Here is a 72,089-nt window from a genome sequence, read left to right as displayed (position 1 = left end):
TATGTGATTATTGACAATGATAACAAAGCATAAAAAGCACACCAGATCGGAACGCAGAATATGTTCATATTTCCTCCACTACTCTCAAGCCATTAAGAGCACATGTTCAGCTCTCCTCAGAATGCGAGTCACTTCCAGAAGCAGTTGATGATGGTGAATTTGAGGAAGAATTGCCACCATTCTCAGAACCTGACAACGAAAACAGCCCATTAAAAGGCCAAGGGACAGGAAGCCAGAATCCATCACCCTCATCACCACCATTCCCACCAGTACCTTCCACCCTACTATCACCATTTCTAGACCCATTTGAAACCTTTGATTCATCAGCAGGCAGCTGAAACCTGCAAACAGGGCATGAACTATGGAGCTCCAGCCATGGTAATATACACCCATTATGAAATTTGTGTTTGCACGGCATCTCCTTAACCTCTGTTCCGATAGCAACATCCTCCAAACAGACTGAACAACTCATATTTTCCTCAATTTTTACGGTTGGCAAAGCATTAATTGCCTCTTTCTGAGCTGGTGGTGTGCCATATCTGTTTGGGTCATTCTCCACCAAATGCTGCAACAATAGATCTAAACCAGGCCCGACAAAGTAGTCTCCTGATGAAGCACCAACACCAGTGTTGCTCGAGTCTCGGCTTTGGTTCCGGTCAGAATCCAATGTTCCTTGGAGAATTATGGCTTGGTGAAAAGGATTGATGAGGATCACGCTTTCTCTTTCTCTTTCCCTTTCCCTCTCCCTTTCGCTTTCTGGGTTGTCAGACTCTGACCAAATATCATCCTGGAGGCTTTGGAGCAGCTGAAGTATGGCAGAGCTCCGTCGCCTCCTCCGCAAGAAATCTTCAAACTCATGATCTGATTCATCATCTTCCTCCCCTCTTCGCAATCTTGAACGCCGCAAAAAGCCTCCCATCATTCCAAGCAAGATTGAAGACCATAAAGAGAGGGCGTGATCAGATTCAAGATCAGAATCAGTGTCTATTTCCTCTCTTCCATCCATTTCTTCCACAAATCCATTATGACAAAGGGGACACTTAGGCTCCACTTCCCACACTGGATGGACTACCTCTGAACAGGCATGGCACCAATATCTACCAGCCCGGGCGTCACCCATCTTACTATTCTGCCCTTCCACTCCCTTGTCTAACTTCCACTACTGAAACATGCAACTAACCCAACAATATATATTGGAAGAAAGCTCACTTTCGATAAACCAAATATTTGCAAATCTCAGCCCAGCAGACAGAAATCTATCAGATAATGAATATCTATCTTGTATCTTCCTGTCAGAACTGATAATCTACAGGAAACAAATTACAAAGATCTCAGACTGGTGAACAAGAACATTCAAAAAAAAAACTCAGTTATCAGCACGGCAGAAACAGATATATCAAATCTTCATCTTTCAACATAAAATTAACAAGTCCAGAGTTTGGACATGGATCATATAAGGAGAAGAAGAGATATTGATGGAATTTATAGGCAACAAAAAAAGCCCTCTTTTTTTTATAATTCTGAGAAAAGAGATTCCTTTTTTAAACGCACAAGAAATTTTCTCTAGAAAAGAACACATACATAAGAAAAAGGCATAGGAATCATGTCTTGCTTGAAAGGAGAGCTCAAGGTAGAACAAAATCCAGATATTTTACCAGGATAATATCTGAAATGGCCCCCAAAAGATGAATTTTCTCTTGCGCAAGAATCCAAGGTTAAGTTCTTCAATATCTCAGTCAAACTTATAAAGAATCGCGAGATAAAACCACATCTAAGCCCTAAAATATCATTGTATAACAGAATTATTCAGATATGTTCAAAGTCGAAGAATCTAGAAGCATAGACCAAAAAAGACCAAAAAGAAACAAAAATCTATGTTCTTAAGTAAATTTGAACAGCGAACCAAAACAAAAGGGGCGGCAGAAAACCCTGGATTCACCGAAAAATCTTAAGCAAGAGGAGAAAAAGGTGTCACCTTTGAACGAATTTTAGGTTGCTTTAAGTGGTTTTCGCCCTCTTTAAGGGGTTTGGAGCAAGACGAAATAGGGGAAGCTTCAGAGAAGAAACAACCAAGCAGACCCCGTCCTCTACCCTTTACTCCCTGGAATTGATTTTTTTTTTGCCTTTTTCTTAATCATTTCTTATAATATTTATGCATTTATTATATATTATTTTTTATTTTGAGAGTTGTGTTTTGTTCTTCTAATTTTAATCTTTGGTTTTGGTTTCAAAAGAAGGGTTTGGTAATGGGGCTCTCAGTCTCTGAAACTGGGGTTGGCCCACCTGCCCTCTCTAAATTTTAAAAAATAACCAGGGATAGGTACTTTGGTATCCCAAATTACTGTAATCTCCACATTTTGTTAAATAATATACAGTTGTAGTGGAGCTGGTTCCTTTTTTTTTTTCCAAATATTTATTTATAAATTTTTTAAATAAACAATTGTGACCATAAGATTGAACCATGATTTAGGTGTGATTGAATCTTTCTGAAATTAATTGGTGGTTTGGACTTTTATCTTGCTGCCGCAGGGTGACAACATTTGTGTTATTGATCTTATCATCATGTTGATATAAAATTTTAGATCGCTGATCCTAGTATTAATATTTACATGAATTCAAGTTGTTGAGCTGAAATTTATGTAAATATTAAAATTTAAAAACAATTAAACTCGAATATTATTATATATAATTATGATATATAAATTTTGCAGCAGCATGGATTCTCTAAGTAATTATGTAATAGCCTGGCCTTAGTACGAGTGGAGTAACAACGAAATAATTTGTTCAAATTGTAGGATGTATGCCAGTGAATCCATTTCTTTTAGCCTATAATATGGTTAATATAAATTCAAAACCCAAGTTTGGAAGCCAGATCTAGACCCCTTAGTTTCTGGACCAAGGATAAAATAGAAGATTTAAGGCTCTCAACCAAGGATGATATACTAGATTTAAGGGATAGTAGAACTTTGATAGTGGGTGGCCTTGACTGCGACAGCGAAACCGTGAGTCAAGTCTGGATACAATGTTTTCGACGTGTTGCATGGAGTGGGCAGGTAGTGGTGGGGAAGTTTCCCAAATGGATAAAGTACAAATCATCGTGGAGTGGTTTGGTTCGTGGGTAGCGAAGCGGATAAAAGTAGAAGAAATTATTTATCAGTCTCTAATTTAATTTAAAATTATTTTTATTTTTTTTAAATTTTTAATTAAAATAAAATATTTTTAAATTATTAATAATTTATTTTTAGATCTTTACCGACTATTGTTGCCATCTGGAGCTGTTTAAACCCATTTAAATGATCGAAATAATTTTAATAATTTTGAAAAAAAAGATTAATCTCTCGGAGACTTACTTAGTGATGAGTTTTTGGATTATTTACAAATACCGCCTCTCTGACTCTCTCAACTGGAACCATTTTTTAACGCTACATCTTCAATCCCACGGCGCCACCGCCGCCCTCCCTTTTCACTCCATTTCTACTAGAAAGGTGGTAATATCTTTTTTATACTCTCTATTTTTTCCTCTCTCTTCTTCCTTCTATTTTTCTTCTTTTTCCTCCGATCTCTCCCTCATTCCTATGATTCTTTGGATCCGTGGCACGGTCTCAACTGATCCATTTTTATCTCTATTTTGTTGGTTTCAAAATATTGCCACTCATCTTTAAACCAAAAAAAAAATATGATCTCTTTTTTTTATTTATTATATAAATAAATAGTTAAATATATTCTTAAGTATTTATTTATTATATTATTTAATAGCTTGATATATAGATGGATTACTGATATCTGTTTCATATTCTCTTATCAATATGTTATACTACACATTACTCATAAAGCAAGTAATTGTAGATGGATTATCATATGTTGGTGGCAAAATACGGGCAAGAAGGGAACATATTGAGGATGAACTAAGAGAGCACATTCGATGAAATTATAAATGGGATATGTAATAGGTGGGGCATAGATAAAGATATTCTAATACTGAAATATCAGCTTCCCGTCCTAGAAAACTCTATATTTAAACTCAAGAATGATGAGGATGTCCAATGCATGCTTGATTTTCACATTACACTGAAGTCTCCGTCAATAGAGATCAATGTGGAGACCAACCTTAATAATAGATAAGAATCAACTCATCTAATTAAGTCGGGATAAAATTTTTTCTTTAAATTATTTCATTATTAATTGATTCATCCAAATTTCATTATCCATAATAATTATTTCATGTTTTTTACAGCATACTTGGTCCATAAGACGTTGGGAGTATGGCTCTCACAGTCACAGCTTCATCCCAAGGTTCTACATCTATATCTGACCTTCGATTAGCTAGATCATGGAAGAAGGCCATAACAGGCATTGGTCAGTTATTTAAAAATACAACTCATTTTAAGGAGACACTAAGAAATTATTCAATCGCCCATAACAAAGATTATCAATTCATCAAGAATGATAAACTAAGAGTTATTGTCAAATGCATCAATGAAAGTTGTCCATGGCGACTACATGCATCAAGAGTGGGGCAGCAGAAGACTTTCAAAATCAAAATATTCAGTAACACGCATACTTGCGGCAGTGGCGTTGGGAGGGCCGGACATCCAAAGGCATCAAAAATATGAGTTGTGGATATAGTGCTTCAGAAAATTAGAGATAGACTATTGTATAGACCAATTGATATCAAGAAGGATATTCAAAAAGATTTTGGCATTCATCTTCCTTACAGGCAAGCTTGGCTTGGTAAAGAGGTTGTTAGAGTTGCATTACATGGTGAAGATGATGCATCATTTGATCTCTTGCGATGGTATGGTGAAGCAGTGGCTGAGACTAACCCAAGAAGTTTATTTGTACTTGAGTATCCAGATGAATATTTTGAGAGGATGTTTATATGTTTTCATGCATGTTTAGTTGGATTCAAGAGTGGATGCCGCCCTTTATTGTTCATGGATGGAACCCATATCCTTAATAGATATAGCGGTGTAATGCTCTCAGCAGTGGCACTTGATGCTGAGAATGGGATATTTCTACTAGCTTTTGCTATTGTTAGTGCAGAGAATGATGCCAATTGGATTTGGTTTTGTGAAAAACTCCATAATGTAATTTATAACAATGAAGATCCTTACTATCATCAATTATGTTTTATTTCAGATAGAGTAAAAAGCTTGATAAAAGGTGTGAGGACTTTATTTCCTGATGCTACCCATGGTTATTTTTTGTGACATCTAAAGGAGAATTTTAAGAAAAAGCTTGGTGGGTTGTCGGCAGCATAAAGAGAAAATGTGTTGAGCCTACTTGATAGCACAGCTTATGTACTACATATATCACAATTCATTGGTTATATTAGTGACATAAGAGAGATTTCGTCGAAGGCATGTGAATGGATCAAACGTGGCTCAGATATTGATCACTGGTCAAATGTTCTATTTAAGGCAGAGTGATATGGGGAGATATACTCTAATGTTGTAGAGTTATTTAACAATTGAGCGAAAGAGGCATGACAGCTTCCAATAACTCCTATGGTAGATATGCTATGGTATAAGGTAATGGAGTTGATGCATGAGAGATGTGATCGCTCCCATAAATGGCAGACATATCTAATTCCTAAGATTGAGGAGCTGATAAATATGAACATTGAAGATGGAAGGGATCTTACAGTCAGATATTCGGATGGCGAGCGATTTGAAGTAGTCGCGGATTGCCTATACAAAGTTAATCTTAACACACATACTTATTCATGCAGGTATTGGCAGATCTATGGTCATCTTTGCTCACATGCATGTGCAACAATAATTAGGAAGCATGAGTCAATGTATACATATATATCTGAATTTTTCACAGTGGATGCTTACCGGAGAATGTATAAGTATGCCATCTTTCTTATTGCAGACATTTCTAAACCTACGGGGGTAAAACGTGAGGATCTGATTATAAAACCACCTATAACTAAACCAAAGGCAGGAAGGCCTAAAAAGAAACAGATTGAATCCCAACCAGAGACAGTCCGTCCGCTTAAATGTGGGAGATGTCATAATGTTGGATACAATCGGATGACATGCAATACCCCAATAACTAAAGAATATGTATATCTTAAACCCTGTATGGTTATGTTCTGTTGACACTCATATGTACGGGGAGAATAAAGTTATAAAAGTTAATTTTTTATAAAGCTAATTAATTATTTTTTATTCATTTTAAATTTATTTTTTTTGGATGCAGCTCAATAGTTGTCCCAACAAAGAAGGATTTCAATGTATCAAGAATTCATATTTTTGCTACCTTTTTAATTCTTGAAGCTTGTATGGTTATGTTCTGTTAATACTCATATGTTCGGAGAAGATGAAGTTATAAAAGTTAGTTTTTTATGAAACTAATTGATTGTTTCTTATTTGTTTCAAATTTACTCTCTTTTGGATGTAGCTCAACAGTTGTCCAAACAAAGAAAAGTTTCAATGTATCAAGAATCTATATTTTTACTGCTTTTTTGATTCTTGAAGCTTGTATGGTCATGTTCTGTTGACACTCATATGTTCAGAGAAGATGAAGTTATAAAAGTTAGTTTTTTATGAAGCTAATTGATTGTTTCTTATTTATTTCAGATTTACTCTCTTTTGGATGTTGCTCAACAGTTATCCAAATAAAGAAGAGTTTCAATGTATCAAGAATCTATATTTTTGCTGTCTTTTTTATTCTTGAAGCTTGTATGGTTATATTCTGTTGACACTCATATGTTCGAAGAAGATGAAGTTATAAAAGTTAGTTTTTTATAAAGCTAATTGATTATTTCTTATTTATTTCAGATTTACTCACTTTTGGATGTAGCTCAATAGTTGTCTAAACAAAGAAGGGTTTCAATGTATCAAGAATCCATATTTTTATTGCCTTTTTATTCTTAAAGCTTGTATGGTTATATTTTGTTGACACTCATATGTTCTGTTGAGACCCATATATTTATGAAAAAAATACAGTATATATATAATTATTTTGTTGAGACAATAAATTTTTAGACTTTCATCCAAATATAACTAAATTGCATATGGTGTATTGATATTTTTATGCTTTATTCACTTCTATCGATGGATTGTAGTAGTTTATTAAACCTGTAGGTAGATTGTACATGTAAATAAAATTGGATAATCAGAAATCAAAACTGAATAACCAAACATCAGAATTGGATAACCAAAAATTAAAATTAGATAACCAGACCACCGACTCTAGCACGAAGAGCAACTGGCACGTTGGCCCAGCATATAACCTGAGCATAAACCCATGTAACCTAAACAGAGACCTGTATAATCTGAATATAAATTTGTATAACTTTAGCACAAATCTGTGAAATCTGTAGGTGAACTAGATAGATTGCACATGTAAGCTTGAATAATAGTCAACTACTACGCAACTAGAGATGAAAATCTGAAAACTAAACATAGAAATGTGAAATGATTTTGTATAATCAGAATTCAAAACTGGATAACCAGACATCAAAACTGGATAATTAGACCACCGACTCTGGCATGAAGAGCAATTGGCACGTTGGTCTGACATATAACTTGAGCATAAACCTGTGTAACCTAAATAGGGACCTATGTAACCTGAATATAAACTTGTATAACTTTAACACAAACCTATGTAACCGGTAAGTGAACTAGGTAAATTGTACATGTAAGCTTGAATAATAGAATCTGTGTAACCATGTACGCATATAATCAAAAATTTTATTGTGTAACCAGAAAAAAATGGATAACCATACATCAAAAATGGATAACTAGAAATAGAATCTGGATAACCAGAATATAAACCTGTGTAACCTAAACAAGAAACTATGTAACCTGAATACTACCTGTGTAACCTGAATATGGATATGCGTAACCAACTTAACTAATCATAGAAACTGTCTTAATATAAATATGTGTAATCAGAAATTAAAACTGGATAACCAAACAACCGACTGGCACATAACTTACAGCTCAATAGTTGGCCCAGCATATAACCAGACAACCGACTGGCACGAAGAGCAGCTCAACAGTTGGCCCGACACATAACCTGATCATAAACCTGTGTAACCTAAAGAGGGACCTATGTAACCTGAATATAAACTTGTGTAACTTCAGTACAAATTTGTGTAACCTGAACATGGATCTGGGTAACCAATTATAAAATTTACATAACCATAAAAATTATCTTAACATAAATCTTTGTAACCTGAACAACTTTCAATAAATTTCTTTAAAAATAATCTATAATTAAAAATAAACATTAGTTACATAATTGTATCTCAATTGTTCATCCACAAGTAAAAATTACATTAAAATTGCCCATTCACAAGTAAAAATTACAATTGATCCCCCATTGTACTAGCCCCATCCCTATTAGTTGCAGTCTCCTCACCCTCTCCATGCTAATTAGCAACTTTACGGGCTTTCTCCACTTCATCTGTAGCAGACTGTTCAAACTATTCTTCATCATTGGCTAACTTTTCTTTCATTGAAAGCATACAATATATGCATAAACACAATCATATAACTGAACAATGAAAACATGTAACTGGACCAAATATACGTATAACTAAAAACACGAATCAGATAAGCATACTTACTGTCACTTAAAAATTATACTTCAGTATTACTTTTGACTGTATGCCCTTCATCTATTATTTTCTCACAGACAATCTCTCTTTTTGAACCTTCGTAAATAAGGAATGCACTATATTCAGCTTGTAGCCTAATAATATCACTCGGTCCTATGTCCAGTTGTACCCCTATCATAAAAACTCCACAATCAACACTCCTAAAATTAAAATAGTGACCGAACATAAAATTAAAATTTATGACAAATACATATGAGTTTGTTTAATATTAAATTGATACCCATGTAGGGTCCTGCCGAGGACAATCATCAATTTGTCGGAGCAGCCAATCTGAAGCTTGGGGCAGATTATAATGCTTAGCCAAATTTTAAGAAATCTATTTTTTTATTATAATTAATCAGTAATTTATCAGTGATTTATACCATGGCAATATGTACAGGGTTAAAGAAGCATACCAAATTAAGTGCATCAGAATAATAGCTGGATGGAAAAAGGGAGGAGTAATGCTTGAAGCATTTCTCCTCCATATCCATCACTAGTAAGTGCCAGTGGCACTTTGTACACAAGGGCATAAAGACCAATTTCGCTGCATTAATTTCAAATTAAAAACCTCTAAGAACATTATCTGAAAATTTTCAGAGCCTCTGTTGTGCATGTTGCTATAGGAAATACCAAAAATACAAAATCAATAATAACATACATGATGATTTTAAAATAAAGAAACTCCAACCAAAAACTCACCAACAGTCACGGCCTGATGAATACACAAGGAAGATGCTTATTTGGTTCAGATTCCTAACGCTCCCGAAAGAGTGCCATAAATGTATCGATAACCTGCATAACAGTTCAATGAATTTAAAAATGTTAGTCAATCATTGTTGTCCTAAATAATTTTTATATATCAACTTACATCATCTTCCAACATCTGGTTGAATAGTAGCTCACGAACTTACGTTCGTAAAACAAGGCTACTTCCATTGGACCAAACTATCGTCCTGTAACCATATAAAAAACTCATATAAGCACAGATTAGCACTGTATAATCAATATTGAAGAAGTATAACCAAAGAAAAAACTATGTAACTAATAACATTTTTAGTATGACTAAAAAATATTACCGATCCATTATCAGTGGAAGAAATCTAGCTATTGTCTCCCTCTCTTCCTCTATAATAAATTTTGACCCTAGGTAATCTGGTCATTTCTTATGGTACATCTGAATATCACCAAAAGTAAAATTGAGCTTATGAGTATCATTGTATGCTTTTAAAAAAAAATAAGAGTCTAGTTATTTGCGTACCAGATGGAATTGAATAGTCATGCTATCTGCATCAATGACAGATGTAATGGTGGAGGACGGAGTGTCTGGCATGTGGGCTTCTTCAACTATTTTTTTTTCTTGATCGGTGGATAGGTAGGATTGCATAAGGGCTTTTCATCTTTACAGATTTCTCTCTATTGCCCCTACTCTTCACCATCCTAACTATTGAACTTGATTTTTTTTATTAACCTACCTACGCCCCTCCTCTTTCTAGCACCACCCTCCTCTTTCTGATCATATTCCTCTTTTCTCATAATTTCAGCATCTACTAGAGGAAGATCAAAACAATAGCTAAAAATTTGGATGGAGCTCCATCATCTCCAACCTCAGCTTCTTCCTCATCCTTTGGAGGCACAAGGCTTCCTTCAAGCTCAATAATTTTATGCTTTAGAATTTTATTTTTCTTTCTTAGTTCATAAATTATCCATCTTAACTTCCGATATTTTTTCTTGTAGTGTGAGATGATCTCTTTCATTTTCCTTAACCCTCTCCTCCTATCCACTCTCTTCTCTTTTATTTTCTCTTCCCTCATCTTCTTCTCAAATTTAATCTTTTTAAACAGCCCCATTCTCATCTTGGCAATAGCATGGATATGTGAGCGCTGTCCTTCACTTGGTTAGAAAAGCCACTTCTCTTCCTCTTCCTCTATAAGGGGTTGTATCTGTAAAATTAAATATTAGAGTAAATAATCCATTGCACATAAATTTCAAGATTAAAAATGTATGGATTCCAGCAATCATGTCAAATGAAAGCACATATCCTCTATTCTAAAAAGAAGTACATTTTCAAACTTGAAAATACTTATATTCTTGGGTGACACTTTAGCAATCCTAGATTACAGCTTCCCTCGAATTGAAAATCCCTTTATACTATAGTTCAAAATATGGAGAAACAATCCAAAGTGGGTGCGATCAACCAAACCCATAATCTCATACAACCATACCTGCATTATATAAGAAATAAAAACTACGTTGCAGTAAAATATATGCAAATTTATAAAAAGCATCATGAGAGTAATGGGCACTTACACTAAGGGGGCGTTTGGTTCGTAACCAAAATCAAAATAGGAATGGGAATGGGAATGGCTTGGAATCGAAATCGGAATAGCTAAATCCTCCGAAGCATTTGGTTCATGATCGTAGGAATCGAAATCGAAATTAGAATGAAAAATTGAATCCATAGAGGAGAGTAGGGATTGAGTTCTATATAGATTGACCCATTCCCATTCCACCCCAGAATCGAAATCGGAATGAGACTCCTCTCAACCAAATGGTTGGAATGGGAGTCACCCATTCTAATTCCGATTTCAGACCTCCCCTCCCCTCAACCAAACACCTCCTAAGAATAGTTACACAACCCCTTAAGTACCCAACATTCACCTTCTCACCTGCATTTTATTTTTGTACCAATAAGGCTTTTTCTTTAATAATGCTATGCATGAAATCATATATGGCATAACCCCATGCAAAGTTAGAAAGTGAAGAGAGATCTTCCACATATCTACACAATAAACAAGACTGTAAGTATTTCTAATATATCAGTTTATAAACAAATCAAAATTATAAAAATTAGAATATCTACCTAAAGATCCATCTAGCAACTTTCATGTTATTTATCAAGAATAAAAATATCTCCATGATGTATAAATACATTAGGTGGATAAAATTTTCAAAGTCCTCCATCCCTTCTCACTCTACCAAGGATAGTATAAGGCCCTCCAATCTTTTTTGCTTAACTGTCTCATTGCCATGTATCCTCTGGTCAAAGTACTTCCTAACTATATCAATCTTTTTTCAAGCACTCACTTTGAAACTGACACGGGCACCATATATCGGGAGATCTAAAACCAAGCCAACATCTCTCACACTCCATCTCAACAAGTAACTACCCATTCTAAAATAATTAGAATCTTTATCATACGCTGCAAGTAGATCATCAATAACTGTTGTCTCTTATTTAATAGAGGGTATGTCAAGCAATGCATAAAATGGAGTCATGCCCATGCGGCTGAAGTGGTGTTGGCTCATTTTTTTTTTAATTTTCAACATGAAGAGGAGATATAATGTAATATAACAGTGACAATTAATTAGAGGGCCCTTGTCGCTTCTCTCCTCTCTCTTATCACTGTCCTCACCTCTCTCAACTTCTTTCTCTTTCTCATCCTCACTGATGTCATCCTTTAACTCCAACTTATTTATAACCTACATAAAATAAAAACTTTAAATATAAAAATGCATTAAATCTGCAAAGAGACAACATCAATTATGTAACCAAAATTAATTTAAAAGTAAACACTTAGAAAATATATATAATCAGGACTTTATGCAACCAAACTTAACAAGTAAATTCTATAATCAAAGTATAAATATAGGTGACTATAATCGATATGTGTATAACTAAGTAAATAATTACATAACTAAATCAGCAACCCATATAACTCCCCTATTAAATATGTAAGTAATTCAATCTAATACGTTACCTCCATGTTCTTCTCTTTTTTCTCTTTGGATCTCCTTCTTCTAGCAGTATTTCGAGTAGATACAGCCATTTCCTACCATAAAATAAATATATCAAATAACTAAATAAGATGTTTGTTATATTTAGAGCATGCAATAAAATATAATGATAATAAATCGATACACAGTTCACAATTTTGGTTATATACTTTACCGTAACAATTATACATACCACAAAATAGGGATAAATCGAGCAAAACGAAGCTTAAGATGAGAGAGAAAAACTAAAACAGTTATTGCCATCGTCGGTCCAGACCACCAGAGAGAGATCAAAGGAAAAAGAAGAAAAAGGAGAAGGAGAATAAAAAAAAGGAAGGACGTACCAAAAAATTTTTGCCGTCCGCTGCTAGTGGAGATGGAGGGAAAAGGGAGGGTTGTGGCCGTGTGCGCCTAAGTGGCCAGATGGTGGTGCTGTCGAGATCACCATTGATGTTGTCGGAGCATGAAAAAGGTTTAATCTTTCGGATGACGGATTCTCTGCAGGGTTAATCTTTCCCTCCAAAATTGTCAAAGCCATTTCGATCATTTAAATGGACTTAAACGGTAGCAGATGGCAACAGTAGACGGTAGGGATCCAAAAATAAGTCATTAGTAGTCCAGGGATGTTTTATTCTAATTGAAAACTTGAGAGATTTAAAAATAATTCTGAATAAAATTAGAGACTGATAGATAATTTTTTCATAAAAGTATGATCAATAGAAAAATAATTTTTTTATTTAATTAAAATTTTTAAAAAAATAAAAAATAATATTTTTATGAAAATAAAATTCTCATGATTCATGAGAAAAAAAAATGGATTTGGATTTTTGGCTTTTCCATAAATGGAAAATTAATTTTTTTTCTAAAATATCTTTAAAACTATGGATAGAATGGAATAAGATTTTTTTTATTAAGGATGTAATAAATATTTTGCATAGCTTTTTCTAGAAAGTAGACGCTCGACCCTATAAACTATTTTAGAATATGTCATTTTTCCATAGTTAACCAAATTTATCAAAATAAATCCCATGCATTATATTTTCAAGAATCAATTTTTCAAGAAAAACATTGCAATAAAAAAAAATTCTTTCTGCAAACTGAATGGCCCTGTAATTTATTGTTCTGTTTTATGGAATGGTAAGCTAGGGATCCATCAAACTATTGCACTTCAACAATTTATAACGTCATATCAAACAATAAGGTTGTGGTTAAAATATCCAAATGCTTCAAGAATTCCTAAACTTAGCCATGCTTAATATAAGTGCCCTTGCTACCAAAAAAATGATTTCCTAAAAATAATATAAGATGTAAATTTTTGAATTATTATTGAAATTTTAAATTTTAAAATAGTTAAATTATTTATAAACATTCCATGCATATATATCATGAAATTTGGCAAACTCATTTGTACTAACCTTTGAAGGACGAATTGAAGAAGGATAAATAGGAGAAGAAGGATGGATGAGACAAAGAATGGATGGATTCCATCCATCCATCCTGTATTTTTAATAAAATATAAAAGGATAGATGAAAATGATTCTCTAATCTCTCCTTTATTTAGTACAAAAGGAATTATGATATATTTACAAAACTCCTCTATGATAAAAAAGATGAAATGTTAAGCTTGGTGTTGGGTTCCATAGTTTATAAAACTTCCCGTTTTATAGAAAATGATGGCACCTAACTCCTATCACTTGCATTCTAAAGATAAAAAAATACTTCAATTTAATCAAAAAAGAAAAAACAGAGAAAGAAAGTACTGCCTCGAATCATGATAGAATTTTCTCTAAATTAGAACAGCTTTAGAAGTGTTCTCATACAGCCATACTCAATTTTGGCTTACATGTCTTTCTTTTTTCAAGTTTTAACTAAAGATTATTTATTGTCATTGATAATCTAAATCTTACATGAAAATCAAATTAAGAAATTTTCGTGGAATTTGTCACAATAATGCTTGCATGATCGCACATAAACTAATCCAATCCAGGTTTAGGAACAAGCTTATTTCTATCTAGCAACCAAGATCATTTCTCCGTGAATCTTTCCTTTGATCTCTGGCCGTGAGGGGGTAATCTTAACAAGGTTTCAGTAAACTTCATTTCCTTTCCTTCTAAACAAATTTAAAGTTACTAAAGGAGGTTCTTAGGTATACCAGTGTTGCTGTTGCTAGATGCCATTTTAGCAACTAGTCCACTTGTGTAGCATGGATTATTGGAGGTTGGAATTTCATTCCACAAATATATTACCATTTCCAGCTGATACATTTCTTGTTTCTCAAATAGAATCTATTCCCATACAACACCTGAGGCGGTGGGTTATACCTGCAAAGTGGATTTGCTGAATACATACCAGCACTTCATCACCTACTGTATTAAAGGAAATATTTCAAAAATAAGTACACAACAACAAGAACAAAAAGGTCAGGATTGTCTTAGATGGTAATGGACCCTTGATGGCACCGATGCTCCATGTGAGTCATGAGTCCTCCACAGGGTGAGTAACAACTCATAAGGTCACTAACCTCAGATAATTATCATGGTCTCTTGTTAGAGAGCTTTTGACGAGAATTTCAGCATAAGCAACTCATTAACCTGGTGAGCTAATTCCCCCATGACAACAGAACTTCAAACATCTAATCTACGAAAGAGGCAAACTTCCGATGAAGTTCATCTCCTCCTCTGTGTTCGATCAGGAGAAAGATTTCAATCCCGATCGAACTTCGATGATGATCTTAGACTTGAGACTATAAAACCTCCGGTCATCTCCCTCAAATCCTCCAACCAATCGTCAGGGAAAATATGAGTAAAAGGTTTTTCGATGTGACACATGAGATCACTGATGTAGATTGCTTTTAAATCTTAATTTTATATGGTATTTGAAGTGATTAAGTTAGTAACTCATATATTTTATATTGAATCATTTTATTATTTTATTGTTGATAATTTTTTTAGGTATTGTCAAGTTGTCTTAGCAATACTCTACCCACCTCCGCCATGGCTCCAACCTGAGATCCCGCCTCCACCATAGTTCTATTTTCCGATCCTTTAACTAACTCTACCAGTTGTTAAGCATTATTAGTATTTGTTAGTAACTCATACATTTTATGATGATTAATTTTATTATTTTATTATTGATATTTTTTTAGATATTATCTTATTTTATATTTATTATTATTATTATTATTATTATTTTATTGTATAGTGAATAACTTCATTGTCTTATTCTTGGTATGGTTTGTATAGATATGATTGTCAATAATGTTTTTTTTAAATTATATGATATTTGAAATGATTAGGTTAGTAACTCATACATTTTATGATGAATAATTTTATTATTTTATTATTAGTAACCTTTTTAGGTATTATCAAGTTGTTTTTGCAATGCTCTATCAGTTATTAAGCATTGTTAGTATTTGTTAGTAACTCATGCATTTTATTATTGATAACTTTTTTAGGTAATATCTTATTTTATATTGATTATTATTATTATTATCTTTTTAATTCTATAGTATAGTGAATAACTTCATTGTCTTATTCTTAGTATGATTTGTATAGATATGATTGTTAATAATAATTTTTAAATTTGAAAACGATAAATATTTCTACTATTCCTATAACAGTAATGGATTTATCTCAATATCTAGGATTGAGATCCATGTCTCATTCATATTAGCATTGGAACTGGATTCTTTTAATTTTAGTAGGTTTTTGAAATAATTATTATAATTTACTTAATCATTGAACATCACAACAGTCGACAAGGGCGAGGGAACTTCTACTGATATAGGCAATATTTTATCGAGACATATTTTCTTACTTAGATTAAAAATTATAAGTTCAATGATTTAAACATAACAGATATTTTTGTTATTTCCACAGCGGTTATGAATTTATCTCGATATGCAAGATTTAGAAGACGGTTAATATTGTCAAAGAAAAGAAATAGAGATCTTAATATTATTAGAACACAATCAGAAACTTCTACTGATATAGGTAACATTTTATCGAGATATATTTTTTAACATATCAAAGATTTGAATGTTATAATATTATTATGGATATTATTTTTCTCAGCTATAAATTTCATCCAAAGAAATGTGAGGCAGAGATTTTGTCGTCCTAAAAATTTAGCTGGAACTTCTGACCTAAGACCAGCACCTGCACTTAATCCTTTGGTTGAAAGTTAGTATTATTTTTTTCCTTTTTTTATTATTATATTTTAATGATTATATTTAGTTTTTCTAAGTTAAAGCTTACATACATTACTTTTTAGAAAGATTTACTCAATCTTGAGATTTTGGTCGGTCTAATTGTGTATGTGAACAATATGGTGCTATTATGTAGTATGAAGAGAGAACAGTGAAATCAAAAAAATCTTCAAATCCTAATTTTCTTTATGCTGTTCAAATGGTAGAGTGAAGCTACCACTTTTCAAAAATACACCTTAGGTGCTCGATAAACTACTTGCTTATGATGGTGGCCGAAAGTCAGCAAGATTTTGAGAAAATATAAGAATATATAATTCTATTTTTTTCTTTACTTTGATGGAAGGAAATATTGATAACTCTATTAATTATGGTTCAGGCCCTTATATTTTCCGTCTGAATGGTCAAAACCATCATAAAATTGGGTTATTATTACCTATTGAGGGCAACAAACCTAAATTTGCTCAATTATACATTTATGATATTGATAATGAGATCTCTAACAGAGTTAGTTGTTTAAGCATGAATAGTATATCAAATTCTCTAGATCTTGATATCATCAGAGATTTGATGCAAATATTAGACAACTGCAATCCTTTGGTCCGAGCTTTCCGAATGACACATGATAGATTTCAAGAATCTGATATTGCTAAGGTCAGGCTTCGACTTTTGAGTGATAAAAATATGAATACAAGATAATATAATAGCCCTTCGTGTTCTAAGGTTGCTGCGCTAATTGTTGGTGATTTTAATATGCATTCTTCTGGCTGTGATATTATTATTGAACATCAAACTAATGATTTACATCGTATCAGCGAACTACATTCCAATTTTATGGCAATGCAATATCTATTACTTTTTTCATATGGTGAGGATGGTTTTCATATTGAAATTGTAAAAAGAAGTATTGCTGAAAAACAACAACAAAAACATCAAAATGTGAGTATAAAAGAATTTTATGCTTATCGATTGCATTATCAGACATCTGAAGGTCATACATTATTACGGGGAGGCAGATTATTTCAGCAATATATTGTTGATTGCTATACTTGTATTGAAGAGAGCCGTCTTTGTTGGGTCAGAAGGAACCAACCTCAGCTACGATCAGAATTATACTATGGGTTGAAAGATGTTATTCTTAGAGGTGATACTAGAGCTTCATCAGTTGGTAAACGTATTGTATTGTCCTCCTCATTTACTGATGGTCCTAGATATTTTATACAGAATTATTAAGATGCTATGATAATTTATCAATGGGCAGGTTATCCTAATCTATTTATCACATTTACTTGCAATCCTAAATGGTCCAAGATTAGTTATGTTTTAGAAAATATACTAGGCCAACAGCCTTCTAAACATCCTGATATCATTTCATGGGTCTTTAAAATAAAATTAGATGGACTTCTTCATGATCTGAAGCATGAGAAAATATTTGAGAGAGTTGTAGCAGGTTTATATTATTTTTTATTTTCTATCAATTTTTTATTATATTTTTGTTATTGTATTATTAATTCTCTAATTTTATAAGTATGATTTTATTTATGTTCTTTTATGTAGTTGTATATTTCATTGAGTTTCAAAAGAGGGGGCTTCCATATGCTCATATTCTTCTGTTCCTTCATGATAATGATAAATATCCTTCTGTTGCGGATATAAATCGTATCATCAGTGCAGAAATTTCTAATGATAAGAATGATCCAATTGCTTTTGAAGCTGTCCAACAATTTATGATTCATGGCCCTTGTGGGGTTGTAAATCATTTTTTCTCCTTGCATGATGAATAACAAATACACAAAATACTTTCTAAAGAAGTTTAATGAAACAACTATAGTTGATAGTAATGGTTTTCTAGTATATCGACGAAGGAATGACTGCAGAGTAGTCAAAAAAAATAGAATATTACTTGATAATCATTATGTCATTCTTTATAATGTCGAGTTATTGATAAAATATCAAGCTTATATTAATATTGAATGATGTAATCGTTCTCGATCAATTAAATATCTATTCAAGTATGTCAATAAAGGCTCAGATCGAGCAACTATAATCTTAGAAAAAATTAAGGATGATTCTAATATGAACAATGAGGATCATAGACCAGTTGTGGATGAGATTAAGCAATTTTTAGATTGTCGCTACATTTCAGCTTCAGAAGCATCTTGGAGAATATTTGATTTTAATATTAATTATCATGAGTCCGATGTTGAGAGACTTAGTTTTCATCTTTCTGATCAACAATCTATTACTTTTCATGACTCTGCTAATTTACTTAACGTAATAAATCAGCTTCAAATTGAAGATACCATGTTCACAGAGTGGATGAAGATGAATCAAAAATATGAGGATGCAAGGATACTAACTTATACCAAATTTTTAATTCATTGGGTATGGCATAGTAATATGAAGGAATGAAAATGAAGATTATTTGGAAGATGTATTGAAAGAATATATTATGCACATCCTGCAAGTGGTGAGAGATTTTATCTACGAATGCTATTGAATATTGTAAAAGAGCCTACATGTTATGAGGATATTCATACTGTAAATAGTATCACATATCCAAATTTTAAGAATGCATATCATGCTCTTGGTTGGTTAGATTAGGACAAAGAATGGAATGAATGTTTGACAGAAGCTGGTTGTTGGACAATAGATCCACAAATGAGAGTTCTATTTGTTACAATGCTTTTATATTGTCAGGTATCGGATCCACTTCAACTTTGAGAGAATAATTGAAAATTAGTTTCTAAGGATATTGTATATAAGCAGAGACAAGTTCTCCAATTTGATCGATTATAATTGTCAGAATCACAGATAAAAAATTATGCTCTTCATGAAATTGAACAGCTATTAATTAAAGGTGGCAGATCTTTGAAAGATTTTTCTCAATTATCTTTGTCAGATGTAAGTCTTCTTGATTAGAGACAAAATTGCTTAATTCAAGAAGAATTATCTTATAATATTGAAAAAATTATAAAAAAATATAAAAAATTATTTACTGATCTTAATACTAAATAGTTGGTTGTCTACAAAACTGTTATGGGAGCAATCTCGGCTAATAGTGGTGGTTTGTTTTTTATTTATGAACATGATGGCACTGAAAAAACTTATGTTTATAAGACTATTCTAGCTGCAGTTAGAGCTGAAGAAAAAATTGCACTGGTTGTTGTATTTTCGGGCATTACTGCTTTACTTCTACCTGATGGGAGAACTGCACATTCAAGATTTCGTATTTCGATAGTTATAAATGAGAATTCAGTTTGTGAGATTAAATCTGATAGTTATATCGCAGAATTAATCATAAGTGCAAGAATTATTATCTGGGATGAAGCTCCAATGGCTCACAGATATTGTTTCGAAGCTGTAGATAGAAGTTTAAGAGATATCTTACGGCATGTAGATCTTGAGAATATATATAAACCTTTTGGAGGGAAGGTATTACTTCTTAATGGAGATTTTAAACAGATTCTGTCTGTTGTTCCTAAAGGTCGAAGAGAAGATATTGTTCAAGCTTCTATTAATAGATCATATTTATGGAACCATTGTCATGTATTCAAATTACAAACTAATATGTGATTGATGAACGGTAAAAATTCTATCACAAATACTCAAGATACTTTTCAGTTTAATAATTCGATATTGAAAATTGACAATGACGATATTGGTGAAGGAGATAGGGACTACTTGATTGAATTTTCATTGAATTTTATTATCATACCATAGAATGATGCACACAATAATATAATATAGAGTATTTATTTTGATTTGAGTTCAAAATTACTTGATAGAGAGTATTTAAATGAGAAAACTATTCTTGCACCTACAAATAAAATTGTTGATGTACTAAATGAGAGAATACTTTCTTCAATATCTGCAGAAGAAGTTGTTTACTTAAGTGCTGATTCAATTTGCAAGACATCATCTAACTGTGCAGAAAAATATCTCTTATATCCTATTAAGTTTCTTAATTCTCTAAAATTTTCTGGATTTCCAAATCATGAGTTAAAATTAAAGATAAGAGTACCAGTGATATTACTAAGAAATTTGAATCAAAGTGCTGGTCTTTATAATAGTACTAGATTGATAATTACAAGATTATTTTCTAAGATTATAAAAACTGAAGTTATCAGCAGAAGCAATATTGACGATCGCATGTTTATTTCGAGAGTGGTCTTATCTCCAACTGAATCTAAATGGCCTTTCGTATTGAAGCGAAGATAATTTTCTCTTTCTATGTATTTTGCCAATGACTATTAATAAGAGTCAAGGATAATCACTAAAATAAATTGAAATATATTTATCAAAGCCTATATTTACTCATGAATAGCTATACGTTGTACTATCTAGAGTGACCAGCAAAGATGGTTTAAAGGTATTGATAAATAACAGTGAGTATTCCAATGATTATTGTTCAACGAAAAATATTGTTTATAAAGAAATTTTTTCAAATTTACAAGGTTTGTAATTACATGTTAATATTTCTATGTCAATTTCATATTTATTTTAATTATTCTGTGGATATTAATATATATTTATTACAGGTTCTTAATCAACTACAAGATGCAGTGTAATTTATTAAGTGATATAACAAATGAGAGAGACAACTGGAAGATAAAAGTTAGAATTGACAGAATATAAGATTCAATTAACATAAAGAACAAAGATCTTATAAGTTTGGACATGCTTATTATTGACAAAGAGGTACCTTTCTTTCCATTTTCAAATATTTTTCATTCTTGCATTCATTAATATTTTTCTTGTAATAATTATTAATACTTTATTTTTTGTTTTGTTGGTTTGTTAGGATAACCATGTGCATACTATAATCAGAAAAAATATTGTACAGAAATTTTGTATGCTTATTGAAGAAGGTCATATATATCTGATTACTAATCTCAAAGTTATACACACTGATGGAATGTATCGTCCAATAAAAAATGATAAGAAGATTCTTTTTCTGCTGACCATGAAATTGAAGAAAATATTGGAAGATGATATATGTCCATCTCTGCACAAATTCTATTTCATAAATTATGATGAAATGATGAATCGAGTTGATAATCATATCTATCTTAATGATAAGAACAAAAATTACCCATATATCTTACTTAATCTTCTGATTATTTTATTAAACTAATAAATACTTTCTGTATTTTGCAGATGTTATTGAAAAATTGGTTACCGTTGGACCTTTGGAGAATGTTCATGCTCAGAATTCTAATATTAAAAGAAGAAATTTGGAGCTATTGATACTTGAGTATGTATTTTGCTTTACATGTACTATATAATTTATATAGAAATATATTATTTATCTTTCTAATTCAATCTGATATTATTGTAGTGGACTGAGGATAAAGGTAACTCTTTGGGGTAATGCTACTGACTATATAAATAAAGTTGAAATTTTACAGAATTCTACTCATCCAGTTGTAATTATAACATCAACAATGGTTAAAATATTTCGAGATATTTGAAAGATATTTTTAATTTTTTTATATTAAAATTTTATTCTTAATCGGATATTTATATTATAGGTGAGTATTATCTTTCCTCTATCAGTGCAACAAAAATTTATATCAACTTAGATATATCTGAAGTGAAAAGTTTTAATCATAGGTATTGTTTACTTATTCGTTATCTTACTGTTAAATTATTTTATATATGACAAACTACTAACTAAATTTGATAATTTTTTTAGTAAAAATTTATCATGTATAAATGATATTCAAGAGATTATATTCCAAAGTCAATCACAAACTTCTTCTGCTGATCCATTGTCTATTAAAATGATGACAATTCAAAAGATAAAATCTATCGAGTGAAATTGTCATAGACAGGTGATTAAAATTGTGTAATACTAAAACTTCATTTATATCTCATATAAATTTTTTAAATTTGATATTTATATTTGAAGATATATAATTATAATTAAATATTGAACTATTTGATTTATAGAAGACTATCTTTAATTATGAGGCTCTAATTAACGATATTGAAATAAGATATGGATGGTGCTATACAGCATGTCAAGTTTGTCAGAAAAAAATAAGATGCATTGATGTTGGATTCTGGTGTGATTGATGCAGTATAAAGCCTAAATATCCAATGCCAAGGTTTGTTTCATATGTGATATTTAAAATTTACTGATAAAAAATAAATATATACTTTATATTATAAAAAATTAAAAATTTATATATTAGATATTTTAATATCACATCTCTTGCTCATGTCCGTTATAATTTTTTATTTGTTAGTTATAATAAATTTTAATTTGATTCTATTCTTTTCTGTTCTTTAGATACCGATTACAATTTCATGTGGAGGATTATACTGGATTTATATTATTTATTCTTTTTGATAAAGTTGCTCAACGATTAATAGGCAAATCAACTAAAGAATTATGCATGGATAAGGCACATACAGTATATATCTCATATGTTATTCATCCAATAAATTACTTGACACTATCGAGTCGTGTATTTCTTTTCGTGCAGAAAGATGATGATTCTACTGTTTCCTTAAAAATAAAAAAAAACTATAAAAAAATTATATCTTCCAAATTAAAGTTAATAAATAAAATCTTAAACAAAGAGGAATCAGCTATACTGTTCTTAAAATAGTTTCAAATGATACATACAACGAATTAGAAAGCAAGAGAAATCGAGAAAAATCCATTGTGAGTGATATATTTTTATTTTTTTACATATGAATAATTATATTTATATATTTTATTCTAATAATTGATAACTAAATCTTTTTTTTGCAGATTAAAGTAGATGAAGATGAAATTCCTATTATTGATATGACTATGAAGAAAAAAGATGTATGTGAGATACAAATAAGTGATCATGTTGAAAATATTGATTCAAGAAATGATTTTTCTATCAGCAAAAGATAAAAATGATTATGTTATTTTTTATTATTATATTATTTAAATATTTTAAATTTATATTTTTATTTAAAATATTTAATATCATCTATGTCTTTTATATTATGTTAAATTTTTAATTTATAAAAAGAGAAGAAAACTACAAAAAAAAAAAAAAAAAAAAAGAGAACAACACCATACAACGTAGTATTTTGTCTTACGCTTGATGTATTTCAGAGCTATTTAGCAGATGGCTGTAAACTGTAACCCAACTTTAGAATTAGGCATTTTTATTAAGGAAAAAAAGGTAGATCTTTTCTTGTTTGTTTTTATAATATAATGATAGAAATCACTCCACCACTCAAAAGTTTGGCGTCTACATTATTCATAGAGAGAGAGACGGCAAACATTGAAATCTGTTGCAGACTGTCCACCAGAAATCTGCTACTCACTCTCAACTGTTTGAAACAATCTGTCACCATATTTTGCAACAATATGATGAATTTGCTTCACATAATTTCAGAACTAAATCAGCAGAGTTCATTGCCGAAATTCAAGTTGACTGAAAAATTCTTTGCTTTCCAATACCAACAAAAAATAGTTCGTCAGCGATAGGAGATATGAATGCAGACAACCAACCATGCAAATTCATCATTGAACAAAAAAATTTACAGGATCAGAGATTCTTAATGTCATAATGGAGAGCACCGCCATGTGCCAGAGGATGCTACCACCAAGAACATTCCAATAGCTTCACAAGTGTTTGGAGATAAATGTCCACATAAATGTTGGAATCATGCACAGCTTATCGTGGAGATTAACCAGGGTCCTCACCAGAGGGAACAGATATTGACCGATGTCCCTGTGCATTATACTTGGTGGTTCCGAGCTGCAAGGACAATAGCCAACTTACTAAAAGAGTCCACGAGATTCAGAGAACAGCATCGATCATGATCTATGCATTTTGTGATTGCAAGAAGAAGCTGTAATTTTCTTTTCAATTGGCATGCCCTTCAGGTACAAGAGCTGTTAACATCATTGCCCGGTATGTGTTCAAAAATATGGAGAAGGCAAACATGGGGCGGATGTTGAACAAAATCCCAAGCTCCACTGCTCTATAGATCAATGGTTCAGGGGTCATTTTAGCATATTATCAACCTGCAGAAGCACAACATTGAACAATTAAAATGACTAGATCATGCGAACAAGAAAGTTATCAGGTAACAAATTCCAGTTTGACAGGAAAATGTTTCTTCACATCTACAGTTTGTCTAGCTTAATTAGTGTTCCAAAAAAATTTAAAAAAAAAAAAACAAAGATAATTGGGTGCTCACGTGAAATTTGTGTCCCATCTGAATGATGATGCCATGATGGAAACTTAACCTTTCTCCTGGATCTTAGAAATTTTACAAAAAAGTGGGAATGCCACCATCCAGGTTCACACTCAGAGCCACTTCCCGACTGGCAGAATAAAGGCTCATTGGCTAAAAAATTGAATGGGAGCTTAACTACAACAGGCATGAGGTTTGTATCGTGAGGCATGAGCTTAACTACATATCAAAGGAGGAAAATAAGATTACTATGAGGTTTGTATCGTGAGGCATTAATGAAGATTCAGATCCTTCAGCTATTGATAATTTTAGTTTACCAACAAAAAAAAAAGGTGCATTGAATTAATTATTTTCAAAAGAATTTAATGTGCAAAAACAGTAGTAATGTAAGACAAGAAAAGTCTGCAAAAGGGCCCAGGGGATGTACCATGGCCAAAAAAAGGGAAAAAGTATGGTTTTCCGACAGTGGGGTTGGTTTTATTGAGTTCCAATTTTTATTAAAATTTATTTCATCAGGCACAAAATTAGAAACATATACATGAAGAACAAGAAAGATAAGTTTAAGATAGAACAAATAAATAAGTTGTACTGCCCTAATACCTAGGTGTCACGACAAAAGTCAAAGCAATCACATCTTTTAATAATAGTAAGACATGGAATAAGGAAGATAACCCCTTGCTTTATTGCTCAAAACTTTAAAATCTATGATAAACTTAGGGTTCTCCTCACTAAGCCCTTACAATTTGAGGCACAAAGATACCTTAAGAGAAAAACTACCTCCACTTAATGAAACAAAGAAGAACCTAGGAAAATGGAAACAGCTCTGTTCTCCCAATGAAATAACAATGGGATCCAATGGTAACTAAAAAGGGTTTGCCTAGGCCTTTATTAATGAGACTAGCATTAAAGAAAAAAAAGAAAGAAAAGAATGGAGAATTAGGTCCCAACAAACCCTGTACGCAAAGGTATGTAAACCTTTTAAAGACTTAACAACACCCAGCCCAAGTTGCTCAATTTCAGTATTTCCGAAAGCACTAGCCACTTGGTGAGTGGGTGCAAAAACATTAAGACAAAAGAAAAGAATTAAGAAAGTTGGAAAAATTCCTCAAGTCAGTTCTTTTCCTTCCCCTTCTTTCTCCTCCCATGATGGCAGCAGCAGTTGTTGCCACCTTTCCCTAAAGTAATTGTAGCCATCACATGCAATATTCACCACAATCACTGATACATTTTGCAACAATAAATTGTTGTTTGCATATCACATCAAAAACAGTTGCCGTGGCTCATGCAACTTGCAAGGATAAAATTGAGGCATAAGAAATAAGAGAAGGATACATCTGCTGTCACTGTCAGGCACCAACACTGGGTGCCTTTGTCAATTACAATAGATGCCGCTCCTCTCATTTGTCTCTCTCTCTCACCCCTCTCCTAATCTTATATTCTTCGCTTATTCTGGTGGAACTTAGAGGACAGATAAGGAGAAGAATTCCAGTTGATCCCAAGAGCTTGTGCACCTGATTCACTTCCATTCCCAAATTGCATCGTGTCCCACCTGACTCACCATAAATACCAATAGGTGAATTGATTCCCGATGCCCAATTGGCATAGCCTTGGCAGGCCGTCAAGGCACCTGCACCTGGCTAGGCAGGGCACTCAGACACTTACCTACTGGTTAGGTTTTCCTATCCCAAGGCAACCACCAGATATGTTTCTCAAAATGGTGCCAATCGGATAAGGTAGGGCTTTTAAGTGACAATATTGTACAAAAAAGGATACCAAAATCAACCAGAAAATCCCTAATGATCAACCCAGAATAGCACAAATCAAAGAAATTCAGCATTGAACTACACATGAACTTCTAAATTTATAATACAAAATACTTAAAAAATAAGCCAAAAGTATGCTCCCGCATAATAAATTAAATGGAAAATGAAAGATGATTTCAGAACAAGTTGCATAACCAAATTACTTTAAAAAATAAGAATGGATATGTCAGCTTTCTAGAAAATGCCCACACAAATAAAGAATCAGAACTTCTTTGATGAAGCTTGTCACATCAAGTGTGTTCTAGTCTCTACTCATCTCCAAAACCATCTAATTTGGTTCACAACACATGGTCTTGTACAAATTATAGGAAAGGACTATCAATTTGGTTTTTAATTCTTCCCCTGATATTCACTAGAACTTCACCATGCAGGATTCATGGAAGAAGAGGCTGACTTGCTAATATCAAATTCCGTAGGACCAAATGACAGATTAAGCAAAGAGCAGATGGTCCACAAGCATGCTGATCAATGAGGACAGTTGAAATTCTAATATCTATTCACCGTGAAGACAAACTTTCCCTCCTATTCAACCAGTATAGTTTTATTTACATGAAGGTCGCATCTAACTCAAAGTGGAGATGCTAGCCCTAGAGATTTTGTAATTAACAGTGATATCCTAGAAGTACCGCAAGCATTGATGAAACCACAAATGCAGATAGCAAGATTTGTCTCTTTTGGAAATCTATTCTATATAGATCAAAGCTCATGGAAGCAGTTTAAAGGATAAATCTCTTGAAACTACAAAAGTTGAGTTTCTTGGTAAAATGCTTACATCAACAACCTGGAAGGATCTACTAATGCAAGATTTCAGTTGAGGAGATCCCATTGCTGATGGCCCACCTACACGTCCATTGGTTGGTTTGTCACCCTGCAAACAGAACTGGAGTCATGTCTCTAATAAACCAAAATGACTCATCATTGGTTTGTATGTTTGTGGCAGGGGAGAGTTACATACTCTTCGTATGTAGATAAAGAAATATCGTCCAACTAAATGTATACATGGTCTCAGTTTCAGGATATGTCGAAAAGCAGAGGTTCTTTAAAAAAAAAAATAAAATCCCTTCTTCAAGACATTTGCACATAACACACCAAAATAGACATTTATTTACATAAAACAAAAGAAGTGAAGTGACCAGATTAAGAAAACGGTGAGAAACAGATCTTTGCCATCATCAACAAATATGTGTGCACATAGATTAGTTTTTTGTGACAGTTTGATCTGCGTGATTATACAAAGAATAAATGTGTGCAACAATTAGTTGGGTATACTGCATTCATGTGCATAGTTCTGCACCATCATACAGTTGTTTCTAACTGTGCATACCACAGCACTCATTGAGGCTGGTGATTCCTTACCCAAAGTAATAATTATGTGCAAGCATGTGTTATGCATGTCTTTTACATGAGCTTGTGAAACAAAAATGTTGCTTTAACATAATAACATAGTTCTAGCTGATAATGCTTGTACAATAGCAGGATCAGGAAAAGAGTTAATCAAGAAAAACTCCAATCAATGTAAATAGAAGCAATTAGCCTTAGCAAATATATAATCCCATGGGTGGAAAAATATTCTTAAAACCAGATTTGAAATTATAGAGGATCATGAAAAATGAAGTAAAATGAAAAAAAAAAAAGGAAAAAAGGAGTTATAAAGACACTAAATAGATGCAAGGATATAACAGATTCACAATTAGGGCACTTAAGCTCCACAAAGAAGAAAATCTTCACAAGACCGTCCCCGGCAAATTGGCCAATAATATCATGGGTAGCAGTCCCTTTACGTGGTAACATAAAATCCTTAAACAGTACAAAATCCATTGGTTGCCAAGGTATATGATGTACGCTTTCACCCAACTTGAAACACCTCCACAAGCAACCAACTAACAAGGTTGGCTCGCACCAGAAGGTGCTGAATAGCAGATTGGACCTGTATCTAGTCATATTCAAGCTACCACTTAGGAACCGATAACACTTCAAAAGGATATTTAAGTGGATCTCCATGGCCCTTCTATTCCAGCAACAACAGGTATTGCGAAAAAGCAAACTTTAAAACAGCAATTTTAGAGGAATCCATAGGGTGCATACTCCATAACGTTCCATCTACACATTAGATTATACTACAGATCATTTCTCCAAGAAGATATTGCAATATATGTCCCCAGAATGTCTGTTGGCAACGACTTTTCAACAATAAACTCGGTAAACAATATGCAATAGAACATATCAGATACGCAATATAAAGGATATGTCATATCCTGTCTTAAATTGATATTTCTGTTTTTAATTGACTTCTTGCTATGATTTCCAGTCCAATGCAAAGCTACCATGAAACATATAGTTAGAAAAAAAAATAGTACTAAATATTATCAACTTCTCTACACAACAAAAGTTTGCATTTTAATCATATAATTTGGGTTCAAATATAAATATGCAACTCAGATAATTCTTGAAATTACTTGGTCATCATACTATTTCACCGCATGTTTCTTCAAAGCTTTGCACAACATGTGAGTTGGTATGTCGCAAATGATGTAAATGCACGCAACCAAAGTATTTGACCCCATATGTCCCATATATTATGCAGAGAGCTTACCTCGAATGCACATCTTTTATCTGGAGCATCCTCAAAAAGAGAGGAGTAATAGGCTGGATCATAGATGGACCCTCCCAAGATGTCATCAGAATTGGAGGTCTGCCTATCTGTTGAGGGATTCAAGAAACTGTTTCTCACATCAAAATCTGCTTCACGATAGGCTGCACCGTCCACACTTGAAACCCCCAGTCTGTACATCTGAATCCATAAGAATGAGGATAAAAACCTCACTGAAAAGCCAATAATTTGCATTGACAAAGCAAGTCTGAGTGAGAAGACAAAGAGTGGCCCATTTTTCTCATCAGGAGTAATATTCCTAAACAACCATAACATTGGGGAGAAAGTGTTAATTCTTTCATAAAAAGAAAACCAAAAAAAAGCAATACACCATAATATGAAACTACAACATAATATTGACAATTGCATATATATATATCTTTTAATCGTAAATACCACCAAAAACCTAATACACAGTCATTGGTCCTTTTAACATTTACAGTATGGTACTGGAATTTCTGCAAGCATTATAACTCTGGGAGGAGACAGGCAAACTGCTGTTTTAACAATATTACGTAAATAAGAATTTCATTGTTACCCTCCATGCAATTGGAACAGATGAAACTTATCATTGCCTAAATATCAGAATGTTAATAATTTTTCATTTTATTTCAGGGAATCATGTCCTGTAATTGTGCTTGTCAAGACCAAATCATTTTGTCTATTAACATGCTGTTTCAGCTAAGTAGCATCTCCAAATGTTTATGCCATCGCATGGATTGCTTGCAACCATTGTCCAGTTCATGCTCAATAGATATTGCATGACATGTAGACCATTAGGTTCCGGAAAATTTGGCTTATGATCAAACAAGACGGGGTCTATGAGTAGCATGGCTCTCCTGCCATCAGGGTATTGCAGATCATTTAAAGCAGTGAGACAGCATGTGGAACAAAGTTAGGTTGGCAATGATTTTCAATAAATGGTAAAGATAGAGGTTTTCAGAACATATGTAAAAAAGTTGACCACTCACATCATATGCAAATTTTTCCGAAATCAGATAAAAAGTCCCACAATTTCTCTTGATGTAAAGGAAACTCTTAACCCTAAATGAAACAAACTTCCAAAATCAGATGGATGATTAAGATAATAGAAAATAAGATTTTCCACAAAGCCTCATAACTGGATTTGGTTTTGGTTCTAAAAGCAACTTCATCAAGGGATATGCCCTTGATTCCCAATCTTCACAGACCCACGTTACTACCTAATCATTGTAGCCATTCTCGTCAAAGAGTAGCATTCATCTCCTTGTATTTTCCATTCCTACTTTATTTGTTTCTTGCCTCAAGAGCAAGATGAATAGCCTTCCTAACCATCCAGAGAAAACCTTTACAGTCTTTATTCTTGCAGTTATAAAAACCAATACCATGCACGAGGACATCAAAATACACAAAGCAGACAGAGAACTTTTAGCACAGTTTTATATGCCGGCTCATACCAATCCATGATGGCCAACATGCACCATGTCAGAGGCTAGTAAAAGATGCCAGGGCATTGGATCGACCCGACACCTATTTAGTCTCCTTATACAAAAAAATAAAAATAAATTAAAAAAAGGGTCCTTAATCCCTTTCTTTTTTTGAGTATGGGGCAGCACTTGTGCCAGCACAGCATAAGATAGCATGGATCAGGCATGCCAGCCATTGGCCAACGCAGCCTGTGACAGAAGAGCTTCTTTAGGTTTTAAAAGTGCATTCCTTCTCGAAACAAAGAAAACTTCTAGCATTGTTCATTCTCTCCAAGGTAGGATCTTATCACATTGCTCAATTTTCTGAAGCTCAAGTCCACCCCATATACTTGATTATCGCAAACAATTTGCAGGACATAAAATCTACTAGCACCACAAATCAACCTGCATGAATCTGAATACTAAAAAATGGAGATAGTTTGATGATTCAGCTAAAGTCCAGTCACCCATATGTAGCATTTAAAATATGTAAATTTCCCAAGTCATCCTTAATAGGCACGAGGACGTCAGTAATATATTACAAGTGAGAGATTTTCCCGCATTTGCAACAAACATTTCTCTGTGAGACTTCTAACAGATTCCATCAAACATCTATACCACAATGGAAAAAAGAAGAGAAGAGATGGGGTCCCTTTGCCTGATTTGTCTGAAACCTCTATTTGCATGGAAGCATAGTTTAAGAGATTCACTTATTAATCCTAAAAGTTTGGCAGCAGTACTACAGTTCATCAGCCAACTCAAACATCCATTTGAACCACATATTCTTCATCACATGCCAGTATGCCATAAACATCATATTCAAACTAATTGTATGCTCTTCTCAAACCTGACTTGTGAAGTAATTTGGTAGCCTCTTCTGAATATACGCATGCTTATTGGTATCCAAAAACAATTAGCTATTATAAACCTATAAAACAGTCTGGTTGATAAAAACCAAACTGCCTGACACCACCTACAAGCTTTGCACCACAACCTTGACAATAATCTTCTAAATCATGAAAGAAAACTTACAGTCAAAAAATCACCTGAATCTTTTTTTCTTTCAGATCAAAAGAATGAAATTGTGTTGATTCCTCAACAGAAGATTTTACAATAAGAGAACTCCTAAGTTCTTGGTAGTACGTGAGGAAAGTCGTCAAGTGATTTCTTACCATGCACACTAAAATCCCTTCTCTATCTTTAACACTGAAAAATGGCTCAATTCCTTAAAACTAAATTCTCAGGTTATGGCTTATACATGTATATATACATGTGTATATACATACGTATATACATACATATGTACATGTATGTATACATGTATGTATGTATGTATGTATGTATGTATGTATGTATATATATATATATATATGTATATATATATATATATCCTTCCCAGTGTGTACCGACATAACTACACATATTTTCCTTGCATTGAACTTCTTCATAAACATGAAGTGTTTGCTTCCCCAACTGACAATCTTGCAGCCAAGAATCCATCCATAACAACTCCTTGATCGACTCTATGCACTCAAATTTTGGTTTAGAATTACTCTTTATATTGCCCTCCAACCTCATCATTTATTTCTCCACTAAACTATTCCCTTTCAAGTGGACAAGTAATATTTTCCTCATCATAGATGACTTCCTTTTACCCCAGACTGTTACATTTATAACTGCATATATAAGTATCATTCCAAAGATGTTCTTATTTTTACCTCAATTTTATAAGAACCCACAATTTCCTTGTTGGCAGCTATATGACAAAGAAAGCGCTGTTTCATGCAAGATGGTTTAGGTTCCCCATGGTCAACCAGTATCTATAAGAATGGAGTGAAATAAGTATGGTACATTCAAACCTTTCAAAATTTCGCACCCACTTCGAGGAGGCCAAGTCAACATATTACATGACAGTGAACATCTGTCAGCTTGTGGCATCTTACAAATATTGAAAACTTATCAGGCTTATAGCCTAGATAAGTTTCTTGAGGCTTAGATGTGCAAAAAAATTATCATTTTTATGATAGTAGTTAAATTTAATTACACGATTTCTTTGGGTTGGGAAAATGTTCAGGAAAGGCCTTTTTTGAGCATTTTTTTGAGAGAGAGAGAGATAATAGGGAAGGCCTAGCATTATTGAGAGTTGAATTTAACCGCTCGGTGGATCCGGTATTTGTCTTTTGACAATCTACAACGCGTGGACATGCTTATATACATATAATTCTTTATTATTATGTGACACATATCATTTTTATGTATACCTAGATCCCAAAGGAAATAGGAAAAAACTAATCCTCTTATATCTTCGTCACTATTCTTCTGCTTTCTTTCACTAATTTATGTTGAGTCTCAATTCAAAGGCTAATGAAAAGCTATCTCCCACACTCTTTTGTGTAACCAACTGAACAAGCATACCAACAACAATTATGCATAGAGATGGGCCAGCAGATCTTCTCACATGCTCATAAGTACAACTCATTGAGCTACTTCAGGAGATACTACAGATTCATAACAAGTCTTTGGTTATGATACTTAAGAGGCATACCATATTGTGTGCGAGAAAAGTATGAACCACGCGATGTCCAGCAAAATAGCAGAAAAGAGAAGAACAGCGTAGGTCCGTCCAAGGCTCTGGCTGCTGCTCTCAATCGCCACCAGTGCAAAGAGCGCCACCACCAGATTAATCAGCAGCACGCCATTATATAATGCCCCAAGCGATCCAACCAGTGCACAACCAATCTAAAATACCAAAAAGGAAAGTAGATTAATAACTTCAGCACACTAAGCTGATTTCCTTTTAAAACAGTTCTAAATTTAACTGCAATAGAATCAAGAACAGAACCCGATCAGCTATCAAAACCAATTTTGCATCCATATTGAAGGGTAAAAACATAAAACAATTCCTAATTCATAACAAATAACCAAAAATAGTACAAGTCTTTGAGTAACTAAAACTCCCATCCCGTACAATTCAAATCCTATACAAAGATATGTTGAAAAATCGCAAATAAATCAAGTAGATAGAGTTAAAGTCTCAAAATAACCTAATAATGGGAGTGATCAGAAGAACAGAATAATAATTTTTTTAGAAACAAAAAGGAGTGATGGACGGATGGAACCCTAGAGATTGGTGGGATCGTTGGAGAGGGAGCCGCTCACTTGGATGTAGATAAGGATAACCGCAACCGACTGAAGGCTATCGTAATCCCGAAGAAACGACCGAATCCGCGATCCAAGATACGACGAGAACCCGGGCATTCTAAATCGAAACCGTTCCCGACCAAAATCCCAGGAAAAGAAACGAAATCCCAATGGGAGAGAGAGGGAGAAGCGATGAAACACAGCGATAGAGAGGGAGAGAGGAATATGCCCCCTTCTCTCTACAGGGGATCCTCCGTCGCCCGTACATGTGCAGGCTTTTCAATCTAATTACGTGTGCTTCTCGGCGACGCTGGGGGAGCACATAAGTCGTTTTTTATTACGTTTTATTTTTTTAATAACTATTTTTGTTGTTATTGTTATTAAAGACCATATAATTAGGTTTCAGCAAAATAACTGATTGGTTACTGGTTCGGAGTTATAAATTACATGAAATTTTGTTTATTGGGGATAGAGGCGGGAGAGACGGTCCAGGTTGGATTGGGTCCGCAGCGAGGCCAGAGAGGTTTTGGCCATCATGTGCCGATAGATTAGGGGTTCAATTAGCCGGACAATATTTCCCAGATTCATTTTTATATCCTGATATATACGAATATGAATATAAATTTCAAAATTTGATTATAATTTTATTTATTTTAAAATTTTATATGATAATTATGATTTTTTAAGATAAAAAATATCCATGTACATATACTATTAATTTGATTTATATTTCATTTAACTATTTTTTTGATTATTTGATCATAAATTTGATCATCCGATTTAGATTTATATTTATATTTATATTTATATAAGATATTATCATCCAAATTTTTATTTATGAATGTGTACATGCATATGGTTAAGATATATTGCATGGGTGGGCTCACTCGATCCGATCACCAGTGGTTGGTCAAGAAATGGTTGGATGGTTTTAAGATGCTAACTCTTTTCTTTCCAAAATCTCTCGTTACAAGTGCCGCTCTCCTTTTTCGCTCTGTATGGCTCTGTGTGACAATGATTTTGCCATCTTAAAAGTTTCAAGCTGAAGCTGAGTGACCGACTCTTTCGGAGCAGCACTTTAGTAATAAGCTTAGGCAGACTGTTTGCTTCAAAGTTAAAGGTATATTTGTTGTGATTTGTGTCAATGTTTATCTAAAACAAATACAGATGTGTATTTTTCCATCCAACTAACATATATAATATTTATAGGAGGACAGCCTCACCATCCAATGTATTGCACCGATTCTCCATGCTACGTGATGCATCGATTATGAGGAGAATGGTTGGGTACCATGATTGGGCCTTGTTGCATTACTTATCGTGTGTTCTATCTGGACTCGGTTGTCACTCCGAGGCAAGCAGGCTGTCATCGAGATAATGTGTTTGAATAATTGTGCCCGGCATGGCATAAAAGATCTAACTGTTACTCATGTGCGAAAACCGCCAGTTACCACTTGGCGCCATGTGCTGCTACGTAGCCTGCATAAATTGCACCTTTGAGACCTTCTCGTGTCATCGGACATGCCATGCATGCAGAAAAAGTTTCGGTTACAGAGTTGGACCCATAGCATTGCATCTTATACAAACTAGTACAATAGTTCATCCTTAGAATTATTGATGAAGTCACTACTTCATCTATTAAACTCCTTTACCATGTGTTGGAGTCGTAAAAGAAAACAAGAATATTTTTTAGTTTAAAAAATTTTTAAAAAATAAATAAAAATAAAAGATTATTCATCCACTCAAATTCATCATTTTTCATCCTCTCAAATTTAAGGAATGCAAGAAAGAATGGATGGAGAATATGAGGATGAGTTTGTACATTGACAAAATTATCTCTTAATAACTTTTTGATAAAATCTTAATATTTCTTCATTTTTTATTTATATATATTTTTTATTTTATCTATACTATTTATTTTATATTATTAAATTTTATTATTAATTATATTAATTATAATATATAAATTTTATAATTATAAAAAAATAATTAAAATTGTCTTGTATCTATTTTTTTGCCAATCCATCCTTTGTACTAAATAAAGAGTTAGTCTAGAAAAAAAATATTTGCTTAGTGTAAAATGTAGGATTACAAGAGATAACAATATTTTATTTGGATTATCGCACAATATCACCCATTTAAACAAGGTCTAAAATTCACCTGTATATAATGGATGATGATAGAATAGCGTGCCCTTTGTATGTTTGCATGCATTAAAAAAATGGAAGATGATGTATTTGTTCCGCTCAAGTATTTTTGTAAAATCTCTGCAAACAATTTTAGTATTTGGCATTTTTGTAAAATCTCTGCAAAAAGTTTTAGTACATGGAGATCGATTGGTTATAATTCTCAATGCAATAAAAATCATTTTTCTTACCAAAACAATAATTTATTTTATATTATTTATATAATTGGATAAATATAATGTCATTTTTTGTTCACACCACTGTAGCTCCTTAACATAAAATAAACAGAAAAAGATGACCCAGGAGACTCAGAACATGGGAGAGATGGCCCGGGGGACCTCAGATCATAGTAATAATCCCACGGCCCATGAAACACCGCCGCTATAAAAGGGGCAGCCTCGCAAGGGTTTAGGCGAACTACTTGATCTTATCTGAGCGGAAGGCGGCCGCCTTACTCTCCTCTCCTTCGCCGCGGCCGGAAGCGGAGCGAGAGGTCTCCACGAGCTCGTTGCCCTCGCGGTGACTGTTCTCCGCGGGCTCTCGGTAGCGTCTCGTTGCTCCCCCGCTCTCGCCGCCGTGCCCCGTCGCGAGGGGAGGCGCGGCTTGCCCCGCGGTGACGACTGCCCGCGGTCGGAGCACCCCCTTAGGGCGTGCGATGATGCACACGCGGGCTCCCCCCTCCAACAACAACAACAACAACAAAAAATCCTGAACTCGTTTTCTCTTTTCCTTTCCAGAAATAATTACTGCACTTTTTTTTCTCCCAAGCATGTTCACTTTCCGATCCCTTTCAACTTTGTTTTCTTTTAAATGATTTAAGTTCCGGTCTTGATATTTTCTTTAGAACATTTTCCCGTTCTTTTAAAATCGGAGTGGCTTGAGCCGATTTGATCGATACCTAATTAAGATTTTGCTGTGGTACCGGATTATTTATTTATTTATTTATTTTGTGAAGGAGAAGAAATTAGATGACTTAACTTGAAAACGTCTAATAGTAATGGATTTTGTTGTCTACTTGTCAAACATTTGGTTCTGATAGTGATTATTATAGATTCCCATAGCTGACGCAGGTGAAGATGGGGCTCTGAGAATTGTTAATCATGTGTTGTGGAACTATTCGATGTGGTTTAGACGGGCCCAAAGGTGTGTCATATAAATTACTATAACTGTTTTTTTGGCATTCCATTGGTGATAGATCCGTTCCTCTTGACGATTTTGTGTGCGACAAGTTTTATTGGGGATAGTAAATTATTAGACTGTGAGCTGAAGATCAAGATCGGCGTTGTAGACGGTGAGCTCCTATCCTCAAGGGAACGGATTGAATTTTTTTATCGCTTTCTCTGAGATTGATTGCAACTGTTTCTGGAGATCATTGTGGTTTGTTATCATAAAAGATTCTTTTTACTGTTTGTTCATGTGGATGAGCACATAGATTTCTCTGAGAGGTCTTGGCTGTTCATGGTATCATTATTTGCTGCTTAGTGCCTTAATTTTTCCTAGGCCTCAAATAACAGCTCAAAATTCTGAGTGAAACCAACATTTATAAGTCAACAGCATCTTTCTCGTATCATTTTAATTTTTAGGTCCTGGATATTAAAATGTAATTGAGTGGTTTGACAATTATAATTTAAGGATCAGTTTCCTGTAGAATTATGTTCTCTTAGAGTTAAGAGAATAAAATCAACTAGTTTACTTATGTACATATCCATAAATCATGTGGCAAATTAATGGTGACATGGGAGGCTTAACATATCCTGAGAATTTCTTATAGGAGTACCCCTAGTGAATGAGAAATGCTCGTAGGATATTCATTTTTCTTGAAACATTCTGATCATCAATATTGAATTTTTGGGTGACTGGAATTGGCCAAGGGTTTTAGGTTTTAGATTGATGTACATAAGTATGCTTGAAGGTTTTGAAACGTAAGAAGGAATTAGCTATTTGCTTTATTTGTTGTTCCTGAAGAGAAAGAAGCAGATGGGAGAGCATGTGTGGGTGAGAGCGAAAGTGGAAGGGAGGATCTTTCCAGAAAAAAAGGAAGCACTTATGAAGGGGGGTATGCGTATGGAAACTAGATGCTCCAAAGTTTGCATTGTTTGCCAAAAGGAAGGTTTGGCATGAACAAAGTTTCAAAGTTTCAAAGATAGACCTAGCTATAACATTGGATTTTCGTTCTTTTGCCCCCCTTAACAAGCTCCTTATCTTTTGCCCCCCTTAACAAGCTTAAGGAGCTGAGCTAGTCCCTTAAAGCTTGTCTTGAACTGGCCTCAACAAATTTCAAGCCGAGCTGGAGCAAGTCTCAATTTGCTCATGTTCTTCTTGTTTATACCCCTAGCAGTATGCCCGGTACCGTCTCATGGGCTTGTTGATATGAGACATGGTGACATGGTAGGTATGTTTGTTAGGTACAATCTGTTTTCTCCAATTAGAATTTAAACATTACTAAATTAGATTTCCTAACTTCATGAGGATCCAAAATCTGAACTGAATTTAAATTTACTAAATTTGGATTGAAAATGTTAGGATTAAGATTAGCCATATCGATTAATACCAATGCATGTAGATCATGTCATATCATACCAGACGTACCGACACTCGGTATGCCAAAGTAGCTCTTGTACCGGTTGTACTGACATCATAATATTATGATAGTGGTATAGGTTCCGGTATCGAGAAGGCAAATGTTGGTTGGGAGTCTTGCTTTCTTAAGGAATATTTAAAGAGATGGATTTCTTTGGAATAGTTAATGGCTGGTTTTCAAAGAAGGATGTAATCATGTGGGACTTTTTTTTTTGTTGGTTTTTTTTTTGATTGGTTTGTTGTTGGGGGGGGGGGGTATATGTAAGTTGGAAGCTTGTTATGCACAGGTATTTTGGAGTTAAGGGTATGATCTCTTGGAAAAGAAAAAATGACAAACCAAATCTTAATGGAGCATCTCAAAATTTAAAGCTCCTATGTAAACTAGATACATTTACGTTTTATATAGATATTATATTAAAGGATAAGAGTTTTGAGTGCTCTTAGTTATTTTCTGTATCCTTTGAGTTTTGTTCATTCAAAAATTTAAGTCTTTTGCTATTTCAATTTCTCTTCTCGATGAATTGTCATATTAGAACACTAGGATACTAATGACTGACCAATTGAATCATTCTTTCCAGGTATATTGGCGTCTTAGATTAAAATAATATGTTGGTTCTAATAGAATTGTATGTTTACTATGGAAAAACATGCGCAGGGCATTCAGGTATCCAATACAAAATGAAACTTCTCTAAAACTACCTATAGGTGGAAGATGTTGCATTACCGACATGAGATGGATCCAGAAAAGGGAGGTTCCGGTTATAATTCAGAAATAATTTGTATATATATTTCACAAAATGTGAAATCAAAATAGGTGATAAGGTAGCCGGAAGACATGGCAATTATGGTATCATTTCAAAAATTTTGCCTAGACAAGATATGCTCTATTTGCAAGATGGGCACCTGTTAGTATGCTCTCTAACCTATTAGGAGTACAGGTGTATGTACAATGCATGTTGCTTCCTGGGTCTCGAGATTTCTGAAAGAAGTATGCACAAAACTTGTACGATGGACAGACCTATATGTCAATCAATTCATTTGAGTTCTACCATTAAGCCACTAAATCACCAATGAGCCTGTAGCTACTAGAACACTTTCATGGTTCCACAACTGTTTCAGAAGTGAACTACCTGATGTTATCTGGACGGTAGGTGGCCACCGTCCATAATAGAATGAAAGGTCCTACACTAATTCTACTCATGGGTGCCGTTTCCTCTGTCTGTTTTCAGTAGCATCTTGCTGCTTTACTATGTGTGTCTCAACACAGGTGTTCATTCCTACAGAGCCCACACCATGATGACAACTCCCTCCTTCGATTCTTTCACCAACTCCCCTTTCTGTCCTTTCAATTTTGTTAGTCTAATTTTTGAAATGGATCTAATTTTTCAATTACCCTTTCTGTGAGAAATTTTCTTATGTGCATTGTACCTATCAAATTATAGCATTTTAAACATTTTCTGCCTTGGGCTTGTGGAAACTTCTGTTGAGAAATTATACCAAACTGTGGGGCAACGCTTAAATCTTTTGGGCAAGTTTCCTCTGCACAGAGCTCCAATTAGATTATTATGATTCTAATAGTACTCTACTATCTTTTTTGACCCCATTTCTGGTTGAAAGTTATCGAAGTTCCATGTTGTGTTTTAACTTTTAACCAAGCAAGCCAGTTCTATATAGGTAAGTGGAACCAGTTACCACCAGAGGTGGAAGATTGTCTGGAAACAGGAATCGTACATAAAGTGACTTGAAGTTTTTTTATGCTATGAATTATGGTCAGCTGATGATAAAACTTAAAAGGGACAGCTTTGAACCTAATTACCTGAATGCAAATTTGTTAAAAGGCTCTGGTATTTGAACCAGGTAGAGAATATTGAAAGAGAAATGTTGCTATATATGTGGTCGAAGAGGAGATGTGGTAATCTTTTGGAGATCATGAAGATATAGATAGAACTGTCTCCTTTTATTTTTTTGTTGTCTATTTTTGTATTTGTCCTTGAATTCATCAATAGACCTGCTGATTTTCTTGTCAGTTCTTGAGCAGAACATAATCTTCATTCCAATTGAAGAATCTAAACAGGTAGAAAATTTTGGATAAGTAGCTATAACTCAATATTTTCTGAATTTTGCTTTAAATTTGGTTGGTTGTCAGTATTTCTGGATGCAATATTTTGTCTTCGTAAAGGAACTTAGATTTGTCTCTGAGCCAATTTCAGGGGAGAATCTGTACTAAGAAGCTGCCGTCTGTATCATTTTATCTTTGATGAACGCGTTGCTTTCTTCTCTCAAGTTCTCTAGCTAGTATGGGACTAAAATGTTGCGGCATTTTCAGGTTCTACTGATGGAGAAGGAATCTAGTGTGGTGTCGTGATGCAATTTAGTGGGACACCCAGGAACTTGCTGAATCACACCCACTCATTCTTGTCGGCTGGAATGAGATTATTGGTGTAATTTTGTTCTTATACTGCATTTATTTTTGCAAAAATTTTAATGAACAAACACTGGGATCTTTTGTGTCACATGATGGAACCATCAAGTTGGGGCAGCAGCTGCGTGTCTATATATTTTTGTGCATCAATAGGTGCATATATGCATATGGATATGTATGCAACAGTAAACAATTTTCTTTCTAACCACTTATTCAATGTAGGATTCATTTTAATGGACTTTATTACGAGATGAGTCCAAGCTTTTGATCTGGTCAATTAGCGCGGGTTCAGTTTGATTAAGCGCATATTTCGTGCCTTTTACCTAAGTGTTTTCTTTGCACGGTTCATGCTAAATAGCTATTAAGAATGGAAATAGGCGGGGATGAGTTAGTTCTATCAGTAAGTGATAACATTACGCTACATTCTAAAGGTTAAGAAAGTTGCATTTTTTTCCCATAACCGTCGTACTTCTTTCCTGCTCATGTGCATTTCAATCCAACGTTGTTGCAAAGCATGATCTTCCAGCAACTTAACTGAGGGCCACCTTGCCATGTGATTTCTGATGATGTAATAAGACTTGCTTTGATAATTCCTAGACGGAATAAGCTCAGCACTAGATGACTCTTGGTGGTAATACCCACCTTATGAGTACTATGATTCAGACATAAAATTTCATGGCTTCAATTGGTCTGAATTCAGGCTTATAGTTTATAATTATGATTTTTTTTTTCCCAATAGACTTACTATTTCATAAATGCTCGCATAAGTCACCATCTTTGTGTTACCAATTTAGAATTTCTGCACATATGCCCCTTAAATATAACTTAATACACATTTTTCTTTCATAGATTGCTATTTCTGTATGCTTCTGTGAAATTATCCTATTTTTACAATTATAACTCCTGCTAGTTTTTGGACCAGCATGCCAAAAACCATCAGTTCTAAGTTATGTTAATATCCTTGAAAATTTTAACATTTAATTTGTATTTTAAAAATATGGTTGCATAACTTTTTATGAGTATCAATACAATAAAGTCATCTTATACTTAAAAACAATGATTTATTATAACTGTCAGTAAAAAAATCTGATGAAAGAGATATTCAGAAAGTTTGAAGGATAAAAACGCAATATATCAGATCTTTAAGTGTAAACTCATGGATTGGTTTATAAATTTGTTCGAGCTATGTGAACTTGATAACCAAATATCAATGCTATTATACCAATATGGTTCCTGTTCTCTTTTTGACATTTTATTTTTGGATTCCCTTGAATGTATTCCTATGAGATATATATAATCCTTTTGTTTTACTAAAAAAATAAAAAAACAAATCAATGCTCAAGCTAATAATAACAATGCATTGGAGCTAGTACTAACAATCTTAGGGAAGGGATCCGAGTCAATTACAACGAAAAGGTGTAGCGAAGCCATTTAACATGCCACTACAAATATATGCCTTGTAGAAACCAAGTTCGTTCATGGGAAGGGAGATAGCTTGACTACAAAGGCTCGGTGCCGGACCAAAATATTTGAAAAGAGAGAGCGCATTAAACCATGACTTGAATATAATACCAAACTTTTTACCGAAAACATAGAATACCAAACAAGACTTCATTGGTACTTAATAACCGTTTATCCTAAGCCTAATTTTGTTATAAGCCTTGCCCGAATGGAACACAAAAATCATGGGCGATTAATTAATCGTTAAGCGCGATTAACTAACTCTTAGGGTACACAAAAATTTGGGTTTAGTTTTGTGGGGTGCGCCAGGCCCGTGCGGTAGTGCAACGCATGGACGACGCGCGAGGACCCCGATGGCAAGCCACCGTTATGGGCCCTCCCCAACAAAAAATTAATTTAATATCATGGTGGGCCGATGGCCCACGTATCAGATATTAAACTGATAAGAACAGATACTACACTTGATCTTAGCCAAAAGGCCGAGAAAGGTATGAGTTTAAACGGTGCCCAGCACAGCCATTTTATCGAGACGCCTCGCTTGTCCCTTCAGTTCTCTAGCCGATGTGGGACTAAACTTTTTCAGCATAAGGTAAACGAATGACGAAGATGTTGCCGAAAGGACCGGGAAAATTAACTCCAGCGTTCATACTAGAATTGCGTGAAGCGCCTGCTGTAGCCAAAAAAAAAAAAAAAAAAAGCCTCTAGCTTGAAGTTTGAGATTCATTTGCTGTTATTCCGAGTCCAATTCAATATTAAATTTGAATTGAGTCGAACATTAGTTCCATAGATCACCTTGATTTTTCTAAATTGAGCTGAAATCTGTTCAAGCATGACTCAACCTCATCACAACCTTATTTTCAAGGTTGGTTCAAGCCTAGATAATACTTAATTGATCCAAATGATAAAAAAACACATACTAATTAGAATCTTAACATAATGTTTGCACACACAAACACACACGCACACATACACGCGCGCGCGCACGTAGAAAGTGCTCATCTGGTTAAGTTGTACCTAATCGAGCTAGTTCTATTTTACCTCCGCTTGAATTTATTTTCAAGTTAGTTCAAAAAAGTTAGGGATGCAGACTAGTAAAATCTGGTGATCAAAAATACTAGTCTTGATCAAAAATACTAGTCTTGACAAGTATAAAGTCAGGATACTCTCTTGTTCTAACATGAAACGAAGAGCTCCATTCTTCATATCACAACTGTTCATGTATTTTGTAATAGTTATGATATGATAAAATCCACATGATACCATAAGGTGTATAATCCCATGTAGCATGGGAAGCCCATCAAATCGCAGTTGTCATGTAACAAGAGTGACCATGATTTTCAGATCAGATTTTTCTAGTTCACATATGAAGTGGAGGGGACTTGAGCTCAATTCACATAGCTTGTTAGATCAGTGTACGAATTTTTACTTATTATTACCATTATGACAATATGATATTTATATATTATTATATTATTATTTTGTATGTAAATGTGTATGTACTATCTAATTATTGTCCGTGTATTTTGTTTTCCAACAAAATCAAAGGATGGTTGCAATGCACATGTTGCACCTAGTTTTAGGCATGTTCAAAATATGGCACGTAAATTATTACTTACGCTAATAATTGCTGTAGCTCATTAATATTAACATTATCTACATTTTTATTTTAACAGTAACATATATTATATGCATAAATATGTAGAGACAATGTTGCTTTCTTTCCACAGCAAACATTACAATAATCAATTCCAAAATTTTCCTCAAAGTAAGTTTGACATCACTGGATTACCTTTGTTATTGCTTATAAGCAATGCTTTTAATTGTTTATTATAAAATCTGTCAAGGAAAGGTAAAGAGTTATAATCAAAGTCATGATCGGAGAATTTTCTATATATATTCATGTAACGCATCCATGAACATAAAATTCATAGTAAAGTAAGAAAAATATCACAGCACTTTGAAAAAATAATAGTATTCGGGGATTATGGTATGGCCATTATGTCTATGCAAATTGTTTAACCAAGTCCAAGGGCTATTAATAGATGACAATAGAGGGCCGATGTAAGAATAAAAGATCTATTTTAACATGAAATGAATATCTTCGTATCTTTTTATATATATATATATATATATTTCTGGGTAAATTTAATATATGGTCATTAGAAGGAAGAATTTTGGATTAAGCTCCTGTTAAACTCTGATTTTCAGCTTGTACAATGCTAACTTAGATTTTCGACCCAATCATGTGAAGGTTTGAATAGTATAATCGCTATTGCGACTGCTAAATTTATCCAAAAAAGAGAGAAATGCTAAAGATCACCGTCTTGTGTATGTGCTCCCATTGGATGTAAATCATCTAGGATCCACTCAATAGTCATTAATTAATCAAGAAGTTGATAGATATTGAATCGCATGTCAAAGTGACCCAATAGTCAGGTTATGGATTTGGATGCTATAGCAGAACTCTAAAATATGACAATTCACATATTTGACTCTACCATAGTGTTATTCTACTTGCCAAAGCTAAATAGCTCAAGCCGGTCACATGCAAACTCTGTTACAGCAGACTTTTGCTAGCAAATGGTAAAAATAATTTCATTGACCTAACACAGTGACTCAAGAATGTATGCAGTTGCCAGTCCAAGGCCCAAGCAGGTTGGTGACTATAAGAATCAAGAACCAGAAGAGGATCTTGGGGTAATATTTTTCCTGCTTTTATTTCTATTATTTTCCTCCTACAATTATAGAATGATGACTCATACACAATCTAAAATCCTTATATTGCAAGGCCATTGTAAGAGAAAATATAAGAGAAAATAGATATCGTACACTATAGAAAATTTTCCTCTCGGATCCACAGTACACCCACTGTGAAGTTAAACCAAGACGTTGAACAGAATTCATAGCAGGCCAGGACTTCCATATGAAACTAAATAATGTAACCATTAAGATTGTTACTTGCCATCGCATGAGGCTAAGCCACTTTGCCGAAGCATACGGTAGAACCCAGGCATCTGATCCCGGGCAGGCAAGTTCTCTTTGATCACTGGAACCTCCACAAAGTTCTTCATCCATGCACAGAGGGAAGGAAAGTTCTCTGGATCAACCACTTTAATGCACAAAACCTCTTCCACCACCTCCAACCAATGTGCAATCCACCCGGCCACCAAGTCCACAAATCCAATTTCTTCCCCACAAAAGAACTTCTTTCCTTTAAGCTCCTGTTCAAGAGGTTTCAAGGCCTCCACGGCCGACTCTACCGCTGCCTTCTGCTCTTCTCCCTCGGTGAAGAAGGCTCTCTTCACCGACTCGTAGAACTACACAAGAAAGCAACCGGACTTAGTTCAGCTAGTTGCACCACTTGATACACCAAAACAAAGAGAAAAACTGACCTCATGCATGAAGACAATGAAGATATTATAAGTAAACCAGGTGTGTTACCTTATCCTCTACATACTGAGACCAAAACCTTGCCATGGATCGTTGGTAAGGGTCTATAGGCAAGAGGGGTTTTTGTTTCCATGTGTCATCGATGTATTCGATGATGACCATCGACTCGATGATCGGCTTGCCATCATGCAAGAGAACAGGAACTTGCTTGTTAATTGGACTGTATGTGAGAAGTGAGGGGCTTTTGTTGTAGAGATCTTCTTCTATGTACTCGTATTTGATGCCTTTTATTTTTAGAGCCCATTCAACCCTGCGAACAAAAGGGCTCGACCATGCTCCGAAAAGCTTCACCTCCATGGACGTTAATGTTGTCTTCTCCATAGAAACTTCTGCTTTAGCTGCCTTCTTATTCTCCGTTCAACCTTAATTATTGGTCTCTCTTTTTTTTTCTTTTTTAAACTTTTTTTGGACCGAGGAACACATGATTGTCTTATTTTTTTACTTGAGTCAAGGTGTAAGTGCACATGTGACCAATGATCTAATTACTTGAAAATGTTACCCAAGAGAGAGAACAAGCAATCATACGTTGTTTAGTAAGAAAATAAAGAGCATAGATTTTTTGCTGTACACCATATAATACGGTATACGGTGTATATTATCCATCACACGATAGATAGCCGTACATGATCATGAACTATATGATGTACGTCGTGTGCGATCATTTATAGTTATTCATCATGCGATGAATGATATATATATAATGTATCGTATCGTGTGATAAATCGCATGTACAGTAGAGAATCCATGCTCGAAAATAAAATACTAAAAAGCATCCACGCTTCCAACACTCAACGACAGAGTGTTTTGCCAGTTTTGAACATTTGGCATTTAGTCCTTGATCCATTTGTTTGAGCACCCAATTCTGCAAGATTTTGGGGTCACATGCACAAGTTGGTCTTCTTCCCTTTTTTTTTTTTTGGGTTAATGAGCAATGCTAATTAAACTAACATTGAGTCGGACAAGGGACCCAAACAATAAGTTAATGCTCCAAAACTTTTGCTTACGTAAGGACCACCATCCAGGCATCATCCTAAATTTGCATTACTCTCTCTCTCTCTCTCTCAAATTTTCAATATGCAAAGAGTGCCACTAGCAGCATTCTGGACTCAAAACCCTAAACAATGTCCTAGATAAGGTCAAGTCAACAAGCACAAGGCTTGATTATGAAGTACACTTGTACTAAATTATTAGTAAAAATGCTTATTTTTTCCACCTTCGTATTACCGGGTAAGCATAGCCAAAAACTATACATATTTGAGCAGCCCCCACCGATCTCCCCATCCTAGAAGAAGAAGAAGCTCCAAGAGCCTACATGGTGCATGGCCATACTTGGTCCAAATAATGAGCCCAAGGTACAATTCAAGACTTTAATGTGATGTCTTACCAGTCTCCACTGAGGGCTATTGGACCTCATTTTTTCTGTGTGTATATGTTCTTGCTCTCATCTCTAAGTATATTATTTGGGCGAATATTGACTTCACAACGCATCATCATCCTCTTTTTTTTTTTTTTTTTTTTTACTTTTCCCTCTAAAGATAAAAGGAGACAAATCATAATCAAGAAATCTGGAAACAGATTGATACCTTAATTCGGATGGGCTCCAACCTTTGTAAACTTTAAGTTCGTTTCAATTGGAAAAGAAGGAAGCATTTTGGAAACCCTACGAGTCCAAACTCCAAACCACTGAGGAAGGAGGAACGTACGAAATGCACTGAAACATTTTTAAAGGCATTTTAACCTTTATGAATCATCCACTTGCTATAAAAAATATTAAACTAAACCACCTAACCTCGATCACATCCCAAACACCTCAATTGCCGACTCCCCGTTGCTGGGGATGTATTGTAGTAGAAATCGCGGATCTTATAGTACATATTGTAGTGACCGGCCGGAGTTAAAATATCAGCTATTAAAAGCTTATCTGGTGTCTTACCAAGAAAAAAAAAAAAAAAAGAAGCCTATGTGGTGCGATTTTATTATTATTATTATTATTTTATGAAAATATGGAGGAAGAGAAAAGATAACAAAAAAAAGTTGATGCAAAACTGAAAGAAAGGGGCCGAGAGTGACAGACAAGTGAGACTTGGTGGCTCCGAGGCCAGCGTTGTGGAGGGGAGGTGGCGGCGCTGGAGAGATCGTTGTGGCCGTGGAAGGAGTCGGAACTGTATGCGGCTCCGAGTTTCGGGAGGGAGAGAGGTAGCTGCCATAGATTCGAGAAGGAGAAGGTAAGGAGCAACACGAGTGGAGAGGGGCGAATCCCATGATGGATTTAAGGGTAGCACGGGTAGCCAAATTACTTGAGACTTGTTCGGGAATTCCTGCAGAAAACTGGCTCATCTAGCGTATACCTTCTAAATTATATGCGCAGATTTTATTTATTATTATATATGATGGGAGCCCGCATCAACTAGATCTCTTCGAATTCATTTATATAAAATTAATTAATTATATTGGGATTTTTTTTTCTCTCTATAGAATTTGAATGGATTTATATTGAAAAATTTGATATAAATAGTACCAAAGCTGAGCACCGGTTGGATTGAATTGGATTGAGAGAAAAATTTTATCCGATTAAATTCAATTAAATTGAAAAAAATTTAATCTACTGCCGACCGTTTATCATGTATAAACCATTTGAAACCAAAGTAAACGGTTTGTAACATATTATTCTGATGAATTGTATCAGTTTGGACTTCAATATTGATCCAATATTGATTTTAAATCTAATATTGATCCACTTAAAATTATTTATTTTTTTTATCAATTTAATGTAAAAAAGATCTAAATCTTATAAGTTATAAAATTTGAACTTATTTTTGAATCTGTACAGAATAAAACAGAAACAGAAAATATTTACTCATATGAAAGTAACTACATCTCAAAGCTTGCACTTTAGAATTATCTCAAATTAATATATTTTCATCAATAACTTAATATTAATATTTTTATAAATCTAAATAGGTGATTGGGTATTTTTTTAGAATAAAGTATTGAAGTCTAAACGATACTGTCCCAAAAATGAAAGTGAGTTTGTTAAATATTACATTAGTTGGATTCATTTTCATATGGGTTAAAAGTATAGGAACCGAATTCGATCATAAATAACTAATTTTTTACAAATCTTAATCTGATTCCATCCAATTTATGCCTTTCAACTGCCAAAATTGATGTTTGTTGGATCGAATTGAATGGATTTCTTTAGATTTTGATTACTTGCTCAGCCCTAATGAATTCTATGAATATAGATTTTACTTGACCTGTATCCTTACAAATAGAACTATCCAAATAAGTAATAAGAATTATCCTTCCAATTATTTATACTCGACTAGTTGGATATTGAATTATGAGTACCTAAATTACAATTGATATAAAGCCGGCAAATTATTTCTAACTTAAAAAGATAAATAGTTATACCCATGTTAGGAATTCGGCCGCATTGGAGATATTTTTGTTCTTTTTTTGGTTTAGATAGTAATTTATTCTAATGCAAGTTACACAAAGTTTATCTTAGATATAAGTTGCACAATCAAAGTAAAGAAGATTACGAAGCTAAGAACAAATAAAAGTTCAAGAGTTCTAAATCATAAAAGATATACATTGAGCATCATACAAAACTATCCAATCTATCATACTGTTATCCTTCCGGAGGATATAAGTAGTCTCAAAAGCAATCAAAGATGAGGCAATCCCGAGGGAACAGAATTCTCCTTCAAGAAATATATCAAGGAGAAATTATTTAAAATTCCAAGATAGGTCCATAAATTATTTCTTCAAGATAGTTCCACTTAAATTTCTATAAAGAACAATGAAATTTTTTTAGAGAAAAAAAATATTGAAAATTATTTATATCATTATACAAGTCCCTATTTAAGTTTTTAATTACTTACAAATTCTTAAATTATAATTTCAGTAAATTGACAAATATGCTGTCTTCACTTTATGTGACGAAGAAAATTATCTCATAGTTTCACTTTGAAACTCATATTAGTTGCAAGCATTTAATTTACCGACTTCATAAAGTGATTACAGACTTTATTTTAATTGCTAAAATATTAAAAAAGAAAGAAAATGTGAGTCTCTTTTTGAACCTCACTTGTCAAAGTCTTTGAGCCGTAATATAAGGCTACCAAAGATGCTGAGTGCTGACTCCACTTGAAATCAATTTGAAAAAAAAAAAAAAGTCAAGAAAGAATCAGCTATATCTTACTAATTAGCCTAAAGAAAAGATTTTGGAGAGTGACCGAAGCATCTTTGATAATGTTCTCATTACTCAAAAATTTATGTATGACTTGCAGAAAGCTCTCGCTTGGCACTATCTCATGAAAATCAAGCTAGATATAGAGACGACATATGACAGTGTAAGCTAGCAGTTCCCCCACCAAGTATTGAAGAGTTATGAATCCACAGTTAGTGGACCAGTTGGATTATAGATTGCATCCAAGCTCCGACCATTGCCATCCTCACCAATGGTCATCGATGGATTTTTTTTCCATTTCACTATTGGTCTTCGCCAAGCTTGCCCTTTATCCTCCATTTGTTTATCATTTGTCCTAACAATCTATCATGAGCATTGCGGACTGCAACTTTGGAGCAAATCTTAGTCTCTTATGTGCTAGCTCCAAGGGCCTAGCCAATCTCGCATTTGCTATTTGTAGATGATTGTCTAATAGCGAGCCAAGTATCGACTCAGAATATTGTATCTTATAAGGATCCTTAAGAAGTACTATTATGCCTCAAGCTAGAAGGTGAATTATCTCAAGTCGGCGGTATGCTTCAGCCCAAAGATAAAGCCCAGGATAAAGCATGCAATCAGAAAGTGCTTTGGCATTATGGAGCAAGACGGGGTCAGGCATTATTTGGGTGTCCCAATCACGAGATGGAGACTTTGGAGGTCAAAATGCTCAGGGATGGAACCATGTCTCTATCCATAATAGGATAAAGTCATGCTGGTGAGGTTTGTTCTCAACTCGATTCCTGTATATCTGCTAGCTAATACTATACTGCCGAAATCTTATCTAGTGAAGCTTAAGCAAATGTTCAGAAGCTTTCTATGGTGTTTACATCAAGGAGAGTGTGGTGTGCATTTGGTTTCTTGGGATATGATTTGCCAACCGATCATGAGGGAGGCCACAGCATTCAGTCACTACTGGTTAGATGGAAAGCCTTAATTATGAAACATGTTGTGTGGTTCTTGCTCTAGCCTGATTGTTTTTGGAGCATGATGATGAGGGCCAAGTATAGCTCATGGCTAGCACTGATATTCAGGTTGGTTAGAGTAAGTCTTTCATGTGGAGGGAGATTTGTACCCATGCTTTGGAGGTTATGGCTCAGACCTACAAGCTGGTGGGGATCAAATAGATGAGTGATCGTCATTGATCTCCTGTTGACTCGCTAGTCGACATTCATCAGCATGAAGGTTCAGGAGTCCTTGCGTATCTACGACTTATTCCACTAGAAGGAGAGGGGTTAGAATACTATACCGATGACCAAAATTTTTGGGGATCAATTGGCAAATAGGGTTCTGTCCTAGATGGTATCGATTCATGATAGCCAGGATGTGAGGGTTTGGGGCTCTTCATGTAGTCTAAGTGTGGCGGCCAAAGACCTCTACGAACTATATAGGAGGGAGCTACTTAGGAGGCTGGATGATGCATGGATCTGGAGACTCAGGATTCACTTAAGAGTTAGCCTATACATTTGGAATGTTGTAACTTCCCATCAAGATGGTATCAAGGGATGAGGCATGGAACTTTCCGTCTACCTGTCCACATTGCAGGAGGGAGGATGAGACTGTGGGGCATATGGTTGACCAGCTTTTTTCGATGATTATCCAATTGGCAGAGCTAGTACAAGCCTTCATTGTAACTTTATGGCAAAGTGGTAGCACTGAGGCTTTCAGCCTGTCGGATATCAGAGCAGCATATATTGCCTACCATATTTGATAGTATTTTCTTTGAGTTAAGGTGGTTGTCGGCGAGGTTCGTCCTAGAGAGAGATCTAAGCCAAGCCGCAAAGATCATCCACCCATCCTTGTCACTTGACTTGAGGCCTTGATGGATTCAGACACCTTGATAGATTGAAGTCCATGTCCGACCGTCTCAGACCCAGAAAGGCAGCCCAGGTCCACGTGCACAGGCGCGCGCATGCGAAAATGCCGGCCCAGGCCCAGTTCTCTCACGGGAGTGGTTTACCGCGGTCTACCGCATTTTCACGATCCACGATGGTTGCATGGATCGAGTGTCCATTTTCAGGGCTTTTCTCGTGATCTACGATGGATCGATGCCCATTTTTTCAATGTTTCCACGATCTATATGAATTTTGATGGATTTAATGCACGATCGAACGGTCTCCATCTCTCCTGATGATGATCCGACGGCTGAGGGCTTTTTCGATTCATTTTGGGCATGATCCAGATGGTTTTTTAGGTGGTTTTGGACCGTTTGATGAAGATCTGATGGTAGAGAAATTTGTTTGATTTCTATCTTGATTCAGAGTCCATTTTTGATACGATTTGGATCTGATTTCACCTGATGATGAGCTCTATTTAAAGAGAGGGCCTTGGGAGAGTTAGCGGCAGCAACGAGAGCAATGAAAACAACAAAAAAAAAAAGAGAGAGGGTTCAAAAGAAGAGAAAAAAAAAAGAGAGACGTGAGATTTTTTTGACAGAAAAATAAAAAAATATTTTTCTTTTAAAAGAGAGAGTCTGTGTGAGCTTTTTATTTTTTCTTTCTAATTTTATACTTCATTGCATCGTAAATTATTAATAGAAGAACGTTGAGGAGATCTTGCCCGTGGATGTAGCCAACAATCAAGCCGAACTACGTAAATCTGGTGTGCTTTTTTTTCTTTTATTTTCATTGCTTGATTATCTTTTCTATTTTATATTCTACGTTTGTTCTAGTTATTTTTTCTCTACAAAATGATCTTATTTTTATTGTGTGCTGTGTGGATCGAGGCATACTCGATTATCCTACGGTTAGTTCTTTCAGTTTGATATCAGAGCACAGAAGATTCTTTTATAGTTGGTTTGATTTGAAATAATGGTGGATAAGGTGACGATAACAAAAAATGAGATATCGAGGTTTGATGGATCAAACTTTATACTTTGAAAGATGAAAATGCAGGTGGTATTAATCAAGGATGGTTATGAAATTGCTTTGCAAGGAAAAGAATGCAAACCTCAATAGATGACGGATGGACAATATGAAGAGAAAGACAAGCTGTCAATGACGAATCTTTATTTGGCATTGGATAATTTGATATTATTCAATATCGAGACTGAGACTACTGCAAAAGGGATTTAAAAAAAAATTAAAGAATCTCTATGAAGAAAAGTTTTTAGTAAATAAAATCTATTTAAGATGATAATTATATAATCTAAAGATGAAGGATGGGGTATCAGTTCAAGAGCACTTAGGTGTATTCAATTCTATTGTAAGCAAGCTTACGACCCTAGATGTCAGAATTGATGATGAAGAGAAGGCCAGCATTCTATTTTATTCTATGCCGGAGTCTTGGGATAATCTTATCATGAACTTGAGTCACGTTGAAATCTTTAAGATAGAGTCAGTTGTTGCATCATTGCTTACAGAAGAGATGAGACAGAAATCTAGTCAAGGAAGCTCTTCAGAGGAGGCCATGGTAGCACGAGGCAGACCTTTTGAAAGGAAACATGATGATCGAGGGAAGGCAAGATCTAAATTTAAGGGCAAAAAGAAGATGAAATGCTGAAATTGTGGGAAAACAGGGCATGTAAAAACAGATTGTTGGGCTAAAGGAGTTGATACAAAATTTGAATCGAGAAACTTTCAAAATAATATAGCAAAAAGTGAAACTGATTCGATTACTTCAGATGATGAGGATGCATTGACGGCATTGGAAAGATCTAAACTCACGTTATCGAATTTTGGATTCGAAGGCATCTTTTCACATGACTCCTTTTTAGGGAGTGGTTTTATACATACAAATCATTGGATGGAGGAGTTATCTATTTGAGTAACAATACAACTTGTCCTATGATTAGAGTGAGAGATGTTCGGATCAAGATGTATGATGGTATAGTTCGGATGGTTTCTAATGTACGGTATGTTTCTGCACTGCGCAAGTCTACTGTTACTTGAAAAGTTTTGTAAGCAAGGCTTAAAGTTTATCAGAGAGAAAGATCAATTGAAGATGTCCAAAGGGTGTTTGGTGGTGATAAAAGGAGTACAAATAGATGGTCTTTATAAATTGATGGACGAGACTTAGATGGGAGGGCTACAATAGTAAGTTCAAAGATAATGTCTCCGACGGTTTGGCATCGACGTTTGGGACATATAAGTGAGTATGAGCTATAATTATTATCAAATAAGGAGCTTCTTTCGGAGTTCAAGTCGGCACCACTGGATTTTTATGAAGATTGCATCTATGATAAATAAAGAAGGATCTCTTTCTCTTTATCACAATAGCAAAGTAAGAAATTTTTTGAGCTAATCCACTTAGATACTTGAAAGTCATCTGATAGATCATTGGATGGGTGTTCCTACTTCATCTCCTTTATTGATGACTATTCTCGAAAGATTTGGATATATATTCTGAAATGAAAATTCGATACTTTTGAAATCTTCAAAAAATTCAAGGCTCTGGTGGAAAATAAAAAAGATTTAAAAATTAAATGCCTGCATTCTAATAATGGACGAAAATATTGCTCCAAAGAGTTTGATGAGTTTTGTGATGAGCATAAAATTCGACGATAACTTATGATTCTCGAGATACCACAGCAAAATGATATGGTAGAGAGGTTTAATAGAATACTCATGGAAAGGGTCCATAGTATGATGAGCACTGCAAAATTTGACAAAAGATTTTGGGTAGAGGCTGCGTGCACGGCTTGTTACTTGATCAATAGAGCACCAACAAAATCTCTTGGATTGAAAATTTTAGAAGAATTTTGGAGCGGCAAACCAGTAAATTATTTCTATCTCCGTGTCTTTGGATGTGATGCATATATGTGGATTCCAAAAGAAAAAAAAAAGATAAAATTGGATAGAAACTCTTGGAGGTGCATCTTTCTTGACTATGCTAAAGGAGTAAAGGGGTATCGATTGTGGACCCTACTACCCACAAGATCGTTGTCAGTCGAGATGTTGTTTTTAATAAAGAATCTTTTCAAGGCATCAAGAAAAAGCAAAATGATGAAGCCATTACTTCTATTGAGTTCTTTGATGCAGATGACGAGATGCAAGTAGAGCAAGCATAGGTGAACGATGAGGTAGTAGATGATCGACCAGGTGTGGAGTCTTTGCAATCTCCTGAAGATGCTATCTCATTGGAAGAGCCACCAACGGAGTTTGAGCGGCCTAGAAGGGTTATTAGACCTTCTGCTATGGAGGCATGTGAGTCCACTAATGCTGAAAAGTGACATTGTGCTATGGAGGAGGAGATGAAGTCACTTCGAAAGAATAAAATATGGAAGCTTATAGTTCTACCAGAGGAGAGGAGTCCGATCAGATGTCAGTGGGCCTATAAAGTGAAGAAGAATACGGATAAAAATGTGGAGAGGTTCAAAGCATGTTTGGTGGTGAAAGGTTATGTTCAAAAGTCAGAAATTGATTTTGATGAAATCTTCTCATCAATGGTTCGTCTTACTATTATTCAGGTTGTTTTAGCAATCGTGGCAGTCATGGATTTGAAGCTCGAGCAGATGGATGTAAAGATCATTTTCTTGCATGATTACTTGGAGGAGGAGGTTTATATAGCACAACTTGAAGGTTTTGTTGAAAAAGACAAGGAGGAGTTGGTTTATCGATTGAATAATCATTGTACGGTCTCAAACAGGAGCCGAGGTATTGGTACAAATGATTTGATTTCTTCATCATGAGTTTGAGATTTGATCGACTGGAGGCTGATTATTATGCATATTTCTACGGTTATGATGATGGAAGTTTCTGTATTTTGCTGTTATATGTCAATGATATGGTGGTTGCAGAGAATAGCAGGAGTCAGATATCAGATCTGAAAGTTCAGTTGGCTGGAGAGTTCGAGATGAAAGACTTAGGAGCTATAACTAAATACTCGAGATGAAAGTGCTACAGGAGAGGAATGGTTGGAAGGTCTGACTTTCACAAAAAAGATATGTGGAGAAAATTTTGTGGTGCTTCAATATGCAGAATGCAAAGCCGGTGTCTACCCTATTTTCTATTCAGTTGAAACTGTCAGCATAACAATCACCCAATATAGAAGCAGAAAAGGCTGACATAGCTCGGATACCATATTCATCAGCAGTAGGGAGTCTTATGTTTGCCATGATATGCATAAGACCAGACATTGCACAAGCAGTGGGGGTTGTGAGCCGGTATATGGCAAATCCAGATAGTGATCATTGAACATAAGTAAAGTGGATCCTTCAGTATTTGAGGAAAACGACTGATCATTCACTTTGTTATGGTTCAGCAAGTTTGGAATGCATTGGGTATGTTGATTCTAACTTTGCAGGTGATCGAGACAAGAGGAGATCTACCACAGGCTATATGTTCTCCATAGACGGCGGTGCTATTAGTTGGGAGTCTAAGCTTCAGTCAGTGGTGGCATTATCAACGACAGAGGCAGAATATATTGCAGTAGCATACGCATGTAAAGAAGCTATCTAGCTCAAGAGGCTTCTTGGAGACCTCAAGATAAAGCAAGATGTGATGAGGGTGAATTATAATAGTCAAAGCGCATTGTACTTGACGAAAAATACAATTTCACTCTTGGATGAAGCATATTGATATTTGCTATCATTTTGTAAGAGATGTGGTTGATGATGGTCTAGTCTTATTGCTGAAAATTCATACTGATACAAATCCAGCAGATATGTTGATAAAGCCGGTGGCTTGGAAGAAGTTCAATTGGAGCAAAGCTTCTCTCGATCTTAGAGCTACGTGAGGAGTGGGAGGTTGGCAAGATCTCCAGGGATGACGTTTTTGAGTTCGGCACATGTCTTCAAGTGGGAGAATTGATGGATTGAAGCCCATGTCCGACTGACCCAGACCCAGAAAGGCAGCTCAGGCCCACGCACGCGGGAGCGCGCCCGTGAAAACACCAGCCTAAGCCCAGTTCTCTCGCAAGCACGGTTTACCATGGTCTATCGTGTTTTCATGGTCCACAATGGGCGTGTGGACCGAGCACCCATTTCCAGGACGTTTCTCATGATCCACGATGGACCGGCGCCCATTTTTCTGACGTTTCTCACGGTCTACGTGAATTCTGATGGATTGAACGCACGATCGAACGATCTCCCTCTCTCGATGATGATGATTTGACGGCTGAGGGCTTTTTCGATTCGTTTTGGGCGTGATCCAAATGGTTTTTTGGGTGGTTTTGGACCGTTTGATGAAGATCTGACGGCAGGAAAATTTGTTTGATTTCTACCTTGATTTGGAGTCCCTTTTTGATATAGTTTAGATCCGGTTTCATCTGATGACAAGCTCTATTTAAAGGGAGGACCTCGGGAGAGTTAGCACCAGCAGCGAGAGCAGTGAAACAACAAAAAAAAAAGATAGGGTTCAAGAGAAGAGGAAAAATAAGAGAGGCATGAGATTTTTTTAAGAGAAAAATAAAAGAGTTTTTTTCTTTTAAAAAAGAGAGTCTATGTGAGCCTTTTATTTTTCTTCTCCAATTCTATACTTCATTATACCGTAAATTATTAATAAAAGAACGTTGAGAAAGCTTGTCCGTAGACGTATAACAATCAGGCCGAACCACGTAAATCTAGTGTGTTTTTTTTCTCTTATTTTTATTGTTTGATTATCTCTCCTATTTTGCGTTCTACGTTTATTCTAGTTATCTTTCCTTTATAAAATGATCTTGTTTCTACTGTGTTTGTGTGCTGTGTGGATTGAGATATGCTCGATTACCCCACGATCAGTTCTTTCACACCTAAGGTTCTTTTTTGCTCATAGAGCGATCCATTGAGTCTCTACTTCTTGAGAGCCTCCATCCTAGAGTTGCCTCAAAATTAATTTTGATGGTAGTGTATGCAATAGTAGCAATGGAGTATATTTTGTGATTTACAGACTAGATTCAAAGTTGGTGGCCGTTGGCGGTAACCATTTGTTTGATATTATGATCTCGGAGGCTGAGCTAAGGGCAGTCTGGACAGATATCTCATATACGAGGATGACCTTGGAGATGGATTACCTCATCATTAAGGGAGATTCGGCAAAAATTATAGGGTGAATTCAGGGCAGGCAAGAGCTACTTTTAAACGCCCACTCCTCAATATTTGGAGATCGATGATAGATTGTGTTGTTTTGGATATTGGGCATGTTTATCGTGAAGTGAATAGTACTGCAAACTGATTCACTACTTATATTTCAGATCACTTTAAAAAAGTGCTGTGGACTGAAGTTGGGGAGGAAGAATATCTTACTTTCTAACTCTCTTGATTGTACTCATATTAAACTAGTATAAGTACTTCATCCTATTAAAAAAAAAAGATCTTGATCTAGATGATTAATTAACTATAATTTCTACACTTAAAAAAAAAACTCTCCACAGAATGCTAAGTAACAAAAAAGTTGCCTCTTGCATCACTGATAATTTTTATCTGTCAAAATCTGAAAACATCAACTTTGTTTCTTCGTTTTTCTTCTAGAATTTTAGAAATAAAAACATATTTAATACACTGATTAGGTTTAAAATTAAATGGTAGTGGTGGAATAATGATAATGATGGTGACAATAGTAGTGATAATTAGTGGTGATGATTATAACGATGACAACAAAGATAATAATGACATTCACAGCGATGATGCTGTTGATAGTATTGATAATAGTAGCAAGAATAAAATATTTTTTTGATAAAATATTAATAACTTTTATTTTTATCAAAACTTAAATTAAATTTTTAAAAATAAGAAATAAATCTACTCCAAAAAATAATTTTTCCCTTGAATTTTCATATTTATTTTTTAAAAACTAAAAATCAAAAATTATAATGATACCAAACAGGGTCTAAATTAGCCGCAGGCTCCGTAGTTATAAGCCTTTACCAATGAAAAGGTTAAAACATTTGAAGCAAAGAAATTATGTGACACCCATTGGCAGAAGATGGAAGGAAAAACTTGCAGCCTTCTCCAGCAGCCCTACTTGTCTGTGATAGAAGATGATAAAGCAGTCATTTTAAACTGTAAAAAATAAGTTCAAAGATAGCTAGCCTGAACGCCATAAACATCCACCGCTATCTTTATGTCTAATGAGTTAATCTTTGTCCCAGTGCTCTGACAGTCCAATGATATGTCTCCTCTTATTGGACTTTGAACTGGGATAAGGCTATAATGTTTCCTTGGGAGTACGAGCCAATGTAATGATGCCAATTGACAACCTACTGTTTACAGTCCAAAACTACAAAATCAATGCTCAAACTCCACACTTGAGAAAACATCATTTTATCCCACTCGCTGACTGCAACTTTACAGAGTCTGAGAGGAAGGAAATGCTATGGTGGAATTTCAACTCTGTTTAGCATAGATCCCAAATTCTGCTCATATCCTGAGAGCGAATCTGCTAGCTGGAGGAATGATATAATACAAGATCCTCAGCACTCCAACAGCCACTCTTGAATGCAAACTATACTTCGGTTGACATTCTATCTCCCACTTTTAAAACGAGAAAATCGCCTAGACTTGTGTACCTTCAGTCGAATCGCAGGAACCTTTCTAGCTACTGCCTGCCAGATCATCTGGACAGCATCATCCTTCCGAGAAGGGTACTGGAACTCAAAGTAGTCCTCAACCTCCTTCAGCTTACGCCACATTCGCGTCCATTCCTCTCGGCTTATGCCTCTAATCAACTTCATCAAGAAACCTTTCTTGACTGCATCAGAAGCGCTGACAAAGACACAGAACTCAGAGTAGTCCAGGACATCCTCAAATGGAAGTTCAATTTCATCACTAATAATGACAGGAACACAGTGGCTGGCTATGGCATCAAAAAGGCGGTTGGAGGAAGGAGTGTCCCCAGCTATATTCAGACAGAATTTTGACGAATGCATCCCTTGGCTGGCCTTGTTGATCCCATTCACTCGAACACTGCCAAATGCAAAGTGTACATCCTTTTCATTTCTGAGAAGATAGAAGAGCTCCTGTCGAATTTTCCCCCCCTATGGATGAAATCAAGATGACTGTTAATTAACCAAAAATTGAGACTACTACTTAAAGAGAAACAGAGAGCAAAACGAAGACAAGAAATTTAAAGATTCCATTTCTTAATTCTATTTTTAACTATAAAACTTTTATGATATGTAACACTTTGATGTCAAAATATTAGAACCTCATGTGAGTAGCTCAACAATGTAACAACGGACAAAATTCCACTTTATCCAATATCACAGATACACATGGACTCGTTGACTAGTTTACTGGTATACAATAAATGGATGGGGTAGACAAGGAAAAATTCATTTACAGTTAAATATAATGTTAAGAATAACAATTGCAATACTGTATATAAAATGAATATAACTAATTTACAGGTCTAATTTGCAAGACAGGCCCAGAGTGTTTCAAAGCTTATCAGAGCTGGAGAAAAGAACAAGCTAATGAATGTTACACAATACCTGTTATATTTTGAGAGACATGCACAAAATTACTCAGGGCCAATTCATGACACTGTTGCTTATTAAAGCTCAACAGTGTGGAAAATGCACACACCTGGAAAATAAAGATGTTGCTGACAAACCATATCCCACATAAAATATTTGAATGTTATCTTCATCTGCTAGATGAACAACCATTTAGCCACTCTTTAGGGAAACAATACAAGTCTCCAAACATCTTAACTAGTGAATCTTGAACCATGGTTAGCTTACATAAAGAAAGGGAGATGCTTCTTGTTGGATAAAAATTAGATCCAAAGTAGAGTCTCGGCTCATCTTCAGACCCGCCAAAACCAAACCAAAGCACAATCAATTCATCATCTATCAAAGGCTGTTTTAGGAATCAGTATCTTACTGTTTGAATATACACAAATATTTTATACATCATTGCACAATATTTTTAGTAAAGTAAAATTTATAAGAAATAATGGAGAGGTAGCAATTAACCTTAGCTTAAATAAGTTCCAGCATGAGACAGACCTAGAATCTAGATTTACTGGTTGAAAGAAAATTCTGATGCATGCAGGACACTAGAAAGCAGAAAGCAACTACACTTCAGTTTCTCTCCGTCCCAATCTCTAACCGGCATACTCTTCACAATACGCAATCCCATGGTAATGTTGCAATGGAATGACAACTGCAATGACCACTGGCTCATCCCTCAGGCTAAGTGCTGGCTAAATTTTTTGGTCACAGCCAGAGACCAGCATTCCTTTTAGCTAATAAATTTGCATCCTACCAATGAATATGATTCAAGGAAACTCGACATTTTCAAAAATGGGCAGTTCAAGTGAACTTCATGGCCTTAGGATGAATCCTTATTGCTACAGTTTCCATACTAACTTCAAAGATGTAAGTTGGTAATGGCATTAGAGACCATTCCTATGTGAGACACAACATGCTAGAAGAACATGATACTTCTACCTCTTCGTAGAGTTTCAAGATTAGGTACCAATTTCCTGGTGTCTGTTTTGTCAGATGATAAGTTCATGGCTCTAAGAATAAAACCAAATGCAGTTCAATTAAACTGCCCAAATACCAGCATAGTTCTACAAGCTTTTAAAATGCATTGGGCAATTAAAACCCCATGGTTGGCTAAAACGCAATGGCCCTTTGTTAATGAAAATCTTTATGGCATCCTCATGAAAATCCTACTGTCATCATCAAATTCCATGATAGTATGGCCCTAGACAATCCCTAGTCATCACAATCAACAAAGAAATGGTCCCCCATATCTGGTATTCAATCCAAGCTACTATAGGCATTTGCAGCAATGCATGCAGAACAGCTGAAAACAATTGGATATTTTGAATGATCTAGGACATCATCCAAAAAGACTAGCCAATAAAGTATTATTTAGGTTTCTTGGATCTGTATAAATATCCAAGATCTTCCTAGTACATAATCAATATGGGACTAAATACACACCAACAGGATCCACACATACTCCCCTCCTTTAAGCATCAACGTCCTTGCTCAACTAAGGTTTCAAATCCAATTATAAATCGAAACAAATCCAATCACAAACATCATGACAGCCCGAGATCGACCCCGAAAGGATCCATGTTGTAGTGTTCTCTAGTCCATATAGACCATGAGCTAAGTTTGCTATGATATCATTTTTAACAATCCAGACCTTACCCAAAAATGCTAGCCAAGAAGGTATTATTTGGATTTATTGGTCCCATATATGTACCAAGATCTTCTCAATACACAACCAATATAAGACTAAACATGCCAGCATAGGTCCTCACAATGCTAGTGCGTTGTTTGGTGCTGAGTGCATGCAACAGTGAAGAATGATACAAGTGGGGAACAAGCAACATATAATGGTTTGATAATCGATCCAAAAATCACTAGTTGGAATATAAACTCACTAACTAAACAGAAAAAAACTCAGTCAAAGGAATTGCTTCTCTCCATAACTAATGAAGAATTTGCATACAGTGACCTTTTCAACCAATAAATTGATGATTCTTTCATGGACCAAAAGAGGTATAGACTTATAGAAGTATCTCGTTCAATATTGATGAGTACTTTTAGCCCCCATGAAAGACTCTTGTAATGAGGTAATCAATAACTAATTAAATTTTGAATCCTATAATGGCGAAGAAGCTTCATCCAATTTTATAGTGTTCAATTTCTGCAGTGTGGGATCTGCAAATCAAGTATCATTTGTCAAAACTAGAGATGTTCACAATTGATCTTCGACCTCACATCAAAACTTCCAATTGGTTCTAGCTTCTATGCAAAGGAAAGTTGGGGCAACAGAAGCACACTTATATGAAAGTTAGAAAGCTTACTAACAGGTAGCATATCTAGCTTACTTGGTTATGCAATTATAGTTCATGCACACAAGGAGCAGCGATTAAGATACTCACTACTCTTGGAAAGAGTACAACAATGCTCCATCGGAGCGCACCTAAGACAACATGGTGGAGTAGCATCAGCTGTGGATCTAGGCTCGTCAATTCGACCAGCCATGTGAGTGAACCTCACTCCTGACATCCATAACTAACAACCTCGATTCAGAGGAAGTGGGAGAGATTTCTCTCTCAACAAAAGATCAGAAAGTGGCCTAATGTCCTGGAGAGCTAAGCCTAACAAACCTACAGATTTCGGCTAATGGCCTACGGGCTCAATCCCCATACAAAAGAGGTATGAAAGGGATCCCTAGGGAAGCAAGCAAGCACAAGCAACTCAAGAGAAGAGCAAATCCTAAGGAAGGAGGAAGAAGAATTCTCTCCACTCTCCCGGTTCTTACTCTCTTTTCTCTCCAATGTTCCCAAAGCACCAGCTAACTTAAGTATCGGAGGGTCCCCGGTTAGAACACCTATGACGAGCATGGACTTCCTCCGCAGGTACTCCTCGACATCGCGGATCTCGGACGGTGTCCAGCTCCAGCCACACCAGTACCTCTCCCAAGCCTTGCGGCAATATTGCCAAACAAACATTGAACATGACAGGCCATTAAAGTCAAGGACACAAGACTGCTGTCCTCACTAAAATAAAAACAAAAGCAAACTTCTTGCTAAATAAGAAATTTTTGGCTGTGGTGAATAAGAGCTCGACCAAACATATTTTGTACTGGCAAGGACTAGGCTTAGCCAATGATGGATCACATTGTTGAAAGGTTGAAGATAGATTTTGATATTGCATCAGCTACGAACAGATATCCAAAGTCCTAGAAAAAAATTCAAGTATTAAAAAAAAAATCAAAAAGGAAAAACTATCATTGTCTCGCAAGATGTAGCTGAGATTCCCGGGTGCATTACTTTATTTAGGAATCAGAATCCGATAAGATCTCTGTTCTTGGGGTTCATTCAAAGATTAAAATGATAGATCAAGAATTGAAGTACCTAATGAGTATAAGATAGAAACACTAAGTTGTGCACCTTAACCACCAATTCCAAGGTCAGAAGATGAATAAATGATAGAGAGTCATGAGCAGCAAGTCCCAGGCTCATCCCACAGCTTCCATTTTAATACATTCCAAAGCAAAGACATAACTTCAGGCCTGTTCTCCTAATTCCTGATAATGGGGATACATAAGATGATTTTGTTGTGTATGTTGGAATAGCTATTACAGGAATGGGGCTATGTCATACAAAATTTAGAAATATTGCAGTCACTTTACCGATTAAGTCTGTCAAAAGCTTAATACTAGAAATCCATAGCAGTCCCCCCAACACATACATGCAAAGCAATCTTTTTTCCTTTTACTGTAAGAAATAGTTTGCCTCTAAGAATTAGATATTTCCGTGATGTATGTATCATCCCTTTCAATTAAAATAAAGAAGGGTAATCGGGTATATTTGACTTTGTAGTACAGAAATAAATCTTCTGGCTTACAATGTACATTTTGCATTTTTCAAGTGAAGGGCTGATGATATATCTAAGAAGCTAAACTCTATACAACCATTTTTTAGACCAATCCAAAATCCAGCAGAGACAATTAACCAGTTGAATTTTCCATCAAGTACCATGTTTACAATAATTATCTTGGGTCTAAAAGATTGCTAAACTCATGAGAGACTATTTGACTAAACAATAAATAACATGGCATGGTGTGCTGATCAGTTGAAATGATGAAAGAACAAGTACTAGTCATCAAACTGCTAATGGAACTACAGAGGACAGAAAAGGAAAGAAAGGAACAACACCAGATTAATTGAGAAAGCATTTGGCCTTTTCCTTTAGGTGGTTGTGGCTCCTTGGAAATGAAACAAAGTTGGGTGATCATCAGTATCAGACGAGTCATTCATAGATGCCTTGATTGCACAACTAGAAAACATGAACTAGCAGTAGCACACCTTAACCACCAAATCCAAGGTAACAAGATGATATAAGGCAATGATTAGCAAGTCATAGGTTCATCTCAAGCAAGCCTTGCATTTTAATACATTCCAAAACAAAGATACGAATTTCTCATCATTTCAACTCCTAAAGGGCAGGCTTAATCGCAATGGTAAGGTTACTCCATTGTGACCTAGATGTCATGGATTCGAAACACAGAAAACAAACCCTCTACATGTAGGGGAAGGCTACGTACGTCTGACCCTCCCCAAATGCTATAATAGTAGGAGCTTCATACACTAGGATACAGTTGTTTAATCATTCAACTGCTAATAATTGGTAGTTGAAAGATGCTTAAACTATAAATTTATGTAGCCTCTCCACACTCCAGCAACAATATCATGTAAACAACTTCAGAAGATTGTTGTCATTTTACCAAATAAGTCCTTGTGATCCTATTCATGATGGAAGAAAAGATTTACTATTAGAAGTACATCACCTAGTTTTTCAGTTTCTTTCTTCATAATCAATCCTCTGCCTTTAAACATTAGATATTTCCCAATACATTATTTGACTTTGAATTACAGAAATGTTTGTATTCTTGAATGTGTGAGATAAACTTTGCATTATTGCTGTTTAGGCCTATTTATAATCTAAATGAAGTCATTTAACGAGTTAAATTTTCCTCAATTAGACATTAGCATGGTTATAAAAGTTACCTTTCGTCAAACAAATTGCACTCTCTGATTAATCCATAAGTGGTGAAGGATATACACGAGTTGGTTATATTGAATGATGTGCTAATCTGTTGGAATTATAAAACTACAACTATTAGCCATCAAAGCACTAATGTAACTATAAAGGATGGATGACATGAGAAAAAACAAAAGTATCAAACAGAAGTAATTGGGAAGGACTTACATCTTTCCTGTAGATGGCTCCTTGGAAGTATAACAAAGTAGGCCGATCATCATAGGTAGATGTGTCATTCACAAAGGTCTTTATCACATGCTTATAAGGAGCAATAACATCTTTCTCCACATTAGCTACATACGGAATATACCTTCCAAAATCTGCAAGAATAAACATGCAATGCCACAAGCTCGTCCGAGCAAACAGCATGCTGTTTGGATGGTGTGCCATTATGATGTGGTCCATTCCATTTGACCTTTTCCATTCCTCTTGAGCTGCTAAATAACTAACCAGCTTCTGCTGCAACATCTTGTTCCTACTAATCTTTTCTGGTGGTTCGATCTTCGAATACCGGTTATAGCTCAAAGATGAGAAGAACGGCACAAACACAACATCGGCTTCACGAGAGTCCTCGACTCTTACAGCAGTACATGGGCCTCTCCGATCAGGAAGTCTTGAGGACAAAAGATCCAACGTAAGCCAGTATTCTATACTATGCTGGAGATTCAATCCACCAGGATAGGGTGGAATTTTAGTATGGATATCCGGCCAGACACTCTTGCCATCAGCCACCCAACCCAACAGACCAAAGTGAAACTCAGGAGGCATATCATACATGAAAACTTTAAAAAGCGCCTTGCTCGGATCGCATTTCTTGAGTTCTTGTTCTTCAGGTTGATTTCGATTCAAGGAAGAGATCTCATGGTTCAATAACAGGTGATCCCCCATTTCATCCCTGAGAGGAATTCTCTGGTTCTCGATCAATGAGAAGGCCTTTTCATTGGGCAAGAGGCTAGAGTTGATGGGAGCAAGCGGGGCTGTGGAACCCCAGAAGAGGATACAGTAAAGAACCAGGACTATCGCAAGGATGAGCGAACAGGAGAAGAATTTTCGGCTTACAAACCCACATGGTTGTGTGTTTCTATTGGCCATTGGATCACTAATCCCACAAGAAAAGGCCCAATTTAGCACCAGAGCATCAAAATTCTATCGACTCAAGAACAGGTATCGGCAGAGACTGATTGAGAACCAGAAACAAACACATAGAAGTCATGGAAACAAGAAGAAGGATAGAGAACCCAGGAAGCCACTAATCAAGAATCATCTAACCAAACAACAAGCCGCCATTTATTCATGTACTGAATCCTGATCGAGAAACCATGTCGGAAAGGACAAGAGAATCGGTACAAATTCTCCAAGAAAACATCATATAACAACGAATAAATAACTCCGTACTCACGACCAAAAGCCAATAACCCAAAACTCTCCACAGGCCCCAGCCCAATCCAAGGAAAAGGATTCAGCTAAATATCTCAATCGATCACGGATGAAATATATCAAGATCAAGATTGCACCTTTATGATCGGAACCAGACCAAGCAAAGGAAAAAATAGAAACCAGATCAAAAGCTTGCGAAGTAATCCAAGAAACTGTCGAAAGAGCGGAATTTGAGAAAATCAGAAGCTATGGACGACCAAAGAAACGATGGAAAGAGAAAGCGAGAGCTAGCGGAATCGGATTCTTGAGCTCGTCAGATGATTTCCATACCCAGGCGAGATCGATTCCCTCTTTTGGCTTTCTGTCATTCTCTCGCTCGCGCGCGAGGTCCGGGTCGCTCGATGGAAGCGGGTGCTTCGGGCTCGGAGTTCTCCGCCTCATTGGATATTTGACTTCACAAGAGACAACTCTCTCACCCCCACTTGCCAGCTCACATGACATAAAGGGAGAGAAAGTAGTGATAAAAACAAAAACAAATATATAAACCCTAAGCTAAAGAGTAAACTAATTATAAATATTATTATTTTAATATTATTATGGCCGCAATCGACTGAGTCAGACCGAAACATGTTTGATCCGAGCCCAATCCAATTTTATATCCGGGTCATGAATTATTATTAAAAATCATATATATTGGTTGAAAATTCTAATTAGAGAATGCAAAGAATGGATTGAATTCGCTATCAATCAATATCGGTGTAGTGACGATGTTTTACATGTTTCATAGATGAAACTAGAAAATTTTATTTATTTAAATATATGATTAGTTATGATTTAATCAAAAATCCAAGGGTATTGTATTGTTATTCCTCTCCTCAAAATGGCATCGTCGCAAAATGTGTATCATACAATGGAACAAAATGGATGGTACGTGACTATTGAGTGAATTCAAATGATTTTTTGAGATGCATGGTATTGTTCTAATTTTTTCGGTATCATAGAGTTGCTCTAATTTAATAGATGAATACTTTACAAATTTATAATAAGAGAGCACAAGCTACATGATACCAAGTAGCATGGTGTGATGCTACTACCTGCATACAAATAGTATTAACCAGATATAATATTGCTCTCACTATTAGCTTGCAAGTTGCAATTTTAGACAATCAATCAACAGTGGTTGGACAATAATTTAGGGAATATGTCTCACCCATACGACTCATATTGGTTCAAAATGAGTACCATGCATAGTGGGTGGTATTATGATAGTACTAACTAGGCAGCATCTAAGATCCACCCTAATTGGTCTTCTTTATTATGACAAACATGTATTCAATCGATAGTGTTGGTAAAAGAGGAGGGTTTACAATTGATGTGGAAAAGAGTGCAAGTGGGTTTTTGGGGACCAGTTGGGAGATTTGTTTTGTAGTAAAGGGAATCATTTGCTTTTTATTAGTGGTGGCACAGGTCTAAAACTTGCAGCTATTGAATAATCAATTGTAGACTTATTTTTTGAAAGAAAATGGATAGGTGAAGGTTGTAGCCTGATCAGGTAATTATCAGGGACTTATTTTGTTGAGTTTGGATTTCTTGGCAGTCTTTTTCTGAGTGAGGAAACTTGCTGCTCATGATTTAGTTATATCAAATTCTATAAATATTTGGTATAAAAATCAATAGGCCTTACCACCTAGAGATTTTGGCTCCAAAGTCAATCAAATTAGGTCAATACCACTAGTAGATTTTCAATTTTTTTTTCCATCAAAATTTTGAAGTAATGAATTTTGAAGTCATTTTTACATATAATCGACATACATAGATATGTAATATTTTTACCATTTAAACCATACAATAACATCATCTTTACATATGAAGTTTTAATTCTATCGGCTGCTCCGCATGTACCGAACCATTTGCAATGACAAGGTGCTGACCATGTCCAAATTAGGCTATAGAATTGAAGCACATTAATAAAATAAATGGGTCATCACAAAGGCTCATGCATATGAGAATCCAAAACCCTAATAATCCAATGCATATTGATAGGAAAGGTTTCAAGGAGACAACAAAATTTGTAATATCTCAGACCAGGTACATTGCATTAGATATCATATCACTACATTGCATTAGATATCATATCACCAGGAACATCGGATCCTAACAATAATTAGAAATTCCCAATTGGATGTCAAATAATGGATAAAAGTAAAAAAGAAAGTCTCTTGACTAGATCATAGCCCTCCTACTAATGGTGGAGCACATGTGATGGTCTTTATATAAATCTCACGACAAAGAAAGGCTACAAATCAAAACATTTTATGGTTGTTGAGATCACAGCAAACTATCAAATTATCGTACCTCTAGATCACATGCATTGCTATTCTAGTCACTTTGAACATATCTATAATAGTTCCCCATGGATCCTTGTTATGCAATTATGCTCCTATAAAGTCATAATATCTTTGAAACTTTTGTCATAGTACAATATGTGACTGACATTAGTATTTGCAATTTAAGTCTTGGTGTTGTGAAACATCTACCATGATCTTTTCATTCTTCACCATTAGGCCATAAAATTAACAGGGCAAAAAATGCCATGAGTCGGCAATTAAGAAATATTGCAGCTCTAGGCATCGTTAGTGTGTTAATTTTTTACATGAAAGTCATCGTCCCCAAGATTATTAATATAGTGATTTAATGTGATTATTTATAAAACGCGAAGTACTCATTCGGGGAAGGAAATAAGTGGTCATTACCTTAGTTTTGAAGAGCAAGTGGTTATTAACAAATATTGCAGCTGAACATATCCATAGTGTGTGAATTTTTTACATGGAAGTCATTGTCTCCAAGGTTATTAATATAATGATGATGTGATTACTTATAAAAAGCGAAGTACTCATCTGGGGAAGGGAATAAGTGGTCATTGCCTTAGTTTTGAAGAACAAATGGGTGCTAGCTGAATTAGTGGGAATGTAAAGTGGTTTGCATTATAAACCAGCTCTATGATGAGATGGTTTCTACCAAAGACCGATATTTTTTTTTTCTTTTGTCTAATGTTATTTCACACTGCTAGATGCGAAGAGTGTTTATTAGCTTTGCTTAGCATCAAAACCAAAGTGATTATCTCCTAAAATTAATGGTGCATATAGCGTTGTTCCTACTTAGAATTTGCATCATGTTTGACTACTAAAGAGAGCTATGTGCTAGTAAATTTGGTGTCTGCAGTGGAATGATGCCTATGATTTGGCAAATACCGAGATTTTGGACAAAGACTGCGAATCCACGAGCTATTTTCAGGCATATAGTTTCATAGACTATAGGAGACATGGGACCATGGGCCATGGTAACCTAGTTCTACCAAAATGTTTGGTGCATTCTTTGGGTTGCTTCCAAGCTAATGCTATCAACTAACATCCATGGGTACCCGTAGCCGGTAGGCCATATTGATTGTTTTTATTCCTTTTTGAGAAATACCAAGGATAGGTTGTTTGAGAGGTTACTTTGGACCCCCACTTTATATTTTCTCCACTGACCAATTCACCATTTACGTCTACAAGTATCACTTACGTCCAAACTCCAGACGGCACCAACCGTCACTTAACTACTTGAGGAGGAAGTTTGCCATGATGATAGGCAAATTATCTTTTATGGAAATTAAATACTGATCATAGGCAAAATAAATCTGGTATAGTGACATATATGATAACAAAAATAGTGACAGTATGATCATAAATTTATCTGAACATGAAAGCCAATTTCAGCCGCCAGTAAATGTATCACATATAAATGAAATTGAGCACTTTATCTCTGTTAAGAATACAAACAAGTCGAATTACTCGCAGACTACTCGAGTTCGATTCGATTATTATCTAACTTGAGTAGCTTAAGTAATTTTTCGAGTTAATCTCGAGTAGCAGGATACTCAGCTTGAAAGCTCGTAAACCTATTTGAGTTATATATTTTTAATAATATTATTTTTACTTATAATATATATATTAGTATATATTATTAATAGGCTAAGACTCGTTTTGAGCTCAAACTCAAGCTCAAGTATGATTCAGTTGATATTCGAATCAAACTTAGTCGATCTCGAGTTTTATCTACGTCATACTCCGAATCCATCATCTAGATCGATTATGTAACACGGGTACATAAACTCTAGAGCGATGTCTTAAAGATCATGTAAAGCTTATAAAAAGTATAAAATCTCTAATAAAATCATAATTTATTTAAAATAATAATGATCAAATATACTAACTAAATAGATCATTCATCGTGAACAATAATCATCGCTTTTTCTGATAAATGATAGGCTAGCCGATCGGCTTTGCTCATGGCAAACTATATAGCAACAACATATTCGAGAAAATCATAAGCTCCTCCTCGGAGCACTAAGCTCTTATAGAGGCAATAATTCAAATATTCAACGGTATCAAAAATTGAACTAACAATAAACTAACAACTCTAGCACTTGAACTTGTTGCTCAATCTATTCGGACTAAACATTCAACATCTCTAAAAAAATACAGTACAAGATATAAGCTTTTCAGTCTAGTAAAAATTTCAACACATCCACATTAATATAATCATAATAATATATAAAAAAATATTATATAATTTTATTTAAATAACTTTCATACTAGAAAAATATTACAGTCATGTATAGCAACATATCATTTAATATAGTATATTGTATTATATAATAATATCAATATAATAAATATTTGATCCAATCACATTAAAGTGCTCAGCTCTAGACTAACACAACCATATTTTCAGCCCATGATAGGGTAACAAAAATAACTAATCCTATGAACTATCACAATCATATTTTAAGTTCGTGATAAAGCAATAAAGTGGCTAGTTTAAAAGATCATAAGTGCTCAACTTTGAACTACCACGATCATATTTTTAGTCTATAGTAGAGTATCAATAAATTGGATAGTCTAAAGAACCATAGATGCTCGACTCTAAACTATCATAATTATATTTCAAGCCTATGATAAGACACCAATAAAGTGGCTAGTCTAAGAAATCATAAGTGCTTGACTTTAAACTATCACAGCCATGTTTTATGTTCGTAGTAGGATACTAATA

At 34.9% G+C, this 72,089-nt stretch overlaps 4 protein-coding genes, 1 long non-coding RNA gene and 1 other non-coding gene across 9 annotated transcripts in view; 1 reads left to right on the top strand and 5 right to left on the bottom strand.

The window, feature by feature from the left end:
* Positions 1-2,131, bottom strand: part of LOC105046093 (E3 ubiquitin-protein ligase SIRP1) — a 2,533-nt gene extending 402 nt beyond the window's left edge. For 2 of the 3 annotated variants that reach the window (XR_012141626.1, XM_010924589.4), the window contains exons 1-2: positions 1,976-2,131; positions 1-1,306 (exon numbers count right to left, since the gene is read on the bottom strand). The exon at positions 1-1,306 is cut by the window's left edge. Coding sequence is in view for 2 of the 3 variants with exons in the window: in XM_010924589.4 (XP_010922891.1) it covers positions 107-1,120 (1,014 nt within the window). In the remaining variant the exon portion in view is untranslated. The other variant, XM_010924590.4, reaches the window with a different exon arrangement.
* Positions 2,132-24,021: 21,890 nt separating this feature from the next.
* LOC105046094 (uncharacterized) lies at positions 24,022-34,151 on the bottom strand. Of its 2 annotated transcripts, XR_012141625.1 has the most exons (6): positions 33,872-34,151; positions 33,258-33,451; positions 29,211-29,526; positions 27,390-27,485; positions 24,798-25,013; positions 24,022-24,621 (listed from the first exon to the last, which is right to left on the bottom strand). XR_012141625.1 is itself a non-coding variant. In XM_010924591.3 (5 exons), the coding sequence occupies exons 1-5, from the start codon at positions 33,968-33,970 to the stop codon at positions 24,601-24,603; spliced, it is 726 nt and encodes a 241-aa protein (XP_010922893.1). In that variant the 5' UTR covers positions 33,971-34,151; the 3' UTR covers positions 24,022-24,600. The 2 variants fall into 2 exon arrangements, 1 of the variants encoding a protein (XP_010922893.1); XM_010924591.3 differs by lacking the exon at positions 24,798-25,013.
* A 2,259-nt stretch (positions 34,152-36,410) lies between these two features.
* LOC105046095 (uncharacterized) lies at positions 36,411-41,132 on the top strand. The gene is made up of 2 exons (XR_832198.4): positions 36,411-37,330; positions 40,946-41,132. It is a non-coding gene; the product is annotated as an uncharacterized lncRNA (long non-coding RNA).
* Positions 41,133-42,797: 1,665 nt separating this feature from the next.
* LOC114914277 (U2 spliceosomal RNA) lies at positions 42,798-42,994 on the bottom strand. The gene has a single exon (XR_003801062.1). It is a non-coding gene; the product is annotated as a U2 spliceosomal RNA (small nuclear RNA).
* A 2,237-nt stretch (positions 42,995-45,231) lies between these two features.
* LOC105046217 (probable glutathione S-transferase) lies at positions 45,232-46,251 on the bottom strand. The gene is made up of 2 exons (XM_010924730.2): positions 45,944-46,251; positions 45,232-45,819 (listed from the first exon to the last, which is right to left on the bottom strand). Exons 1-2 carry the CDS (start codon positions 46,247-46,249, stop codon positions 45,457-45,459), a joined length of 669 nt encoding a protein of 222 aa, XP_010923032.1. The 5' UTR covers positions 46,250-46,251; the 3' UTR covers positions 45,232-45,456.
* Positions 46,252-59,026: 12,775 nt separating this feature from the next.
* LOC105046096 (probable arabinosyltransferase ARAD1) lies at positions 59,027-67,468 on the bottom strand. The gene is made up of 2 exons (XM_010924592.4): positions 65,787-67,468; positions 59,027-60,074 (listed from the first exon to the last, which is right to left on the bottom strand). The coding sequence occupies exons 1-2, from the start codon at positions 66,708-66,710 to the stop codon at positions 59,562-59,564; spliced, it is 1,437 nt and encodes a 478-aa protein (XP_010922894.1). The 5' UTR covers positions 66,711-67,468; the 3' UTR covers positions 59,027-59,561.
* Between the last annotated feature and the right edge of the window lie 4,621 nt (positions 67,469-72,089).

Source organism: Elaeis guineensis, chromosome 5 (genome assembly GCF_000442705.2).
Source record: "Elaeis guineensis isolate ETL-2024a chromosome 5, EG11, whole genome shotgun sequence".
Lineage (NCBI taxonomy): Eukaryota > Viridiplantae > Streptophyta > Magnoliopsida > Arecales > Arecaceae > Elaeis > Elaeis guineensis.
This window is presented reverse-complemented; position numbering and strand designations above follow the sequence as displayed.

Excerpts from the sequence above, each read along its gene's own strand:
- LOC105046094 (XM_010924591.3), bottom strand. The coding sequence starts at position 33,970 with ATGCCCGGGTTCTCGTCGTATCTTGGATCGCGGATTCGGTCGTTTCTT. Across the intron at positions 27,486-29,210 it reads ATAAAAGATGTGCATTCGAG|GGTGACAAACCAACCAATGG; the intron begins GTAAGCTCTCTG and ends TTCTGTTTGCAG. Across the intron at positions 24,622-27,389 it reads GATCCTTCCAGGTTGTTGAT|GTTGATAATATGCTAAAATG; the intron begins GTAAGCATTTTA and ends GTGCTTCTGCAG.
- LOC105046217 (XM_010924730.2), bottom strand. The coding sequence starts at position 46,249 with ATGGAGGTGAAGCTTTTCGGAGCATGGTCGAGCCCTTTTGTTCGCAGG. Across the intron at positions 45,820-45,943 it reads CTCAGTATGTAGAGGATAAG|TTCTACGAGTCGGTGAAGAG; the intron begins GTAACACACCTG and ends TTTCTTGTGTAG.
- LOC105046096 (XM_010924592.4), bottom strand. The coding sequence starts at position 66,710 with ATGGCCAATAGAAACACACAACCATGTGGGTTTGTAAGCCGAAAATTC. Across the intron at positions 60,075-65,786 it reads GAGCCATCTACAGGAAAGAT|GGGGGGAAAATTCGACAGGA; the intron begins GTAAGTCCTTCC and ends TTTCATCCATAG.